At 41.0% G+C, this 72,089-nt stretch overlaps 4 protein-coding genes and 1 pseudogene across 10 annotated transcripts in view; 1 reads left to right on the top strand and 4 right to left on the bottom strand.

Moving 5' to 3' along the window:
- The window catches only part of st3gal8 (ST3 beta-galactoside alpha-2,3-sialyltransferase 8), a 36,112-nt gene extending 30,410 nt beyond the window's left edge, over positions 1–5,702 (bottom strand). The window contains exon 1 of one of the 4 annotated variants that reach the window (XM_039797813.1): positions 5,628–5,702. The gene's annotated coding sequence lies outside the window, so the exon portion shown is untranslated. Of the gene's footprint in view, positions 1–3,049; positions 3,326–5,265; positions 5,290–5,568; positions 5,590–5,627 lie in introns of those variants that run through there. The other 3 variants (XM_039797821.1, XM_039797820.1, XM_039797817.1) reach the window with 3 other exon arrangements.
- A 1,149-nt stretch (positions 5,703–6,851) lies between these two features.
- LOC120557450 (protein SSUH2 homolog) lies at positions 6,852–30,457 on the bottom strand. 3 transcript variants are annotated; one of them, XM_039797771.1, is made up of 12 exons: positions 30,328–30,457; positions 25,183–25,263; positions 25,031–25,106; positions 23,582–23,711; positions 19,913–19,973; positions 19,092–19,216; positions 17,498–17,560; positions 17,305–17,384; positions 16,163–16,255; positions 14,284–14,389; positions 13,653–13,760; positions 6,852–11,599 (listed from the first exon to the last, which is right to left on the bottom strand). In XM_039797771.1, the coding sequence occupies exons 1-12, from the start codon at positions 30,338–30,340 to the stop codon at positions 11,459–11,461; spliced, it is 1,077 nt and encodes a 358-aa protein (XP_039653705.1). In that variant the 5' UTR covers positions 30,341–30,457; the 3' UTR covers positions 6,852–11,458. The 3 variants fall into 3 exon arrangements, with proteins under 3 accessions (XP_039653705.1, XP_039653707.1, XP_039653706.1); XM_039797773.1 differs by lacking the exon at positions 30,328–30,457 and adding an exon at positions 25,371–25,605; XM_039797772.1 differs by lacking the exon at positions 30,328–30,457 and adding an exon at positions 25,400–25,605.
- A 10,073-nt stretch (positions 30,458–40,530) lies between these two features.
- On the bottom strand, positions 40,531–51,181 carry rem1 (RAS (RAD and GEM)-like GTP-binding 1). 2 transcript variants are annotated; one of them, XM_039797753.1, is made up of 5 exons: positions 50,940–51,181; positions 47,344–47,753; positions 42,300–42,382; positions 41,513–41,720; positions 40,531–41,393 (listed from the first exon to the last, which is right to left on the bottom strand). In XM_039797753.1, the coding sequence occupies exons 2-5, from the start codon at positions 47,717–47,719 to the stop codon at positions 41,116–41,118; spliced, it is 945 nt and encodes a 314-aa protein (XP_039653687.1). In that variant the 5' UTR covers positions 47,720–47,753; positions 50,940–51,181; the 3' UTR covers positions 40,531–41,115. The 2 variants fall into 2 exon arrangements, with proteins under 2 accessions (XP_039653687.1, XP_039653688.1); XM_039797754.1 differs by having other exon boundaries at positions 41,194–41,393; positions 41,490–41,720; positions 50,940–51,180.
- A 10,099-nt stretch (positions 51,182–61,280) lies between these two features.
- On the top strand, positions 61,281–61,379 carry LOC120558253 (annotated as a pseudogene).
- A 3,439-nt stretch (positions 61,380–64,818) lies between these two features.
- On the bottom strand, positions 64,819–71,603 carry pnp4a (purine nucleoside phosphorylase 4a). The gene is made up of 7 exons (XM_039797755.1): positions 71,370–71,603; positions 69,159–69,322; positions 68,304–68,407; positions 67,282–67,457; positions 66,925–67,115; positions 65,623–65,702; positions 64,819–65,398 (listed from the first exon to the last, which is right to left on the bottom strand). Exons 1-7 carry the CDS (start codon positions 71,390–71,392, stop codon positions 65,246–65,248), a joined length of 891 nt encoding a protein of 296 aa, XP_039653689.1. The 5' UTR covers positions 71,393–71,603; the 3' UTR covers positions 64,819–65,245.
- Between the last annotated feature and the right edge of the window lie 486 nt (positions 71,604–72,089).

Raw genomic sequence — 72,089 nt, 5'->3', positions numbered from 1 at the left:
AAATGGAAGGAGTATCAGACCACTACAAATCTACGAAGACCCGGCCGTCCCTCTAAACTTTCAGCTCATACAATGAGAAGACTGATCAGAGATGCAGCCAAGAGGCCCATGATCACTCTGGATGAACTGCAGAGATCTACAGCTGAGGTGGGAGACTCTGTCCATAGGACAACAATCAGTCGTATACTGCACAAATCTGGCCTTTATGGAAGAGTGGCAAGAAGAAAGCCATTTCTTAAAGATATCCATAAAAAGTGTCGTTTAAAGTTTGCCAAACGCCACCTGGGAGACACACCAAACATGTGGAAGAAGGTGCTGTGGTCAGATGAAACCAAAATCGAACTTTTTGGCAACAATGCAAAACGTTATGTTTGGCGTAAAAGCAACACAGCTCATCACCCTGAACACACCATCCCCACTGTCAAACATGGTGGTGGCAGCATCATGGTTTGGGCCTGCTTTTCCTCAGCAGGGACAGGGAAGATGGTTAAAATTGATGGGAAGATGGATGGAGCCAAATACAGGACCATTCTGGAAGAAAACCTGATGGAGTCTGCAAAAGACCTGAGACTGGGACGGAGATTTGTCTTCCAACAAGACAATGATCCAAAACCTAAAGCAAAATCTACAATGGAATGGTTCACAAATAAACATATCCAGGTGTTAGAATGGCCAAGTCAAAGTCCAGACCTGAATCCAATCGAGAATCTGTGGAAAGAACTGAAAACTGCTGTTCACTAACGCTCTCCATCCAACCTCACTGAGCTCGAGCTGTTTTGCAAGGAGGAATGGGCAAAAATGTCAGTCTCTCGATGTGCAAAACTGATAGAGACATACCCCAAGCGACTTACAGCTGTAATCGTAGCAAAAGGTGGCGCTACAAAGTATTAACTTAAGGGGGCTGAATAATTTTGCACGCCCAATATTTCAGTTTTTTATTTGTTTAAAAGGTTTGAAATATCCAATAAATTTCGTTCCACTTCATGATTGTGTCCCACTTGTTGTTGATTCTTCACAAAAAATTAGAGTTTTATATCTTTATGTTTGAGGCCTGAAATGTGGCAAAAGGTCGAGAAGTTCAAGGGGGCCGAATACTTTCGCAAGGCACTGTATATCAATACCAACGTTGGTATCGATATTTGGATCGATCCGCCTACCACTATTGCTTGACGCATGTCTGACATAGCCAGACATTACTCCACAGCACAGCGGAGTAGCTAACGCTAGATGCTGGCTATATTGACAGTCATAAAAGCCCATGCTCACGCGAAGCTCTGTACCCAACTGACAGACACATTTTCTTGGCTTAGAATTACGGTAGGATCTGCTAAAAAAAAAAAACACAACCTCGCCGTCCTCTCCACCCGCCGGACAGACACACTTTCTCGGCTTAGAATTACAGTAAAAAAAATAACACTACCTTGCCGTCCTTATCCACCCGGCTAAAATACACACTTTATTGGCTAAGAAATACAGCAACAATTGCTAAACACACTGCAAACTCATGGTCCTCTCTTCCTGATTTACAGCCTCCCTCTCTTTGCTTAAAATAACTCACCATTGCCGCTGAACAGGCTACACGTTGTAAACCGCTGTGGCCCGCTTGCCTGGTCCTCCGGTCACGTTAGCTAACGTTAGCAGTTATAGCATGTTAGCATGCCGGCATTAGTCACTTTACTGGCGAGTAACCAACTCAAAGAACTATATAATTAAATATGAGTATACAAATGTTGAAATGACATAAAATGCCCGTCCCTTGTAGCCGTGATAAATTAGCCTGAAGCTAATGCTTACTTGTTCAGGAGGAAATTGGCCAACTCTTCGTCCTTTTGGGCTCTAAGCTGTCTCAATCTTTCAAATACATCTCCAATATTTTTTGTAAGTTTGTAAATTCTATTGTATTGTTATACTGTATATTTAATAGTATGCTTTTTTTTTATTTCTTACTGTCCTTTCTGTTTTTATTTCTTTATATTTTAAGTGAGTGTTGTACTTTTGTGTTGTACGTAATTCCTTGTTTGTGTATGCAAACCTGGTCAATAAAGCTGATTCTGATTCAACAAGAGTTCAGATTTAGCATCAGGCCTCTTTAATTACATCTGGCCAAATACAGAGAAGGAGGGTTGACTCGCAGACCACACAACCTGTCTCTCTGTAATTACGTATCCAGTTTCTCACACACACACGCGCACACACACACACACACACACACACACACACACACACACACACACACACACACACAAAGAAGTAGTATAAGAATATTATCTACTCACAGCAAAATATAGTCCAAATTCATCCCTAAGAAACTGGAACAGACTTAACATTTCTACCAAATTAAAAAAGAAATAATAAAATGTTCACCACAAAGCAAAATGCACAAATAAATAATGAAGTCACAAATATTCATTATAGCGGATTGAAAAGAGCACAGTGTATCTGTTAGAAATATTACAAGAAAATTGTAAGAATAATGCAGAAGAGGAAAATAGGACCAATAAGGTTGAAAACAGACCCAACAGAGATACATTATACTACAAAATGATCATGAGAGTACTATGTGAGATTACATTGAAGTACAATAAGGTCAAAATCCTCCAGAGAACAGGAGTGTTATGGTCAAATACAATAAAGTCAAAATAGACCAACTAAGTTGTCTAGACCGTGGATGAACAAAGAAATTGTCAACTTTATTAATAATCGATTGTTTTAGCAAAATTCTCTGATTTCAGCTTCACCAATGTGAGTCTGCTTGTTTTACATAGTTTTTAAAATGAATATCTTTGAGTTTTGTCCAAAACAAGACATTTAAAGACTTCATCTTGGACTCTGATGGACAACTATTGTTTTTATAGTTTATCGATAAAGCGAATAATCACAAAAATAATCGCCAGATAAATTGAATATTGAAATAATCGTTAGTTGCAGCCCTACAAAAGAAAGACGGTAAATATATCAGGAAACAGTCAGTCATCACTGTAGTGAGATATCTATAGCTAACAAATACTATAATAGTACTATGAGATACAGTATATACGTACATACTTACATTTGATGCCTACATTGATGCCATTGCAGTACATCCAGAGATATAAAAGGGAAGGACACCTCTGCATAAAACAGTACAGAAAAATGTTGACAATTTTTGTATTGCCCAAATGGTACACTGCTAGTTACTATTTAAATATTATAGGAATACTGTTGCGACAACGGACTGATTAACTGATACTGAAGAATCCAGAGAAGTACAATCAGGTTGGCAAAGACTATTTACAGTAAATTACCGTAAAGTACAATTAAATGAACACAGACAAGAAACTGCTAAGTTATAATAGAAACATTGTAGGAGATATTATATCATAAAGAAGACCTACAATAAAATAACTACAGGCTACCATGAAATTAATAAATGTTATAAGGAGTAGCCAAAATGTAAAGATAGACCCCATTAACACCACACACACAAAACAGAGTGCCTTTGATACACTAGATTATTATAGAAATACTACAAGAGGCAACAGGGAAGATTATTAAGGTCAAACTGAGTGCACCAGAAACATTGAGAAATATCATCGGAATACTGAAGAAATATTATAGAAATACTGTAAATATGCATTACCTTGCTCTGTATGTTGTGCAGCTGTAATGCTAAATTGCACCCTTCTTGGGATCAATAAAGTCTGATCCGAACTTGGAATTAATACATTTTTATCTTACCTGGGAATCAGGTTTTGTGTTCATCAATGTTTTTGTAGGAAAGGTGTAGGAAGTTAAATTACAATAAAATCAAAACAGACCAGCTAGAGGAACAGAAAAAAATGTACAAAAAATAATGCCACTAGTTATCCAATATCATAAGAAAATGATAGGAATACTAGAAATGATAAAACAGTAGAATATGGTAAAGTCAGTATGTACAAAGCAGACCAACTACTGTATATGTTCCATCGACATATTATTTATATATTATAGAAATACTATAGAAACAGCTGACGGACCAGCTAATATGAAGTATACAATACAACAGTTTAATCATTGTCAGCACCGAGCAGTGGAGTACAACAGACACAAAAAAATACAGAAGAAATATTCTAGAAATGTCTAAAGTATCTACTACAACTGCTCTGTTTCCTTGTGCTGCTGTAAGGCTAAATTACCTCCTGAGAATCAATAGTTTGGTCTTAAGTGTTTCTGAAAGGAAAGTGTAGGAGATAAAATAGTGATAGTGTGCGATAAAATCAGTACAACAAACTGCAAGTATCTCAGGAAAATGAGGATGTTATAATGAAGGAGTCCTTGATAATAATAATAATAATAATACAGTAGAGTACAGTACAGTCTAAATAGACCCACCTGTGTGAACCACAAATACACTGTAGAAATATTACAGGTACTCTTATATATACACTGTAATAATATTACAGAAACCCTATGGTTGTGGTATATTAAGATCAAAACAGGCCAACTACGATCCACAGACACCCTGTTGAAATACTACACAGGAGTACTATAGAAAAAAATGGCTGACCAAGTACAGTATTGTTATATTAGATGATAATACAGTCTAGTACAATAAGTTAACACTGCAGGCATACAGTAGGTATAATGGTTAAAGTATTGAAGATGTAATAATAAAATCAAGACAGACATTTAGAAGGTATAATAAAGTAGACCTACAATAACAAATAACTAGGAATTGTATGAGATAAATACTATAAAAAACGATAGGCCTAAATGTGGTATTTAGTCAGGTTCTGTGAACCACAGATAAACCAAAGAAATATCAGAAGTACTTGATGTTATATAGGAACACTGTAAGAATATTGCATCATGATAGATTACAGTGAAGTTAATTACATCTTATAAGGCCAGCTATGTTCCACAGACGCATTTAAATAGTATGGATAGGCCTACTATAGAAACAACTGACAGCCCAACTAATATTACATGACATGAGTCGAGTATAATGAAGGTACTGTAAAACAGGCTACAACAAACTGTATAAAAGGTAAACTGTAGCCTAAGAGACGCTGTAATAAAGTTGGCCGGCAATAAGATAACCACAGGCTACGCAGCTAACGGAAATTGCAGCAACTAGAAACACAGTAGAGTAGTAACAGAGTGGCACAATGGGGGTGGAGACGTCTCACTTTTAAACAATATTACAGAAATACTATAGGAGATAACATTAAGGTCACCGCGGGCCCAACGGACACACTATACGAATATTACAAGAATGTCATAGGAAGTTGTTAGAGAAAGTACCGTAGAGACAGAAAGCCTGAAGACAGTCTGTCCCCCCTCTGCCCCCTTCCTCGTCCCTTCCCTCTCTCTTTCTTATCTGTCTCGACCTCCTTTGACTTTACACGCAAAAATACAACAAACAAACAGAAACAAGAGCAGAGCAGCCTGAGAACAACCCGCAGCAAAATGAGCTGAAAGCTGCATGAAAGTTAGGTGAAAACTTTCCCCGAAGTGTCCAAGCGACGTTTCCACCATGCTGCCACACACACACACACACGCGCACACACGGAGCTGTATCAGGGTGTACCAGACACACACACTGACCCGGTAAACAGCCGGTTAAAGGGCACAACACTTCGTTTAGAACAAACAAGATGACTCACATGAAGAAGCAGCGGCCTGGTGGTTCTCTTCTTCTCTTTGTGAAGCTGCAGAGTTGAGGGCATGATGATGCGGAGCTGAAACGCCCCGCCCACTGGAGAGGGGATTTTTTTTTTTTTTTTTATTGGAATGTGGGTTTTCAGTTTAAGTTTTACTTTTAAAGAAATGTAGCTACATGTAGCTTTTACAGGTAATCAAAAATCAAGTGTTTTTTCGTACAATATCACAACATGGCATGTCAACCGATCAGTAAAGCAGCTGGCAAGGGTCAATCAGTAAATTAATCAGAAGCCTTATTAGTTTTAATATTCAATGTCGTTGGGGTGCGTGTGAACGAGCTGCAGGATGAGATAAAGACCTGTCACCTTTTGTGGACAATACAGTTTGCTCTTTTTAAATGCTCTTCGTCAGGCTCCACTGTGGGCCCTTTATTCCTCCTCCACTGTCATCTGATATCTGAAGCTGAAACACCTCGATAATCTGAACTTTTTTCATTTTTCTGGAAAAGCTCAGGGTGAACTCTCTCTTATCCTTCACTCAATAACACTTCAGATCCCTGTTGTGTTTACATACGGCATGTCTTAATATCTGTTGTTTACGTATGTTCCAACCAGTCTGTGTGTTTCTACAGCCATATATTTAAAGTATAGTATGTGTCAATGCATGTCTCATTATAACATGTCACATACAGTTCATGTACATATCGTATTTCAAAGTATAGACACAAAAAAACAACATAAAAGCTGAGATAAATTAGATATGGATATTGTTCCTTATGTTAATTAGACATCTATCCTGTAAGAAGACTATTTCGTCTTATGTCAGCTAGTGCATGTGATGTTAATCAACCAAATGCTGTACTGCATACTGTTATAGTATTTTCGCTAACAGTGCTACATGGAAGTTCACAGAAAGGAAACTCATGGAATTAAATAAAAAATAGCTAAAAGATAGTGAAAGATAAATAAGTAAAATGCATAGTTTTAATGTATTTCAACATGTTAATAATGGTCAAACAAAAAATAAAAAGCCATTTGCTACTTTTTACTATGTGAATAAAGGTTAAAGTAAAATGCTTTAGATTTTATTTTAGTTAATAATCAATATTTGTCGTATTGTATTGTTATGTATGTAGTTATAGTTTGGATTTGTTTGATAACCTTTAACAACATGTCATATTTGGGGGTTTCACATGTGTAGTTGTAAACAGACATGACAGAAGCAGGTGAGTCTCAGAGTTTATTTCCAGCTTTAACAGTAACATACCATTAATAATCTAATGTAATTACAGAGCATTACAGAGTACTAACAGAGTAATCAGCACAATAGGTGATCATCAGGTCCATCAGGTTAGTAGCAGAGATGTTTGTTAGTCACAGTGATGTTTTAAGCCACTTACATTGCAGATTAAGAGCATTCCCCTCAATAAATGTTTCATCACATTCCAGCAGCATCACTTTAGTTTGAGGCATTAAATAGCAAAGTCACTTTAAAGGTATCTTTCATAAATAATGTTTTTTTTTAATACTTGCTCAAACTGTCACTAAATTTGGGTGGTGCTTGGTTTTGGCTCGACTGTTTTCAACATAGTGGGTGGGTCATAAACGTTCCCATTTTACAGCCAAACGTCACACTAAAATATGTATTTGAATACATTTGAGGCGAGAAATTGGCAATGCTGAAAGGGAATCTTGATTTATATGTGATCAGCGCTGCCCAGTGCCTCTAATTGCTTGTTTTCGTTCAGGGGCGTGGTGGAAACTTGCAAATGCCATTAGGAGCACATATGGGAAGGAAGAGGAACAGGGTTTTTTTCCCCACAGAGAATCTGCCTCATGTCAGGATATAGTGACAGTTTCAGGAAATGACTAAAACATTTCAATAAAAGCTACCTGCTGAACCTTTAACGTTGTGTTCAAGCATGCATATCTGAGAATTAACAGTCGGCTCCCCCACAGTGTTTTTCTATTCACAATAGAAAACACAAAACTTAAATGAAACCCCCGAAGATAAACAATAAGCAACATGGATATTATGAAAGGCAGAATGGAAGGTATATGTCCTATTTAGTAAATAAACTAATATGGCCATTTACCTATTAACTGTTAAACCTATTAACCTGGAGTGGCTTTGTCCTGTTTGGGGGCAGCAGTGTGTCAAGCAACTGAGTCAAACACAAAGCGCCCTCTACAGGAGCTCAGCTGTACCGCAGGGAGGCAGTTTAGAGGCTTAAGGTTGTATATTTTTGTCCTGAAGTGAAATGTTGGTGTCAGCTGAAACTGGAGAGAGCTAAAGTCAGCCGTAAATACAACACCAGTTATGTTCTAAACTAATTAGCAAAAACTAAAATCAAGATTTCCAAAATTTTCTTTTCATTGTTTTTGGTGGATAAAAATCCCAGAGAGAAAAAACATTTGGAAGATGGATCAACCAATCTGATTATTTCATGCGCAGAGCTGCACACTTCATTGTTGAGATTTGAAGTGTGTGTGTGTGTGTGTGTTGGGTCGTCTGCAAACTGTCAAACCCATAACAACCTTCTCGGTGTGGAGCCACAGAGGCGTTTACAAGCATCTTCACACAGCTACAGTTCCAGCGTTAAAGCTATTGCACACGTCTGAACTGAAATCCTGATGTAACACTGCTAACTGCATGAGCATACATTTTCCACAGAAACAAAGACAAGCTTGTGTAGTTGTCTGGCCGTTGATCTCATAACGCCATTAAACAGAACATGTTCAATGATATGTTTAATATTAAACTGTTTGCTTAGTGACAGACTTGGCGTAGAAGCTTTAGTCTGGTTTCATAGGTTTCTGAAAGCTGCTGTTCAGTTTTATGTGGAAACCAGCGGCATCAGGACAGTCTAAGCCTAACGTATGATCAATGCAGCTGACTGAAAAAAAATCTGAATAAGCCTATAAGAAGCCCTGTGAAATAGACAGATTGACGTGATTAATAAGGCTGTAATCTACTTTTACATTCTACTAAATACTACTTTTTTAATATTAAAGCTGGTTATTCTGCTGCCATCAGGTGGAAAGCATGCATCTTCAGAACTTTTCAAGATCTAACAAGAACATCTTGTTTAAGCCTCAAAGAACTTTTAAAAGACTTTTGAGGAGGATAAACATAAAAAAAAAAAAAAAAAAATCTAAAATGATCTTAGCTCATTGAAAGGTGTAAAAATAATCATTAATATTGGAGCTACATCAGTTTCTAGTTGCTGCAGGAATATTTCAGCTGTTCAGCCGACCATTAACTGATTGGCTGAGATTTAAAGCGACAGAGAACCAGCCAAAGAGGCTCTAATAGACTTAATGCAGGAGAGGGTAACAGGATCACTTGAGCTTAGCAAAGCTTAAGATTTATAATAATGTTATGTTGACGTGATGAGGTATTTCCTTCTTAAAATAAACAGAGGAATTAAACATTTAGGAATATTGTTCCAGCACTTTGGTGAGGTTTGTTTGAGGTCTGTTTGTTTGAGGTCTGTTTGTCAACAGCTGAATCTGACAAACAGGTAGATTATTTAACGCTGCTTGTTTTTGACAGAACACACAGAAATCAAGGATATCATGGTAATAATGACATTCTACCTGTACAGATAAAAGGCGAGATGTTTACTAAGCCATAAAACAAAGACTAAAGGACTCAGTCTCACTAGAATTTAATGTAAAAAATATATATAAAATATTTTTCTTGTTCAATTCAACTTAGCAAACCGTTTTGACAATGTTAACCCTTGATGGAATGGACAGCTGAAAAGTCTAAAATGGAGGACGCTATCATAGATGGTTAGCGGTGTGTCACCATCCAATTTTATTTAACCTCCTTAGTCGAAGTTCGACGTCGACTGAGCTAACTTTAGTAGCTCTTTATTGAATGAAATGATGTACAATCCTCAGGACAAGTTGCCGGAGGGGACTAAATGTCCAAGTATAGCGAAAATAGAAAAGAGGTATTTGTGACTGACTAGTGCTAGCGTGTTGGTGGTTAGCTCGCCAGCTACAGCAGTTCACCAACTAGCCCTGTGAGCACGTCAGTGAAGACCATGAATGCATTATAAGAAATATTCTTCCTATACATCCATGGTAAAGACACATGGATGAAGTTTGCTTTGACACTTCCTGATGTGACCAGCCCTTTAGAAAAACAAGAGCTTTTGTTTTTGGAGTCAGCTAAATCTTTATCGGTTTGAGTCAAAACTTCTTCCTCAGCAGTTTAAACCCTGAAGTGGTTTCTACCTTCATGTAACATTAAACCACAGTTAGAACACAGGTAGTAACAAGGGGATCCAGATTCTGCTGTTATGCTATAAACTCTGGCTGTATTCACAACCGCCTACTAAATACTACTGAGGAACTATGAAACGGTTAAATCTATTTATTTTCCAGTATGCAGGGCCAGGCTTAGCTGGTTCCCAGTTTTGAAAAGCGGAAGTGCCTGTTGGCGTGACCGTTTCAGCACTTTGCTTTGTGGGACGCAGTAGGCGAGACAGGTCCAATGCATACTGCAGACTTTGCTTATGTTTGCTACATGCTACATTTTGGCCAAATCAGTACATACTGCTAGCATAGTAGGTGGTTTCGAATACTGCCTGTGTTTCGGTTTCTCACACACAGATTATACACAGGTAAAGTATTATAAAGCACATATCATATCCAGTATTTACCTCTGTCAGATGAAAACCTCATATCTCCTCGTGTTTGATTTACTTTTTACTTATCATCAACTTCCTCTTTCCTTGGCTTCCACAGATTTTATGACAAGTTATGGGCTAACGGCAAGGTCAGATGTCAAGAGGACCAAAACTCATGCTTGTTCTTGAAACAGCTATCATTTGGACATATGAGGTTCCCATGCAATACTGAGGACATTAAATGGCACATGCAGACAGTTTTGGAAACACAAAGACAAACAAATAAATTAAGTCCCTCCAGGATCATTTAGTTAGTGTGGAGCACTTTTTTTTAAAATCTTAATTGTAAAATTTGAACTACAACTTACGACAAATAATTAATGCCAGTACTGAGAAAGTTACTTTCTTCTCTCCCTTATCTTTTTTAGCATAATGTTACATACTGAACTTTCAGTTTTATATTCATTTCAGACAACATTGTAAATGTATTATTTATCGCAACAAATATGTTTTTGTGTTTAAGTGCAAGTAACATGCAGGTTTACCTGCGAAAATAGAAGCCGACCACTTGTGGCTAGGGCTAGGTATCAAACTTTGAGACTTCTATGCATATTTTAGTATCGAAAAATGCCTCATCATTCAATTCCAAATTATATATAAGTAAATCTCATAAGAATCAGTGAGCCAATAAGCATGCAGTTTGTACCAAAATCTAATAATGCTTGTGATAGTTCTGTCTAATGTTGCACGCTGTATAGAGGCAGGCAGGAAAAACTTGACGTTGTTTATGTCGTTACTTTGCGCAAGGACAGGATGTGGCTCAATGTGTGTGTTGCTAATTGTGAGAGGCTTGACTACAGCGTGCGTCCCATAGGTGTAAAGAAGGTGAGAAAAAAAATAAAGATTTGTAATGTGTAAATGTTGTTTTTGTGTAATTTGTTTTTGTTAAAAGAGATTTTATCAGATAAGATTCAGGAAACATTGGCATTGAAGTCTTGGTATCAGTACTGACATTTTTTTTTTTAAAAGATACCCAGCCCTACATGTGGCAAGTAGTTAAAGTGTTAGTTAAACAGTATAACAGTTTGGGACAGTGTGTGTGTGTGTGTGTGTGTGTGTGTGTGTGTGTGTGTGTGTGTGTGTGTGTGTGTGTGTGTGTGTGTGTGTGTGTGTGTGTGTGTGTGTGTGTGTCTACAGGATGACACAGCAGCAGGTTGCTGGGTAATTGTCAGCGCTGACTTTGTTCTCTTTGCCGTAGACGAAGTAGACGTGAGAGTCGCCCTTCCACTTATAGTTCACCTTGGTGATGGGGATCAGCTCGACTGTCTGCCTCTGAGAAGAGAGATAGTAATGTTTAAGGAATAGTGTCAACATTTTACAAATGTTTCTGATATCTCAACTTTCATCTCTAATCCCTCAGCTGACAATTCAACTGCTTTCAGTTATTATACATCAACTGAATCAGTTTCAGCTTTGTTGAAGAAGTACGTGTACTCTCTCGCCAAAATGCAAGCTAGGGTCTTTTTGTGAATGTACCCGAGTCAAACTTTCGTTTACAAGCATATTTAGGACGGAAGCATCACTTTTAAGATTTACCGTATTCTCGTTTTTTGGTCAAATGGCCTTTTGAATGGGAGTCCTAGGGGCACTTTTATGCTAGCCTCAAAATAGCTATTTTTAAAACCCTAAGAAGGCTCGACACAGCATGAAACTTTGCTCCACGTATCACCAGGGGCTCTACACATGAACTCCAGCATTGAGAACATTGTTTCTGTACACAGAGTTTACTAAAAAGAAAGGTTTATATATATATATATATATATATATATATATATATATACACACACACACACACACACACACACACACACACACATATACACACAGTGCCTTGCGAAAGTATTCGGCCCCTTGAACTTTTCGACCTTTTGCCACATTTCAGGCTTCAAACATAAAGATATAAAACTGTAATTTTTTGTGAAGAATCAACAAGTGGGACACAATCATGAAGTGGAACGAAATTTATTGGATATTTCAAACTTTTTTAACAAATAAAAAACTGAAAAATTGGGCGTGGAAAATTATTCAGCCCCTTTACTTTCAGTGCAGCAAACTCTCTCCAGAAGTTCAGTGAGGATCTCTGAATGATCCAATGTTGACCTAAATGACTAATGATGATAAATAGAATCCACCTGTGTGTAATCAAGTCTCCGTATAAATGCACCTGCTCTGTGATAGTCTCAGAGGTCCGTTTAAAGCGCAGAGAGCATCATGAAGAACAAGGAACACACCAGGCAGGTCCGAGATACTGTTGTGGAGAAGTTTAAAGCCGGATTTGGATACAAAAAGATTTTCCAAGCTTTAAGCATCCCAAGGAGCACTGTGCAAGCGATAATATTGAAATGGAAGGAGTATCAGACCACTGCAAATCTACGAAGACCCAGCCGTCCCTCTAAACTTTCAGCTCATACAAGGAAAATACTGATCAGAGATGCAGCCAAGAGGCCCATGATCACTCTGGATGAACTGCAGAGATGTGGGAGACTCTGTCCATAGGACAACAATCAGTCGTATACTGCACAAATCTGGCCGTTATGGAAGAGTGGCAAGAAGAAAGCCATTTCTTAAAGATATCCATAAAAAGTGTCGTTTAAAGTTTGCAAGCCACCTGGGAGACACACCAAACATGTGGAAGAAGGTGCTGTGGTCAGATGAAACCAAAATCAAACTTTTTGGCAACAATGCAGAACGTTATGTTTGGCGTAAAAGCAACACAGCTCATCACCCTGAACACACCATCCCCACTGTCAAACATGGTGGTGGCAGCCTCATGGTTTGGGCCTGCTTTTCTTCAGCAGGGACAGGGAAGATGGTTAAAATTGATGGGAAGATAGATAGATAGCTAGATAGATAGATAGATATAAACAAAAAATACATTGGTTGACAGTAAAACAATAGTGCATACAGTGTAGCTACAGTGATGCCTATCTCTGCACTGGACACACCAAGATGAAACGGATATCCATCTTTTTACCTGACTCAGTTAAAAAAAATAATAATGAAGGTGCTCTTTGGAAGGACACACAAACGTTCAAAAAGCCTTTATTTAGATGGCTTTTTTATATTAAAACAGCATTCTTAAGGTTGAAGACAGCTGTTTGTGCCGCTACACGTGGGTTGTTACCCAGCTCTATTTTGTAACATACTACCAATTTCAATATAACAAAAAACTATTTAAATAAAGACTTTTTTTAACTTTTTGCAAGAAGAGTGCATTGGACCTTTCTTCTTTTTTATGATAGATAATATGTTGCCTCCTCCCAAATGATGTCTTTTCATCTTTTCTCCTGAATCTGTCAAGTCATTCAGCTGTCTGCCGGCCTACCTGCTGCAGGATCCTGGAGGTCTGGGCATACTTGCTTTGGTGATCTCTGACCAGACGCTCCGAGGCCTCAGAGATGGCCGGGTTTGGGAACCCGAGCAGCGGGTAGAGCTGAGAGGAGACAGACCGAGAAGGGGACACACTTTACTGACAATAAAACAGACAGCTAACATTAGCAAAGTCCCTAATTACTCAATGTTTCCTGCGGCATACTATAATGGAGGCGTATTGCCTTGTAGGCTGATTCAAGACCCCTCCTCCGCTCCGCATCAGGCTCTTGCATCACCATTTCTGGGTTCTCATTCGCAATAATAACTGTCTCACTCTACATTTTCCTTTACATAGTATGACAGTATAGTTTTATTATGGCATTTAAAAATTACAGCATAAGGTGCAATGTAATCATAATTATAATATAGTATAACATAATATAGTACTGCAGTATAATGTAGAATATGAAATGCAATATGTATAGTATATTAAAGTATGATATAATATATAGATAATAATATAGTTTGAAATAAATAGTGTGTATAGCATAATATATATTATAGTGTGTGTGTTGTGTGTGTGTGTGTGTGTGTGTGTGTGTGTGTGTGTGTGTGTGTGTGTGTGTGTGTGTGTGTGTGTGTACCAGGTACTGGTTGTTCTTGAACAGCTCCTTCCCGCTCACAGAACGAAGATCATCGATGTTCAGACCACAGTTCTGCGCCACCACGTGGTCCTCCACATGGTTAGTCCTTAACACAGATACTCACATATTAAACACATTTATCCAATACAATACTAAAACAGAAAAGAATACATAGACATACATAATTTCATCAGTTATTTAAATTGGAAACAGTATACAATATGTTTTATACAAATTTAAAATCACATTGTGTAGGTTCATCTTTACGCCACCAGAGGTCACTAAAGTGGCATCCATGACAACACCACTGCACACCAAATCCATTTAATCTGTAACTACAATAAAGCTACTATTTGTAGAATTTGAACATCATTATATCATCTTTCAAATCATTTTGATGTCATAAGTTTTGTTTGTAAAAAATTTAGAAAACTGGTTCAGTGTGTGTGTTGCTTTCAGCCATTCAGTCTCAGAGTCCCTGGGTCAGATCTATGATCAGTTGTAGAAAAACCTCCAAGGATCATCTCAAGGACCATTTGAACCTCCTTAGGCAATGTTCACACTTGCCCTATTTTCTGAAGCTGCCAGCATCTGTTTCACATTAAAACCCTATGGAGTAAACCGTGTTTTCAAAAAACTTTCTTTTTTTTTTTGCAGCCTAGACCCTCTTTTTAAAGTTGAAACCAGTAATGATCCTAGAAACTCTAAACTACCAGATAGAACCTCCTCAGGTACCACTCAATGCCCCTGGAAACTCTTCAAGACAACTCTAAAACTTCCTCAAGGAACCCATGGAACATAATTAAGGATTGGATCTCTTTAAGACCGCGTAGAACTACCTCAAAGACCACTGAAATCTCTTCAGGAGACATCTTTAGGGTCTCAGGGAATCTCATCAAAGGACCCAAAGGATCAATTTCCGGATCAACAATCAAAAAAGGGGGACACTGCCACTGTTTACGAAGTTATTGAAAGCTAAAATAATGACAAAAGGCACAACTCCGGGAGGACTTGGTGTCGCCATCGTCAATGCATTTTTTGATATGTGAGTGCGCGCACATAGGCATGAAAGCGCATGCGTTACATTGCACATTATGGCAAAGGGCAGGGGACATGCAACTTGTCATACGTTTCCCCAACATATATGCGTCAATAAAAGAAAATAGAAATACATGAATAAATTAAAATTTAAAAAACAATAATGGCATGAAAATAGGTTGTTGACGAGTCTCGAAGCTCAAGTCCGAGTCAAGTCTGAAGTCTTTTGGGTCGAGTCACAAGTCAAGTCTGAAGTCAGCTGTTTGGGCGACACAAGTCAGAGTCTCAGACTTCAGTCCCCATCTCTGCCGCATAACGCTCACTTTTTGTCGCCTAACCTTAACCGCAATGTCGTCCGAAACAACCGGCAGCTCATGGTGCCCTGTACATGGCTCTAAGCCCCCTATTCTCGGGTAACTCAACTACCAGCTGCCGCTGATACGACGGAGCTGTAGCCGGCGTCATGGCTTTTCGAGTTCTTCCGCTCCTACAGTAGCCATGACTGTCTTTATCAACTGCTATTAACATGCTCCATTCACGTGAACATACAACTGATTTTAACATGCAACGTTCACGTGAACAGAAAATTGCGATGCCTGTATCTTTTCACGGCAGCCCTCCATAGAGATTTATCCGCCTACTTTAAGTAATGGTGAGAGTAAACATTTATTTCACACTATTATGGTTAAACTTCAGCGGTTCATATGCATTTGAATCGTTAGTCCGTTAAACCACTAATGATCAAGGACCTCTGGAACCACCAATGAGCCCTCGAACCGCTTTAAGATTCAAGGGGTCATTCATTATGAACCTGTTCGTGGACCCCTGTATCAGTACTCACCATTCCACCTTCACCTTGATGTAGGTTAGCAGTTGTCCCTTTCCATTACAGGTTTCACACTTCTTCGTACCCATAGCATCACACATGGTACACCTACACACACATACACAAAACATACACACAAACACAGTCAGACATGTTTCACATTGTTTTGGGGTTTTCAGAAAAACAGAGAGAAGGGATTTTTATTAGATGCTTATGGATGGATATGCAGGAAAGGGGGGAGAGAGGGGATGACACACTCCTGTCATTGACCAAGGACTAGGCGTACATGGGGCACATACGCTACCATACTGACAGTAGGGTGTAATTTAAAAAAAAACAGAACATGGTTTTTCCTGGTCTAGTTCATGAACTCTGCATGCTGTTAACTTCATATCCTGCTAAACATTTTCGAGATCATCGTTCAGCTTTATGTTTCCTTCCAAATTAAGTCATTGTTGTGCGGCGCTTTTCTGTCTTAGCTAATTAGAAAATAGTGGTTATAAAATGAGGTTATCATCATGTTGTGACTCTTTCTGCTGGTATGTTCAGGGACAATCTGATATCTGGCATTCAGGCTGCTGAATACAAACATTTCAAGATGTTCTAAATTCACCAATTGATTTACACAGCATCCGTGTTTCCTGATCTTTTGTCTTCTGGGTTTCATTTATTGACAACAAAAGTCAACGTTGTTACTCTTTCAGCCTCAGTCCTCGAATGCATCACTGCAGAAAGATTTCAAAGCTTGATTAGTAGTTAACGGAATACAGGTCAGACCCCTGGAGTCCGGCATTCTTGCGCTGGATTCAAGCAGCCTTTTCACACACAAAAGGAATTCACAGAAAATGAAATTATTACAAATTTAAACCCCTAGGTCAGTAATTCCCAACCATTTTGGCCTGTCCCCCCCACCCCCCAAGGAGTCTTGAGATAAACTTGTCTAATAGGACATGAGAGACAACAATGTACCAAAATCCTGTTTTTTTTCTTTTACTTTTCTCTTTCATTGTGAAAACCTAGAATAGTTTTACCTATTCAAGCCTCTAAAATCTATTCACATAGAAAAATCTAAGAAGGGAACAAGGACATAAGTAGACTTGGATTTAGCACAAGCCAAAAAGGTTGGGAGTCACAGCCCTGGACCCCCCCTTCAGGACCTGTCTTTGCCTGTAGCATTACAGTGCGAGCAGCTCTCATCAGTCTTCATCCCAGAGCCGTTACACACCCAGCACGGTTTCTTGAGAGACACACACACACAAATATAAAAATTGAGAGTTTCATTATTATAAATCCACATTAAATAAGTTCTGACTCATCTGTTAAGTATTATGTAGTTTATATATTTCTTACAAATCCATCTCCATGGCACTCATCGCACAGCATCGTCCCTTTGGAATGGCAGCTGTGGCATTCCTACACACACACACACACACACACACACACACACACACACACACACACACACACACACACACACACACACACACACACACACACACACACACACACACACACACACACACACACACACACACACACACACACAGTGTAACACTATGCACTATTATATAAATAACTACTGCACTATATTCAGGGACATTTTCCTCCTTCGCCTTTTCACACATGCCATGGCAATAGCGGAACAGATGGGGTAAGGCACAGTCCAGCACATGGTGGTAATGCAACACTTATGGATGCCAACCGCCATAAAAAGAAGATGGGTCAAGGCTGGGCTGGATGTGGCGAAAGACGTCTCTTAATATTTTTTGTCCGGTGACATTGTTATGGTAATGTATTTGATATTCAATAAGTTGGCAAGACAAGTAATTGCAAAAGCATTGGCGTAAATGCTAAACCATAAACAATTGGCGGATTTCATCAGACAGGTGTAACCCTTTACGTGCCTGTCACTGCAAAGTTTTTGCTTTCATTTCAAACAAAGCCGTACTGGCATTTTCCCTGAAATGTTCCAAGGTCTTGAGGACAGAAACTTGTTGGGACAGGTTTCCCTGAATATCAATCCCTGCTCCCATTCACACATGATCCCATGCAGAAAGTGTTCCTGAATATTGCAGGGATAGACTGCAGGTGTAAAAGAGGCTTTTCAATTATGTTGGCTTAGCATGCCACTGCAGAGATCCTGTTGATTATGTTCTGCACTGCATTATCACAGAGGACTGTAACTTATGATGTGTAGTAAATGGGCTAAAGCGTGATAAATACTGGCACTGTTCTCTAAACAACAGGTAACAACAACAAAATAGCTTTTTGAGTAATGGAACATAGAGTAATCTTGTTTAGCAAAAATAAATGTCATATAACATTTCAAAATAGAAGTTTCATTCACACTGAAATGGAATGCTCCGCATCAGAATCCTTCGCTCTTAAAATCATAGAAGAACAATGAATTGAATTCCCATTCAAATAAACATAGCAGAATGGTCATTTATATATTTATATTTATATATTTATATATATATATATATATATATATATATATATTATAGATTTTTTTACAGAACTTATACTGTAACAATGACAACAACTGTCACTGTAACAATGACAACAACTGCTGTAAATTCTTCCAGGACCCCTGCAACACCCCAGGAACCTTTCCAAGGCCCCCTGTAGTTTCAAGAAGGCCAGGCATGGCTTTAAGACCTTCTGGAACCTATAAAAGGACCCCTGGAAGCTTTTCCTGGACCTATGGAACCTTTAAATCTGTTGAACTTTCTCAAGGGACCTCTACTGCCTTTTCAAGGACTCCAAAAATACTCATACTCTAAACTCAGAGAATCCCGCTCTCTGGTTGGCTGTCAGCTTTATGTTAAAATCAAACATAGTTCAAGCCAAAAGTTTGTTTGCAAATCAGAAGGCAAATTAAACTATAGGTAACCACAGCGCTAAGGTGGTCTTTGACGGAAAGCTTCTGTTAACCAATCACCTTGATGGAGGAGGTGTAGGGCACGCGGATCTCCTCCGTGTGATCGGTGAAGAGGCTGGGAGTCGTGGTGGCCTGGATCTCCCAGGGCCGGGGTGCAGTCTGGGTGTAGAAGTCAGCCGGCTCACCTGTCAGTCACACGAGAAATATATCACACCTGTCTGTCAGTCAAAAAGCACGTGGCACCGTCTGTCAGAGTGATGTCATCAGGGTAATCTCAGTTTGGGCTTGGACACTTCAGATTTATACATACACATTAAGACGTGTCTGTTGAACAAGCAGAGAGGGTCTAAGGAAAGACTCTATCCAGTTGCATTATGGGAAATGTAGGGTTTGGGAGTTTGATCTATAGTAAGGATTAAAACTAACCGTTCTTGTTTTAATCGGTCTCTCACACAGCCAACAACTTTATGGAAATTAGATACTGAATCACTGGAGGAGGACTGATTTAATGTGACTAAGAGCCGTTTCTCCTGTTGGTGTGTTTAAAGACACTCCGACATCTGTTAAGTGAGACCAGGTTATTGAAAAGCAACCTTATTTTAATATGAATAAGATACAACCAAATTCACACAAATATTTAATGACACGGTAATTGTTTGTATTCCTGAGAAGAGCAGGATGGCTGCGCCCGTAGCAGATCTCCACAAACCAACGGGTGACGTCATGCATGCTCTGTCCATTAATATACAGTCTGTAATCAAAAACAACTAATTGCCTTTCTCTCCATAACTAATGTAACCCATTGGTTTGAACTCATTAACCTCAGCAATTAGTGGACCTTTAAAGCTCAGAATTAAGTTCAGGTTGCTTGGTTTATTTACCTTCATGAGGTTTGTGGGCCCACTCAGTTGACCGGGACTCAGTGAATGTCTCCAGTCGATACTACAGAGCAGAAAACACACTTCAGCAAGTGACACTACATGTGCAGTGTTTGTACATTTTAGCTGGCAGAGACAACAGTGGTACGTACAGAAATAATAACAGCAATATTCACAGTAACAGTATCAGAAAAGAATCTAATTAGCAGGGCCACACAGAATCTGTGGACACAGATTTTGAACAAATTAAAAAATAAATTCAAATTTTTCATTTGGATGTGTCAGTACATCAATAGGTAGTTTGCAAACAGGAACTACTAATAGTTAATTCGGCATAACTTAAAAAACTCAAGTTGTAGCCCACATTCAACTAACTGACTCCATGTAAAATCACTGAGAAATGTAGATCTAAAACTTAAGAACATGATTATCCCCCGAATAGAAGTAACACAAAGAGTAATAACTAATTTAACTTATTATGAATAAAGCTAACAATAACTTTAGTGAAAATAGCAGAGTATACATGTATACATGGGATGCGTTCAGGCACAGTACTGAGTGTACGTCACCTGTGTTTTGGCAGTGCTCAGAGCTCAACACACAATCACTGATGTTAAAGTAATAATCTCGAAGATTGTCAGCTACAGTTATTATGGCCGAACAAAGAAAAGAGCAATGACTACAGACGATGAAACATCAAAAACAAGTGAAAGTGAGATCCAAAAACACAACTGCAATTACCGCTTACCGCCATAGGCCAAAGAGAACGAAACTGAAACCTTCTTCATGATTGTAACTTTAAGCATGTTAAAACATAAGAAAAGCTTCAAGATTCTTCATTAGTTCCAGACATTTACACCATTATGGTTTGTTCACATTTTGATATCACATGAGAGTCTCTGAGGTCACATGGCAGCAACGTGAGAGTCACATAATCAAAGTGTTTCTAAACTTGTGAGAAGTGATGTCATACTGTCAGACTGATAAGAGGCTTCTTCTGTGTGGAATCATGCTGTCCTTTTTTTTTGCAGACTGCAGTTTTCTTTACAGCATTGATGATGCGGAGCAAATTAGTAAAGCCACTGTATAGCAAAGTTCCGTCAGAAGAGTGCTACTCGCTCTGAAACGTGTTTTAAACGTTTTTGTAGTGTTCCCTGGACACAAACCAGTAAGAGCCATTCAAAATTAGTTCCACAGTATTGCAGGTGAATGATGTAAACCCTTTGAAATAAAAGATTATGAATTATAATTCTGTTAATGATGGTGCTGCAGCCTCAGAATGGGATTAGTATCCTGGGACTTTTTCGCCGTCAGGATTGCACCTAAATTAAATAGATTATAGGTTCAATACAATTTCACCGGTAATATTATACTTATGATTAAATATGATATTAAGAGCATATAGCATTTACTCTAGCAGCAATTTTCTCCCACGCAAATTCTCCCTTTTGCAGCAGCCGCTGTGTTGCTTATTTAACGAAATACATGTTCAAACTCGCTGTATGTGCGCAAGAGTATTTCCGCCGACCAGATGTTTGTGGTTGTTGCCAATCGTAGTATCATGGCTCCATTCATGCTGCCTTTTCATAGTGGTGGTGCACGCGCTTAACTCTGAGTGAACCTACTCGGAGTTGATTGAACCAACTCAAATCAGCTGTTATGGAACCGAAAACTCAGTTTCCCATCTCAGGGTAAATCAACTCAGAGTTCAGGGTTAGACTCCGAGTTTGTTAAACCTCCTTCCTGAAAGGGATCCCGGAGGCCTGAGCTACGAAGCAAGATCAACATGCCCTGGATCTCTTTCAGTTATCCGGCTTCACCTAACCTAACAACCGCGGTCCCGCATAAGCTGCATCACGACGCTGGTTATCAACTAGTTCAGTCAACCCAGGGTTTCCCAATCCAGCGGCGCGCGCATTCACATAAAAGAGGCGGTGTTTGCGCACCACGACCAATCGCAAACATCTACCAGAGCCGCATATTTTATATAAGAAGAGCAAATTATAATTCTACATAAATATGAAGAACACAGACTCGTTTTTACAGGGAAAACACAATACAGTCACTGCTTCCTAAAACAGGAAGGAAAGCTGGCAAAAAAAATAGCCGACGCTGTAGATGCGTAAATCACAACGCTTATCAATATCACTTCTCCATCAGTCAGGACCAAGATCTGACCATAATTACACTTGTCCTTTCCATAAACTGTCGTTGCTTTAGCCTATTATTTCAGTTGCAACCCTGGCAGTGGGAGCGATCGTGAGAGCAAATAAAAAATATAAAAACATAATTCAAACCGATGTGCGCATTGGTGACACACGGCTCCAGAAGCCGATATGTAATTCCCTCCCATTAAAATATATTAGGCCTATATTTCATAAAAATACCCATCAGGGAATGTTAAAGGGGTTGTCGGTCTCTAAATGTTTTAACTTTTATTAGCGCACCTCTCTCTCCCCCTCTCTCTCTCTCTCTCTCTCTCCCTCTCTCTCCCCCCGCACCGAGCTCCGCCTGAAGAACGGTGACGCCGTTTTCAACCGAGTATTGATCGGTCAGTAGGCGGTGCTTTTACACCGGTTGATCTCTGATCTCCAACTTAACCTGCTCCCGACCAGGTTAGGCGATCAGCATGAGTTACCACGCCGATTGAAACCGATAAAAAGTGATCCACCTTCGTGATACAGAAAATCCTGGGTTGAACCTGAAGTTAGCTCGTTAACACTAAATCCTGCTTCGTAGTACAGGCCTCAGGTGCCAATGGTTCCAGCCCTACAAAACACAACTGGAGCATCCTTAAAAAGGTGCTCTAAGCGATGTTTGGTGACGTTACCTCTTGTTGACGTTCGAAGTATTGTCAAACAAAACTAGGCTAGCTCGCCCCTCCCTCCTCCTCCTCCTCATCCCGTCCCCTCCCCCTCCCTTCCGTGCTTCCGCGCACTAACCCCCCAATCCCCATCCCCAAAATCCTTCTTGTCGGTTATTGGTTGGAACACTGGAAGACTGTTATGTTTCGTGGCGCAGGTTGGAACGGCTTGTTTTTATTGTCGTTTATGGAGCCTGGGCTGTCTACAGAGACCGCGTTTTTTTACGGTGTGTTCAGGGGACAGGCAGCACACGGATAGTGAGGAGATGTTTTCTGTATGTGACAAAAAAACATTATGACTTCCAATATGTTATCTCCATGGCCTAGGAAAGTTTGATCAATATTTGTGAACATGAGCTAATCTCTCTCAAAGCCATAAACCAGAGAAGTAAGTCTCAAACTTGTGATGTCATCAAGTATAAAGTCTGGAGCTGCTCCGTGGACAATGAATTTAAGACTGATTGTTTTTCTTTTTTATACCTAAATGAGCTTTATTACATTGTAGTGTTCTCAGTTCTGAAACTGAACATGTGCCCACACTATGTACTATGTACTCCGAACATTGCCCTGGTTGCTCTCAGTGTCATAGAACATGTTTCCCAATTCATTGTCTATAGAGTAAAAATTCACATCACAAATTTGAGTTTTAGCACTCTGGGTTTCAGATTTGAGAAGGAGAGTTGTTTGCTAATATTTTTTAAACATATAAGTAACATGTATGATTTTTGAAAATAACAAAGAAACATAGTAACAAACACCTGTAACAGCACCAGTTAAAAGCATCATAAAGAATGGGAATTTCACTTCACCCTGTAGGTGTTGCATGGCTCCATGCTGGTGATGACTCCATCGTTGACGGGACCGCTACTGTAGCAGCAGTTAGACGACACAAAGCTCTTGAACGCCTCACGAGCCACATCCTCTGACAGTGCAGGGATGCTAACACACACACACACACACACACACACACACACACACACACACACACACACACACACACACACACACACACACACACACACACACACACACACACACACACACACACACACACACACACACACACACACACACAGATTTAAAAATAATGGGCGTAGAATTGGTGATGTCACCCATTGGTTTGTGGGCTACCTTTTGAAGCCAGCAGTTTGCATTTTGGCCATTGCAACCTTGGTACTTTGGAGCCAGAAGGGATCAGATTAGGACAAAAGGGCAGAGCAGGGGAGGATATAAACCAGTGTTGTGTATGGTTTCAATGGCGCAGTGCTAAGATAAAACGATAAAGAGGGAAGTTTTCAAACCTTCAATTCAATTTTATGTATAGTATCAAATCATAACAAGAGTTATCTCGAGACACTTTACAGATAGAGTTGGTCTAGACCACACTCTATAATTTCCAAAGCCCCAAAAATTCCAGTAATTCCCTCAAGAGCAAGCATTAGCAGTGACTATTGCGACAGTGGCGAGGAAAAACTCCCTTTTAGGAAGAAACCTCGGCAGACCCAGACTCTTGACCTTCAGATGTGAGTCCTACAGCAGAGTTTTACTGGCGGGTACACACGGACCACCGGGTAGTGCGCTGTCCGTTAGCATGTACAGCAGTATCAGACTTTCTCTTAAAGTGCTCATATTATGCTCTTTGGGTTTTCCCCCTTTCCTTTATTGTGTTATATATCTTTTTTGTACATGTAATAGGTTTACAAAGTGAAAAAGCCCAAAGTCCAACCCAAAGGGACTTACCATCTCCAACAGAAAACACTGTTCACAAACTGCTCCAAACAGCTCTATTGTAGTTCAGCCTTTACTTCCGTGCGTCACTTTGTAACACACGTTATAATGCTCGCCTAGCTGCTAGCGTGGCACGCCTTCATACTCTGCTTCTGACTGGGTAGTAGTCCTTACCTAGGTACGACGCATGTGCGACTCCCAACAAAGATGGGATAGAAGTGTGATGCCTCACTCGGTAGCTAAAACAGAGAGCTCAACACACAGGGGGAAAAGAGGAGTTGTGTAATACAAAATATGGTGTTTTTTGAAAATTAAACCATGTAAACGTATTCTGATACAACCTCTAAATACAATTATGAACCTGAAAATTAGCATAACATGAGCACTTTAAGTAACCAGCTAACACTAGAGCTAGCTAGCGAGTTTGGTTGACACACAGCAGGATGTTCAACGCAGCCCCATTTCAGTTTAGATAGAACGGTTTGCTACCTTTTGTCGGGGCTGAACGTGGCCCAGGTCTTAGGTCTTACCTCCAGTCGGCAGGTGCAGGGCCAGGTTGGGGCGGGGCTACAGGCTCCATGGGCATAGGAGGGGGCAGGAAACCTCCTGCATCAACAACAACTTTAAGTAGTTGCAACAACATGAATATTATGTCAAGACTTGTAGGTTGTACTTCTCTTACCTCCTCCTGCCAAAGTGCCTTCATATCCGGGCACGTTGCCAAACATGTTGGCTGCGGGGGCAGTGGGAGGGGGATACACAGCTGGAATAAACAACAGGAAACAGTTCATATTAAGTGAAAACACCTATGTATGTGGAGCATGGGTGTGCAAGGCTTTTAAAGGAATATTTCTACATTTTAAAATATACATTTTGTTTTGTTTATTGACACCACTCGCCAGCATGATCCAGTTATTCTTTTTGTAGGTTCTTTTCATGACAGGTCTTGCTTTCCTCCTTCCTTATCTTCCAATGTAGGCCATCTTCTTGCATTGGAGTGAGTCAAAATGGCGACTCCACCTCCTTTCTTAAGCTATTGGCTGCATCTCATGTCCCTTATTTGATAGCTCCTCAGCTGGAAGTTGTTCTGTCCCTCCTCCGTGAAAGCCGTCTCAAAGCTCTTATTTCTGCCCGGAGAAGAGAGCATCGAGGAGGGATCACCGAGGAGCTATAGCCGAGGATACACGAGAGCAGCCTTCCCAGTAGGCATGCAGCTGAAGGAGTTGCTAACTCCGCCCATACAGCTGACCAACTCATGTGACGCTTCAAAGTAAAATACATTTCCTCGATGCCTCTCTCCTTGCATGATTTCCTCGCATCTCTCCTGTGCTTCCTCTGTTGTGGGGGGGGGGAACTAAAGCCGTTTCATGCTTCTTGCGTTCAGTGTGGTCGACACGGTGCGGACCTCCAAGATTTTGTAACAACGCAGACACGTCGCATATACCGTGTTGCAATGATTGGCTAAAGGAGAGAAGAAGTCCGTTCTTTGAGCTGTTCTCACCGCAATCAGTATGAAAGACCAGACGGTTTGCGGCGACCATGCACGCCGTCCGCATCGCCCCGACCGCGCCCGAACGCAAGAAGCATGCAACAGCTTTAAGATGCGAGGAAGGGAGGCAAGTGGAGAAGTGGGCGATGCAATTTAAAGGTCCAATATGTATTACTGACAGCTAGCGTTTAATTTACTGCAGTCCAAATTCTAAATACTGGACAGAGTCATCTCCCACGCCCCCTCCTCCCCAGACTTGAAGTTCATGGAGGTTGCCAGGTTGAGAACACAGCATCAATCTTGCTAGACGCTTGTCTCACATAGCCAGACATTACTCCACAGCACAGCGGAATAATGTTAGATTCTGGCTATGTTAACAGTCATAAAAGCCTGTGCTCACACGAAGCTCTGTATCTGACTCACAACCAGTGATGCCAGTAACGAGTAATCTAACGCGTTACTATTTCCAAACCAGTAATCAGATTAAAGTTACTTATCCAAGTCACTGTGCATTACCATTTTTGTCATTTTCCTTAGTAAAAATATATATTTTTGCTTTCTTCTTGCGTCTCCGGAAGCCACATATGCGACAAGTCACATTTTCAGCATGTGGACAGTTCACGTGTACCACGCAGCGACACAAACGTAAACAACAATGGAGGGACGAGAGAGATGCGCGCTTTCTAGCTGGAAATACAGTCACTATTTTAAGTGTCAGCTAAAGACGGCAATATTAAGGTACGTTGTACACTCTGTGCTGGTGGCGACAAAGTGCTATCTAGCTACAAAAACACTACGTCAAATTTGAAGAAACATTTGGAGTCGCAGCACTGCAGTCAAACTTACAGAGCAAGTCCCAGCAGGTGGTGCGAAGCAGAGAGGAGGTCCCCCACCACCCAAACAACAAAAGCTGGACTTTGGTGCAAAACCAGTAAGTGGGGGAGAGTTGAAGAATTCGGTCTGGCAGTATGTTGTAGAGGAAATGCTGCCCTTAAACACGGTGGACTCGCTCTCTTTCGTGCCATAATAAACCAGATCCCTACTACTGGCAATGCCGAGCTGCCTCACAGTAGGGTTGTTGTCGGCAGTTACTGAATGTAACTAATAAAGTAACTTGTAATCTAACTTCGTTACTTTTAAAATCAAGTAATCTGTAAAGTAACTAAATTACTTTTTCAAAGTAACTGTGGCAACACTGCTCACAACCACCCTATCCTGGCTTAAAATTACGGCAACAGACACACACAAACACAACTACCTACCCGTCCTCTTTAACCAACTGGCAAACACTAAAATGATGGCAACAAACCTAAAACCGCTAGAAACATAACATGCCAAGCCTGGCTGTCAGAATGGGTAGTTGATACCAACACACAGGCCAAAACACAAACCATCACGGAACAGAAATTTTAGTGGAGAAAATACTGGCATTAGCATTGGTGTCAGAAAACATGGTATTTCAGCTTAGCATGTTAACTTAATGTCTGATGACATATTGTGGTCATTTTGAGATTTAATACAGTTATACATTACATATTGTACCTTTAAGCTAAGTGAGATGCACTGATTTACTCATGTCTCACTCACAGACGGTTAATATTAATGGACAAAGCATCCGGTTCGGCGAAGTGCTGCAAATGCGGAAGTGCCTTAAACTACATTCTATCTGAATTCCAGCAGGGGGCGACACGTGCGGTATGAGAAAGTGACCCACTTCTCACTTGATTTATTACCTCAGTAAACATTTTCCTAATGGGTTTATGGTCTCAATCGCTAGTTTTAAGTCTTCTGCAACACAGAATGATGTTAATTTTTTTAATTATGGTCTCGTTGATTCTAAAATTGCCGATAAAGCAGGGGGTGTTTTAGGGCGTGGCTATGATGTGATTGCCAGTGAAAGTGTGTAACGCAACATAGAGTGTAAGCCGCTCCTCCCTCACTCCTCCCGCTTGTCTAAAATAGTCACATCCGCCTGCTTAATGGCAAAGTCAAGGACGGATAGCAGATCTCCACAAACCAATGGGTGACATCACACATGCTCTGTCCATTAAAGCCCATGTTGCAAGGTTTATTTTCTAACGATTTTTTGCAATTTGCTTGTTGGTAATAAACATTTAAACTGTTACCCAACAACATCAAATACAATGGATATCACAAAACGGAATAAAATACGAAAAAGTTGTACTTTTTTACAGTGGTTTCTCCTTTCCCCCACAATGCATTGCATGACGTCACGTTGGGGAGACGACAGGCGAAAGCCCCGTCTCGGTTCACTGTCCCGGTTACGGTTTCTGCCGCTGGTGTGGCAAAATATGGCTTTTTGTCTCGAACGAGTCAATGTGTCTTTATTATGTGTATAATAATATTGGGGGGGAAGTGAAAGGCAGCTTGGACGGGGATGCTATTCGGCTTGGTTTAAACAGCTAGCTAACGCTACGCCGACGTTTGCTAACGTTAGCGCAACAGTGTTAGCTTGGACTGCTAGTTAAATACCGTTATTACAACTGCCTTCGGAGCTACGTCCACGTTGTCAACACAAGACATGTGGCGTTAGTGCTCCTTTTGTGCCATACTTTTATTGAATGAAATATTAAGCTTCGCTCCTATGAAATAGGTGTTTTTTGTAACATTACACACAAAGCTAACTGGCTATAGTTAGCCTGTACGTATGGCAAGCGGGATTAGCTAACGTTACGTAGCCAGCCAGCAACTCCGCAATCGGCAGTAGTTTGTCCGGAGCTAACCGCGACAGTATGTTGCCCACAATCAACCCTGCTGCTAAAAGCAGTCAATCTGCAGTGATGTTTGAAATGGAGACACATGGATGTGTTAGCTGTCGAGGTTAGCTTGCCGAAGCTGCTTGCTGGCTATGCAACGCGTCCGCTAATGTCCCGCTAGCATACGATACGCCTAACTATAGCCAGTTAGCTTTGGGTGTAACTAACAAAAACTCACCCATCTCCGTGGGAGGCCGAAGTTTAACCTTCATTCAATAAAGTTATGGTACAAAAAGGAGCACTAACGCCACACAGTCTTAGGTTAAAAACGTGGGCCGAATATAGGAAACTCCGAAGGCAGTTGTAATATTTACCTAGCCGGCTAGGCTAACGCTGTTGCGCTAACGTTAGCGAAACGTCGGCATAGCATTAGCTAGCTGTCTAAACTTGAGAAAAGCTGAACAGCATCCCAGTCCAAGTAATAAATAAACACCAGGCAAATATGTTGATACTGCTAGTAGGCTACCATCAAAACGTGAGATATCTAATCATGATATCAATCATATCTATGCGTTTACAACCATCGCGGGATTTCACAGGTGGGACTGGCAAGTTAGCCCATAGCTAGCATGATGCCTTGTATTTTCTAGAACTAGATAAGTTTACCGGTACTTATCTGAACTAACGACATGATCACTGTCACTAGATATAAATTAAACATTGACTTTCACTTGGTGCTATTCACGGACAGTAAAAACCCTCTTCCTCATACCAGTCAGTCACCATAGTTCTAGTACTAGGCTGATACACGTCTCCCCAACGTGACGTCATCACCGAATTGCGGAAGAAAAAACACTAATACCAAAAACCTCACAAAAATGACAAAAACTGTCCTTTAATACTATTTGGAGACATTTTTAACAATGATATACATATATTGAGTGCTATATGTACCTGTTAATCAACAGTGGTGGTTAACTTGCAACATGGGCTTTAATATACAGCCTATGGTCTCACACATAGCGGAAGTTGGGCGGGGTAGGTTGACTGTAAGAACAGCTGCACAGTTATTTTGGTCTAACCTTTCTAAGTTTCAGTTAAAAACATAAACTTAAGAGCATGTAAAACATGTAAACATGTTCTCTTAAAAACACAAAATACGAGTATACTATGAACCTGAAAACCGTATAGGTCTCCTTTAAGCGACGAAGACATAATTAATTAATTAATTAATTAATTTAGTTTAGTTAATAAATTGACTTTTGTTTATTATTCCAGATAAATAGCTGCAGAAACAGTCTTTAGTCGGTTTAAACTGCTTCCATTCTACAAAAACATGATTGCAATCAACTTTAAAGGGTCAGTCCACTGTTTTCTATCTTGCAGACATCCAGGTCTAAATAAAAACCCGCTGCATTCAGACTCCCTAACCCGGAGTTAGCAAAAACTAAAAACGTAAACCATGTTGGAGTTAGCCTATGTGAAATATGTTGTGTCTTAGTAAAAATATTTACAAGACGCTGGTGGCGTGCATGTCTGCGGCTCAGCAGCAGCTGGCCGTGTTGTGGTCGGTTTGGTCACCCGTGTAATGTTGTGTCCTGTCGTGTGTTTTAGTTCTTACCTGCGCTATTCATCCTGCTGCTATTCGATCAGTATTGTATCAATAAATCCAGACAATTTCTCCGTTAGTTTTTACACCGCCGGGTACAAACTGCTGCTCCACAGCGACGATTAAAGGACATTTCCGGTGAAAACTTCAAAAATAAAAGTCTAACTCACTTAGTCTCACATTGCCAGATATGCACAAAATAACACCCCTATCACATTTTCTGTTTGTACTCAAAATTAGACTACAGCATGTCAAATCACAAGTTTTATAGTCTTGAATACATAGTGCGCACATTCCAAGAGCATAGCTAGGCTACTATATATAACTATCTGGACTGGACCACTATCTGTAAATAAAAGATAGTGAATGCTTTTGTTTTGAAGGATACGGAAATCCTTTCCTTTTAATCTGGAATTTTGAGCATCTTGAGACACGAAGGAATGTCGACCACGCCCCATTAACAGACATGACTGCTGCAAATGGGGATGACAATATAACATGAACCTCTAGACACGTAAACATTTTATTTATTAATCCGCTGTAGAAACAGAAATGTTAAAAGGAGATGTGTTGTGGTTTTAGCAGCAGCATCTCTCAAATCCTGTCCTCATGATGGGGTTGCCAGGTTTTGAAACGGATCTGGTCCTGATGAGTGTTTAAATGTCAGACTATATATTTAACATCAGTACAACAGGCCCTAAGCTGCTCTTTGTGTTTGTAGACAAGTTGAGGCAGTTTGTCTCCTGGAGGTAAATATTTCTTAGGTCAACAGGAGGCAGCTGCTCAGAGGATCCTGACAATCAGGACCCGTAACCCACTCCCGGCCCAGTCCAAAGGGCAGTCATGTTGGAGGTCCCTTTGTTCCTCAGGTTAGAGTTATGCAAAATCAATATCATTTCATACAAGGTGTTTAAAACATCAGGTTGAGGGTCTGCTGGTCTGGGTGATGAGCAGAGAGAAGAGCTGCACTTTTCATTCAGTGTTGAAAATGTCTCCTCTCCAAACAAATATGCGAACACTGATTACATTTTTAAGAGACCTCAGGGCAAAGAAAGCCCCTGTTAATCCCCCTGTTCCGTCAATGGGCCAATTCATGTTGTGTCACGAAGGGATTTTTAGACAGCATGCTTCAAAGCGTGGGTGCAGTAGCAGGCATGTTATGTCAGGTAAGGGGGTTTAGGCTCTTCACCAGGGCCCTGGGTGCCTTCGCTTTGCTGCAGCACATACTCTCCACAGCTGAAACCAAGGGCTGCATTCCCCGCACAAGCACCACAAAAAAATACCCAGAAGAAGACAATATTTTTATGTGGAAAGAAAGAACTAAAAGAATTAAAGACTTTTCAATCAATCAATCAAAATTTATTTATATAGCACTCTACAACAACCAGCAGGTATCCAAAGTGCTTAACATCAGGAACACATGTCATACAATAGAAAGAATGAACAAAAAAAACAGTAAAATCAGAAAAGGTTGCAAAGAAACAAAAGAATGAAATCGTCACACCACTGCTATGTAAAGGCCAGACGAAACAGATAAGTTTTAAGTTTGGACCTAAAAAGAGCTGCATCTGTAATAGTGCGAATATCAGGAGGTAACTTGTTCCAGAGTCTCGGGGCAGCAATTGCAAAAGCCTGATCACCCCACCATTTATACCTTGACCTTGGCACTTCTAAAACTATACATATAGTACACTATAATACTCCGGGGCCAGACCATTTAAAGTGATGGTTCGGAGTAATTTCACCCTAGGGTCCTTTGCACCATGACCTCGAGCCAAACACCCCCCCAGAAGCTTTTTTTCACCTGGGTCTAACATTGGGAGAGTTAGCGTAGAGTAGCGTTATCAGCTGAATAGCTTAGCGCAGGGGCTAACGGACCCACGTTTGTATCTCGTAAATGACCCCACTAATAATGCCCGAAATGATACCAAACGTCTACACTAGTACATATAGGTTATGTACTCATAAAACGATGGATTGGAAAGTTTGTAAGTACACCAGAAGTTTATGTAAATAACACTTGCCTGCTGGCTTCTGCTCTCTGCTGTTGTTGTTGCTGCTGTAAGACGAGTGCTTAGGGACGTCTACAAATTACAACACCAAAAATATTTTTTAATTTAACTTTTTTTTTTAAAGTAAGTGCTGTAGTATAACTAGCAGGAGACAAGTAATAATTGAGGTATGTTTGGAGACATTACCTTATTTAATCATTAAATTAATAAATATTTTTGTTGTATCTCTTTTCGGGGAGGTGTGGCCTTGACCAACTACCACTTTGCTCGTTTGAAAGCCATGATGTCTCTCTCTCCAAAGTCTCTGGGCGGGCAAAGCAGAGAAAGGGGGAGGTAACCTTTCCCCTTATGACATAACATAGGGAAGATTCCAGATCGGCCCATCTGAGCTTTCATTTTCTCAAAGGCAGAGCAGGATACCCAGGGCTCGTTTTACACCTATTGCCATTTCTAGCCACTGGGGGACCATAGGCAGGCTGGGGGAATGCATATTAATGTTAAAAAAAACTCATAAAGTGAAATTTTCATGCCATGGGACCTTTAACTTTAATTTATTAAAAAGCAAGTTTCCAACCAAGAAAGGCAACAACACAATAATATGCAATTATATTGTTGTCATATTCATTAAAACACACAGACAAAAGAGTGATTCACAAGTTTAAAATTATGCTAAATATAATAAGGATTGTGTGAATAGAACATTTCTGTTTAAAGGTCCAATGACATGGTGCTCTTTGGATGCTTTTATATAGACCTTAGTGGTCCCCTAATACTGTATCTGAAGTCTCTTTCCCAAATTCAGCCTTGGTGCAGAATTACAGCCACTAGAGCCAGTCCTACAGTGTGCTTTCCTTAGGATGTGCCATTTCTTTGTCTGTAGCTATTGAGGAGGAGAGAGGGGGGGGGCAAGGTGGAGAGTGGGGGTGTGGCCTTGACCAACTGCCACTTTGCTCATTTGAAAGCCATGATGTCTCTCTCTCTCTCATGGGTTGGCCAAATTCTCTGGGCGGGCAAAGCAGAGAAAGGGGAGGTAACCTCACTTGTTATGACCTCATAAGGAGGAAGATTCCAGAACAGCTCATCTGAGCTTTCATTTTCTCAAAGGCAGAGCAGGATACCCAGGGCTCGGTTTACACCTATCACAATTTCAAGCCAATTGGGGACCATAAGCAGGCTGGGGGAACTCATATTAAGGTTAAAAAACCTCATAAAGTGAAATTTTCATGCCATGGGACCTTTAAATGAAAACAACTTGTTGATCTTTATATATTTAAGTACGTTAGACTTGTCAAATGTAAAACTTCATGTAAAATGACACAGGACGTTACTGGAGTCAACTAATCTTTTATTTTAGAATTTTGAGTCCCACGTCAGAATTTATAAACATGAGTTTCTCTGTCTTTTGATTTATGAGTTGAATAAATGTACTGCTAAGTGTTCACTTAACTCATCAAATCAAGGTTTTAAAGAACACATTTGAATATAAGCAGACTTCTTAGCATGCGTTGTTTGAGGGTTAAAACTCCAGAGGAAAAACATACATTATGGAAACTTGTCTTGCATGTGTCTAATTTAGTTTTTCCTGTTTGAAATGGAATCATAAACTCATGTAATCATTATATTTGTTTGCTGTTATTATTTTATGTATTCACTTGTTAATGCTATTCAGTTTCTGAAATGTCCTTTTATATTTTATAACAAAAATAAAGACAACATCCAGCCAGCAGGGGGAGTCAGAGTCTCACACACTCAATCACGCTTTTACTGCTGGCAGAGAGTCTTCAGTTTACATTCCTGTTCTTCTTGGCAGCGTCAGCGTGTGTAAGTGTGTGAATAAAGAGGCAGAGTTACTGAGCGTTTTACACTGAACCAGAGACAGACAGAGAGGAAACTGTGCAGTTTTAATAAACACAGGGGGGTGTTTGATTTTCTGTGTTCTCTGCTCTGTCGCCACAAATCAAACGCACCTCAAAAGGGGCTGAAATGTTTGAAATGTCTTTTAGAATAATGATCAGGTCAGTGACGGTGTGTTCAGACACAGCTGCACTACTGTGTCTGAGTCTTTTCCGTCACTCAGTCTGAAGCTTTCAGGTTTCCATACAGCTCAACATTCAGCTGTGTATAATGTACGCTATTGTCGTTTGTTTTTTAATGTTTTGTAGAGAAAACTTACTTTGCAACATCTTCACCTGAGCTGAAAATCCCATTAGTTTGGGGCTTAGGTACAAGATCTTTGTTAGCATGAGCATAGGACTTGTGTTTACCCTTAACTTTCACACCTATAATTTGGCTAATTTAGTCTAAACCAAGAGAAAAAGAAGATACATTGTTGTTCTGGTCTGATTCGTGTTCGCACTTTTCTACAATCCAACAGAGAAGAGTAAACGTGAACGTTATATTGATGGACAGGTTAACTCATTGATTAATCAGTTTTGGCTTCTGTCCCTGCATTATAAGTAGGAAAAATCAATATCTAGTGAGTAATGCTGAATTTCACTGAACATTATTTGATATTTAGCTTCTCTGGTGTCACAAAGAGCTTGCGAAAAAATAACTGGACCTCGTAACAAAAAAAGGCATTTTGTAGAGTGAGATTACCAGCGTAAACGGTAATATGGCTGAAACACACAGAATAGAGCACAAGCCTGTTGGAAGTGAATGTCAGCTACAGGCAGGTAAACTGGTATTTCTCTTTTCCTGCTGAATGTCTGTCTATTACAGACCTCCTGCCCATGTTCATAGCCGGTCCTTCAATTTATGGTGTGCCCGTCGACCATTTTCTAATTTATAATTTTAACTGGAAATAAGGTGCCAAAGTGCATTAAAAAAACACCAAAATAAAGCAAAGGGAGGATCCCCTGCCCCCCCCGACAGAGGTCTGGGCTAAGCCTTGAAACGCCCCTGCTCACATCTGACCTGAGCGGGGCTTTTGCGACTGGATTTGCCTCTAGGCAAACATGAGTGAGGACAGCCAACGTCAAAAGGTGAATTTGCCTTTATTTTGCCACATCATATAATATTTATTATTTTGCCATACAAGTGCCTGCCCTTTTTCCAAACAGTTTTCACTGACGGCTTCTCAGGTTGTTCTGTGTAACAAACCATGTGGTGTGTCCGCTTACATTTCTTTAGCTGAACATGTTCATGCTAAGTCCCTGTCAGCAATGAGCTAATGACCTACATTAGCCAAAAGCTGCTAACTTGAACTGTTTTACAACAAAGTCAGCCCTGCAAGCAAATGGTGTCTTTGTTCCTTGAAATAAAACAACAGAAGACGAGCAAGAAGTAGGTCCAACAACGTCAAACAACGTCATCAGTTATTGTAAAAATCTTTTACACCTCACCAGAGGAAACACTGAGGAGAATTTTCTGATGTTTCTATTCTTAACAGATTCAGGAGGGAGCTGAACTCACAGCTCAGAGCCTCTGGTCCTCCTCCACTGAGAGGATGTTTACACATCACTGTGTGTGTGTGTGTGTGTGTGTGTGTGTGTGTGTGTGTGTGTCATCCGGGTTGAGCAGTCATGCATTTTTTCCATTACTCTCATCAAATCAATGTGAAACACTCCTCCTCCATACTGTCCCTGTACAACCACATAGTGTGTGTGTGTGTGTGTGTGTGTGTGTGTGTGTGTGTGAGTGTGTGTGTGTGTGTGTGTGTGTGTGTGTTTCTGTCACCAAAATGCCTAATCAATAAGCAGATAGAATATTTGATCAGTAAAAGCTGGGACAACCAGTCTGCCTAGTCTGCTTTCCAAATTAACTGCTGCAGATTTCAACCAGTTTATTGTAATTTCACAGCAGCTCGGACTCATTTCTGTTCACTTGTAAAAAATAAAACATACACAACATGGTCTTCTGATGTTTCTTTTATAGCCGTTACACACCAACCAGATGGCCGACCCTCGGCAGAAAAGCCAGTCGGACTGATCAGTCTCCCCGTGTTGGTCCAAAAAGTGCCACAGAACACACCAAAAAGATGAGACGTAATACGTCTCCATAACAGCAGGCGGCGCTAATCTGTATTGTTGCCCAAAAAGTTAAAACCGGCAGCTGATTGGACGAACGCGTCACATGGGTTTGTTTTCTCCGGAAATTCAAAGCCAGACTGTCATGGCGGCTCGTTCAGAATACGATCTCATATTGTACTAAAATAGTTCACTGAAACGTGTTTCTGAAAACTTTTTAAGCGAGAAATAGGCCGTGCAGTTGCTGAATCTGTCTTCATTTCAGCTCAACAAAGGTCAGTTTAAAAGATTTTCGTCAGATTTTGAGAGACTCTAGTCACGCTCATTCCGCTCGCCATTTCCGGGTGAGTCCTGACTGCCCTGCCTCCGACTGAACATGTCAGGTCGGCCAAAATGAAGGCAGACAGACCCTCAGACGGACGACGGCACGGGACACACCGAACAGACTCGAGTCACCGACCTTGCCAGACTGTCCAACGGCCGATTATCGGCTTGGTGTGTCTCGGGCTTTAGAGCCACCAACAGGTTCACATTTGCGACTGAGTTAAATATTCCTGGGATTAATAGTGCGTTCCATTTACCTCGGAACTCGGAAGCCGAAGCTGGGAATGACATCACACTCGAGTTAAATGCGTTCCATTTACAAGTCATATTTTCATTGTTTTCATTAACTCTAGCCAGGTTAGTCATTGTTAGTATTAACAGTTTATAACAATGCATTACGCAGGTTTTTGTGCATACAAACAGCTTAACAACATGTCCACAGAATATGGACAGCACTGTGTGTACAACTGATTTAGTGAGACACAAAGTGAAACACACAGCCATGTTGGATTTTTAGCTGGGGTTACTTGGTGGTTGTCCGAGTTCCGAGCTCGGAAATCTGAGGTCAGGAGGCATGTCTCCGACTTTAGTCTTGGAAAATCCGACTTCCAAGTACAAATGGAATGCACTATTAACACTCTGCATGTGGATCATAGACAGTAAAAGAATGGACACAGCGACGCCATTTATTTTGAAAGAGACCAGTGAAGTCACTTTTCCGGTGATGGCTGAGCATGCTGCGCAGGCACAAACTGAGCTTGACGACGTAAATGTGACGTGAGCAACCTGTCTGTCACGTTTGCTAACAACACAGCTGCGGTGGGCCTGATCACAGACAACAATGTAAAGACCTAACTGAAAGAAGTAGAGGACCTGATGTGCTCTACTTTTTTACCTAACAACCACCTCATGAATGTCAGCAAGACTAAAGAGATGATAGTGGACTTTGGGCAGAAGCAGGAAAAGAACTACGTCTCCGTTAAAATGGGTCCTCGCTGGAGAGAGGGTGGACAGCTTCAAGTACCTTGGTGTCCACACCCCCAAGGGTCTGGCTTGGGTACTGCATACTGACTCAGGGGTAAGAAAGGCAAGGCAGAAACTGTTTCACCTCAGATCCCTGAGGAAATTCCAGATATCCACTCAAATATAAGCTATTTCTACTCCTGAAGAATGACGGAAAGAGCACTGAACAGGACCGCAAGGCCCTGCAGAGATGGGTTCGTTTGGCTGAACACACAAAAGGGCGGATACTATTCTATTTAAAACTCCTTTTAATGCACAAACTAAAGGAACTGAAATTGATTGATTGATGTTAGCATTCAGCTCAAAGTACCACTTTGCAGCCTCACACAGCTGCTAGCATGGCTTTAGACTCTTGGGGCCCTATCTTGCACCAGGCGCAGTGCAGCGCAAAGCCCGACGCAAGTGTCTTTGCTAGTGTAAGACCGACGCAGTTGTCAATTTCACGTCCAGCGCCCACGTCGTTTAAATAGCAAATGCACCTGTGGCCATCTGTGCACCCATGGGCGTGCTGGTCTTACAGGGAGGTGTGTTCAGGTGAATTCTTGGCGTATTGCTATCTTGAGGCAGCGGAACATGATCGCGCTATTGACCAACAAAAACCTGGTCTAAAGTCAATAACGCAGCATTTCATTGTTATTTTAACGCCTGCTTCACCTCGTGGAGTTTTGGTGGCATAGTGCTCATGCCATATATAATCTGCTCACGCACTTTCACTTCACGCACGAGCAGGTCAGTTTCTTCGCCTGAAAATCTCTCCTTCCTGCTTAGCAAATCCGCCATCATATTAGTAATGCGCCAAGGTACAAACACGCCTGGCTTTTAAAGGAAATGGGAGATGAAACTCTGATTGGTTTACTGCAATTTATGCCCAAAACACAACTATGATTAATTAAGACACTAAGTACAACCCTTTTTTCCTGCCCTTAAACTAGCAAAAGTAGATTCGTACACATCCTAAACTAACCTGCACCTGGCACGTCACGTCGTGCGCTTAGATCGTTAAAATAGGGCACATAGTCTGGTTTAAATGGAACTTCCAGAAATATGTACTACATTTGGTTCAATAAACCGGCTCCCAACAGACAGGGGTTTTATGCAGCCTGAAAGGCTAAACTCAGGGCAGTGAAGTCCTATTTTAAGACACTGTCCCCTCCATTAGCCAAACGCGCCTGTTTTTTGTCAACCCCACAGAGGTGTCAGCATGCAACCCTTACATCATAACGACTGATCAGTAACCGCCTCTTCTTCAACTGTGGCTAACGGACAACGCATCACCAGGGCAACAATAAACATCCAGGAGGCCCGGGGGTTGATGTGGCGACCTAAGATTGTGTTTATGTGAATTGGAGGACAGTTTTGAACCCTGCGGCTCCATTAGAAAGGAGATTACAACTAAAAACAAAGCACAAGAGAAGATTAGTCATTTTACATTAAATGACAAACATGAAGATAATCCTTTAAATGGGCTGTAATGTAAAGATATAGTGGAGTAATGACATTAATGCAGCCCCTATAAAACTAGGTAAAATGATCTGAAATAAATAAAGTCAATAATACACTGCCCCTCTTACTTATTGTTGCTACGTTTGTCAAGCTTTCCATTCTCACACTGCACATATGCTGTTTACAATGAAAATATTTACAATCAAATTGATGAAAGTGAAACAATGGACAGATGTTAAGCAAATGTGCTTCTCATTTCCAGCTGCCAAACATCAATTTCACTGAAATGTCAACAGTCACTAGCTAACTTTTTGCCTGAACTCTGGTATGTATCACCCACAACTCCCACACAGTGGATGTTACAGTCTTATAGCGAAACCTTTGGAATTCATGCTAGGTTACTACTGCACCATGGATGTATCATAATAATGGATAATGGATACCCCAAATGGCGGCAATTCATTTCAGTGAGAATTTCGAAGCTTCCGGGGTTATTTCCGTGATATGGGGCCCACTGAATATGCGCAGTAGTGTTTTTCTTGCTGGCCCCACCCGCGAGTTCCTGCTTGGCCCATAGACTTTACACTGTGTGACATCACAGGTTTTTAAATCACTTTTCTCTGCAGGAGGGAAGTTTTTAAAATATAAAAAGTCCATGGATTAAAAATTCAGAAAAGAAAGAGTCATAATCGATCTTGCTTACAGTTCATGGTGTCCTGTCAACAGTTTTACAGACTTCTCTTTTACAATGGTGGCCTATGGGGTAGTGTCACATTGCCAGACCCTCCTCCACAGCGCTGTGGCTAGTCTACACAGCATTCCGGGATGGGAGAAAAACGTGCTCTGGTTTATTGGCATTTCTTTAAACCAATCACAATCGTCAAAAGCACCGGACGGAGCAACGGTGCCACTGCAAAATAGCCTCGTGAAGGAACTTGTTTTGGTGGAACATGTGTATGTTCAAAAGCTTTTTTAGTCATGCAACACAAAACTCAGATTGGACAGATGAGCTAACTGTCTGGATTTACCCTGCAGAGATCTGAGGAGCAGTTAACCATAGTCCTCATGAATCCACCGGAGGTTAGAATTCCAACACAAAGAAAGCGGAAGGTGACGGACATCCGGAGGAAATGAGGGACATCCGGTGGAATTTCCGGCGGCAACGGAGCAATCCCGGAAATTAAATGTCGTCAATAAACTACCTAAGGGGAAACTGCTTTTGGGCCATGGTGGGATTCTACATTGCAACTAAAATAAATTGGTTGCAAGGCTGAGCGGTGGCATCGTATCCAGTTCTTATTATACATCAATGTAATGTATGTAGTGAGCTAGTTAGCCAGACATGCTTACATTAGAGCAGGTCAATACACTGTTAAATTGATTCCTTACACTTTTAATCTTAGGGTTTTAGTTTTGGAATCAAAAAAAGACATGAGATTCCAAACTATTTGTACATAGTATCTTTTTTTTAATACATTGAACTGAAATTAAAACCATATTCATATCATAGCGGTGGTCATCTGTATTAGATGTAGAGTCTGTAAAACATGATTTGAAACGACTGAGAGGACTGTTCCTTTAAGACTTTATTCTGCACAGTGTTGAACTGAAAGCTGTTGAAACCTCAAGAAACAGAACACACAGTGGAAACTACAATCCTGATGTTCACACACACACACACACACACACACACACACACACACACACACACACACACACACACACACACACACACACACACACACACACACACTGATGATCCTTCACAGTCAATTTTTTCAGATCATCTTGAGGAAAAGTCACAAACATTGTGAGACCAAATGCTCAAACAGGAAAATGAATTGTTCACAGTGATCACATCGATGTACGTAGGCTAACTGTCCGCTGACTCTGTTTGCTGCTGATCATCTTTGTTGTTGAATTGCTGAACGTGAGAATCACCACAGATGCCATCGTCCTCGATACAACAAACAGAAAGAACTTCAATAAGCCAAAAAAGCTCCGACCGGACATTTCTGGTGGACACGTCCTTAGAGGACGGCCAGGTCGTGGCAGCTCTTGGAGCGCACTTTGACCGCCATGCGCTGGTTGTTGCGTGCCACCAGTCGGTCCAGGAAGCGCCGAGCCTTCTGAGTGAGACTCTCTTTGCGCTTGTAGATGGAGCATCGGCGCTGGACGGCCTCGCCGCCGTCCCGGCGGAGGCGGATCTGTCGGATCACGCCCTCGAACAGCTCGGTCACATTGTGCTGCAGAGACGCCGACGTCTCGATGAACTTGCAGTCAAATACCACAGCACATGCTCGGCCCTCTGGGAAACAAAGACATCCAGAAAGAGAATAAATCATTATCATAGCATCAGTCAACATGATCAATGTGTTGTATATCGATATGCGTATGTATATACCCACTGTGACCTCTGACCCCCACCTTCCACTGCGACTTCTCTGGACCGGACCAGGTCACTCTTGTTGCCCACGAGAATGATGGGAAGGTTTTCGGCCTGGCGGGTGCGTCGCAGTGTGATACGAAGCTCAGCAGCGGCGTCGAAGCTAGAGCGGTCAGTGACGGAGTAGACAATGACGTAGGCACTACCAACCTTCAGACAGTCGTCCCGAGAGCAGTCGTCCTCTTCCTCCTGAGAGAAAGAGAGTTACGGAGGGAGGGTAAGGAACATCTTCATTTTATTTTAATCCAGATATAAGAGCTAATTTGGAAATACCAATGATTCTTCTACTATGTTCCTGTTCCCATTTTCATCTAACACACAGCAGCCTTTCTGTTTTCTGATCTGCATTTAATTGTTGTTCTGTCAGAGCTTCAGTAAAATATATTGCTGTTTAGATAATATTAATGTAAACTGCTGCTGTTCCACAATAAAAGCCTTTCTGGGGCGAGGTTAGAAGCCGAGTGAACTCATGAACATTTGGATACTTTGTTTGCCAGTGGCTGGGAACTGTGATCCAACTGTATGGAAATGTGACCATATTCATTCCTGACATATATTTTTTAATGATCTTACTTTTGGAAAAAAAAAACAGCATGTGTCTTCTGTACTCTGATTTATTGTTATAAAAGTTCACTAAACTTTACACTTAAAGATTACTGGTTTTCTAGAACATTTGCATAACATTTATCAAATTTAAAATAATATCTCAGGTAAAAAGCATTTACACACACACACACACACACACACACACACACACACACACAGTACCAGTTTGTCGTTCTCCCAGGTATCCATGACGATGAGTGTGGTTTCCTCTCCATCTACTGACAGTGTCCGCTCGTATGTGTCCTCTGTAACAAACAAACACAAACGATAAGTCTGAATCTGCTCAGTGAGGTAGTGCCTAAGCACAGCGGCAACTTCCGGGTCTGAATACTGAAGCCAATGCGGAAGTGCCTTAAACCTGCATTCTATCTAATTTCCGGCAACGGGGTACTCCACTGGCTCCAAAAAGAAGTCTGTTTCTATAGAAGTCTATGGGGAAATGACCCTACTTGTCACTTGATTTATTACTTCAGTAAACATTTTTATAATGAGTTAATGGCCTTAATCACTAGCTTCAAGTCTTCTTCAATACAGCGTGAGTTTCATTTTGGAAATTACGGTCCCATTTATTTTCAGAAGGGTTGAATATCACTCTTTAGCATTAGCTTAGCGCGTTTGGCTTAGTGCAGCGCCATTGAAACCATACACAACGCTGTCTTGGACACGTCATCCTTCTCAGCTCTGCCACTTCAATATGGTCACTCCTGGCTTCAAAACAGCAGTCCACAAACCAATGGGTGACATCACTAATGCTACGTCCATTATTTTTATAGTCTATGGCTTGGGCACAGCGGTGCTTTAAACTGAATGCCAACATCAGCATGATAACATGCTCACAATAACAATGCTAATATACTGATGTTTGCTTCCAGTTTAGCATGTTAGAATGCTAACTCACTAATTAGCACTAACACACACAAACACTGAGGCTGATGGGAATGTCAATAGTTTTGGAAAACTGAAACTGAAAGTGTTGGACGCAGTAAAACCTGATGATGATGATGATGATTTACAAATGTCATGGCAATCTATCCAATAGTTGTTGAGATTCTTCAGTGTGGACCAAAGTGGTGGACTAACAGACAAACATCGTCATCCCTAGAGCCACGCTGCGAGCATAGCTCAAAACAATAAACAACATGGAGGACCAAAAACAAATCACAGCTGCCCTTTATGTCTGTGATCATAGACAATCCACAACCAACCACAATGACAACACAGCTAATAACATGAAACAAACAACAGACTCTGTGCACGCAACAACAACAACAACAAAACCATGTAAAACTATAAAAGAGAGTGTAACCAGACGTGGAGCTCAGTCAACCTGGAAATTAACATCAGACAGGCTCTGCCACTTCACAACATGTCAGACTCGCATTGGATCAATACAGGTTGTCAATCATGGCCTCAGGCCAATCAACACGTGACACGGGAGCGGATCAATGATGTCGGGTCAGTCAAGGTTATGATGTCAAAACAAAATCAGACACAGAAGCTGGCAAGGGAGCTTTTGAGGACTGAGTATCAAAGCTACAACACAACAAAATAGAACGTGGTGGAAAACATTGACGTGTTCTCCAGTGATTCAGAGAAGATTGATCAATCTTCTAATCTATGTTATGGCAAGAGTTAAGCATATATCCCGAAATGTCGAACTTTTCCTTTAATACATCCTATCAGGTTGGTCACCTGCCAGGTTATCCTGCACCTAAAAATTCTCCTGCAGCCCAGAGAGCATTTTCCCCGAAGATGACCATTATAAAACAGACATATGTAAAGCTGTTGACAGGAAACTAACAACTGCAAACAAGATCAGTTGTTACTCTTTTGATAAGTTAATAAACTGACACTGCACTGTCAGTTATACAGCAGTATCCATTAAAGCTGTCAATCTTCCTCTATAATACAATTAGAATGTCATTAAATATTTGTTTTTATTTTTATTTTTTTATTAGGCAGCGCTGCCAAAGACTCCTTGCCTACATGGGGCGCACACTCTACCAGGTAAGCTAGACGTTGCTCTGCTAATACCCACTAGGTCCGGATTTGTTGCGGCACGGCTGACAACTGTAGTCACGAGGATTCAGGTAGAAAAGAACCACAAAACCAACAACAGTTTGTTTCCATCCAGAGGAGTAGAGGGGAAAAAACTCTGTGCTGTGTTTTCAAGGTGTAGTGCAGGGAAATACGATCCGCCGTGAGCACGGTGTATTTTATTTTGAAAATTAACCGGATGTTTATTTTGTTTCTGTGCTCGAGTTCCTGTCCCGCACTATCTTCCATGTGCTGAATTGCTGCGGAGCTCTCCGGCGTCCGGAAAAAATAGAAACTCTGCGTATCTGCTCTGGAGGGCTGCGGATCGCCGGAGCTGGGACGGAGTCGGAATGCAGCCATTCTGCAGTCAGTGGAAATACACACATTGACTTTAATGGAAACCTATTGACTCCACTGACGTTCCAGAGCTGTTACACAGCTGTTACGCAGCCGGTGGAAATTGGGAGTAACGCCGCCTTCACACTGGCAGTTGAAATCAGCTCCGTAATACGCAATACGCCCCCAGCGGACATCGTACTACACCGTTGAAAAGCTTCGGAAGCGACTCACAAAAATGGCAGAGAGACTGGAATGAGTGATGAATGTGATGAAAGTGTCTGAATGTACGATTCTCTATGACCTCTCTTATAAAGCTATATAAATAGAATATAAATAGAAAGGCTGCTGCGTGGATAAAAGTTGCCCAAGACGTTGACATGTCAGGTCGATTAAATGTTATATAGCGGTATAATGTCAATAGTTCGGTGTCTGTTGCTAGTTAACCAATTAGCATTAGCACGTTTGTTTATCAGTATCATAACAACGCTAACTTCCGTCGGATAGGAACCGTCTGTAGCCTTTCGCAAGAGTTCAATTTTTTGAACGCATCCGGATGACCAACTGACACGATTTTTTTCGCACCGCATTCGTTCGGACCCGGTTCGGACCCATTCGCATGCGGTCTGTGAATCTCCATAGGAAATGAATGACTTCCGGTCGTTTCGAAGCCGTATCAGACCTGATTTCAACTGCCAGTGTGAAGGCGGCGTAACAGTGTTCGGTTTGCACGATGACAGCATGTTTGAAAGCACAGCCGAAACAATGTGTCCATAAGGTCCCATAGGTATTGTAAGTGTTAGCCAACATGCTAACAGCATTGATAACTTTGCCAAATGGTTCAATCACTACTTTTTAAGTAGTTTAAAAGCAACCTGTTTCTTGCAGATTGTCGAGTTAATATAATAATAAATAAATACAGCTATTAGATGTTTATATATAAAGTTAAAGCGTTCTCTGACAGCTGAAGGACAGCCAACATTAACAATAGCTGTCTCCATGAAGCACCCAGCTAGGCTCTTATAACTCGTGGTGCAGTTAGGAAACAAGTACGAGCTAATTCATGATAACATAAGCATTTTTGACTCATTTATTTTATTTCATGTTAAAACAGTATTTCCCATCTTACTTTTGATTCCCAGCTGCAGGCCATCACTCACTCTCTACTTGGTCTTTACCGTAGCTCTGTGCCCTAAGATCTCACAATGCCTTGTGTTGCTCACCACTAACTTGATTGGTCATCAGACATGATGTGACATTTTTTTACATGTGGGGAGGCTGAGGCGAGAAGGGTGAGAATCGCTCACATTAACCAACACATTTATAAAAAATACACATTTGAATAGTAATTGTAATGCTGATTCGATTAGTATTTTTACTATTCAAATTATATTTGACTCCCGGAATTTGTTCCAACAGCCCTAGTATGCATCCAAAGTTTGCAACCATTAACCACCATGAGCTACCAGATCTAGAAAGTCTGTGGCAGCAAAACCTGCAAGTGTCTAACTAGGCAAATGTGTTTTATTGCTTATGAAATATTTTTTGTCAAAGGAATTATTTCTTTCATTTTGTCTTTTAGAAGTTACGTAAACTACCCAAATTCCCATATAAGGACATGACACTTCCTGGGAGACAGGTGTTCGGAGATTGTCGGAGCCGCGGTGGAGGAAGTACTGAATATCAGTACTTAAATAAAAGTACAAATAACCAGAGACATATTTACTTTAGTAAAAGTAGAAGGTGTCCACTACCACAAACAAGGCCTGGCTTTTAAAAAAAGTTCCTATACTAACCAGCATAAAACGGAAATGTGTTGTTAGAATCATGGATGTATTTTATTTTCTTTAACCATGCAAGTAAGCAAATAAAGTGTGTGAAGCAGCGCAAATGGGGAGATGTGAAGAGGTCCAGCCAAATAAATAAGATATGAACGCGTCTTACGCAGCCTGGCGGAGGAGTAAACGACGCTGTGGAGAGAAATAGATGGCAACTATGATTTAAAAACTGGAATAATAAAAAACAAACATTTTAATTTTCACTTTTACCGGAGGCTGTATTACCGAGGGTCAGCGGCGCTGTGCCCGGGCTCTGGAGCACCGGAGCCGGCTTGGATCGGCGGTGCCCCATATATATCTACGGCAACCAAACTTCACTGGTGAGACAAACGTGTGACGGTCAGGAAGACGTTTTGGCAGGGGGGAAACTGATCAGAAAATGTAACGGAACATTGTAGAAATGTAGTGGAGTAGAAAGTATAGATAATTGCTACAAAATGTAACAAAGTAAAAGTCAAAAGTAGGCTATGCACTATTGATTCTACTTAAGTAAAGTACAGATACGTGAAAAATGTACTTAAGTACAGTTACGAAGAATTTGTACTTTGTTACATTCTACCACTGCATTTTGGCCATATAAATAGCGACCAATCACCAAATAACGCAGGATTTAATCAGTTTAACTGCTAATGTAAATTGCAGTGTTAGTGTTTTTTTGCATAATATGATTTCTTTTTCAACAAATGATCAGAAATACATTACAGTACAATACTGTCATTGTAAACGACTGTAGAATTAAATAAAATGCAGTAGCCAATCATTTGGAGCAAAGTGTCATCACTCAAATGTGCGTAAGAGTGCTTTTCAGTGTTCGTAGATTTTGTTCTTAGCTAAGAACAAATCCAAGTTAAGAAAACATTAGTGAATGCCAGAATCTTCGTAAAAAGTTAGTAAGAAGGGTTTAAGAACACATTTCTTCGTAAGAACGGTTGGTGAATGAGGCCCATTAAGTATTAAGGGTTAAACTAATCACAGAACCAAACGTAACATCCCACCTCCAGGTTGTTCCTCTTTCTCTGTGATCCCGGCAAAGATTCCTGCGAGGCTGGTCTTTCCAACGCCATGGTCACCGAGCAACACCACTCTGTAAACACAATCTGAGTCGCTTTGAGAGTCGTCGTCCGAGTCTGAGCTCCACTGGGCGCGGTAGTGGAGTGACTTGTCTCCAGGGTGGTAGGACGCCGATTGTCCCAGAGGAGGGTGGCTTCGCTGGGGGCGCGGCTGCTCGGGGTCCGACTGGGTGCTGCCGGGGAGCCGAGGGTCCTGAAGGTCCTGAGTCCAGGACGGGTGCTGGTAGAAGTAGGTGGGAGGAATCGGCGTGCTGCCTCGCCGCCGCAGGGGCTGCTTCTCTCTTTGGGTGTTCAGGGTCATTTTGCTATGGTAACGGCATCAAGACAGGACAGACCTGAGGGAGGAGACAGGAGGATTTAGGTTTTAGAATAAAGTCTTGCTCCCTAAAAATCGTCTTTTTGTCGAGGGAACCAGGGCGATGCTAACTTCCATTGTTTGCCTAAAAAAATACGTCATCCCTACAACACTCTATGGTCTTTAAAGGTCCCATGGCATGAAAAGTTCACTTTATGAGGTTTTTCAACATTAATATGAGTTCCCCCAGCCTGCCTATGGTCCTCCAGTGGCTAGAAATGGCGATAGGTGTAAACTGAGCCCTGGGTATCCTGCTCTGCCAGAAAATGAAAGCTCAGATAGGCCAATCTGGAATCTACCCTATATGATGTCATAAGGGGAAAGGTTACCTCCCCTTTCTCTGCCTTGCCCGCCCAGAGCATTTGGCCCACTCATGAGAAAGAGAGAGACATCATGGCTTCCAACGAGCGAAGCGTAGCAGTTGGTCAAGGCCACACCCCTACCCTCCACCTTGCCCCCCCTCTCTCCTCCTCAATAGCATTTAAAGCTACAGACATGGCACATCCTAAGGAAAGCTCATTGTGGGACTGGCTCTAGTGGCTGTAATTCTGCACCAAGGCTGAATTTCGGGAAAGAGACTTCAGATACAGTATTAGGGGACCACTAAGGCCTATATAAAAGAATCCAAAAAGCAGCATGTCATAGGACCTTTAACATTCTTTAAAAGTCTTTTGAATGTCATTCAAAACATTACTTTGGCCCGACCCCTCTCCAATCTAATATCAGTCTTTCTGAAAAGATAAAACTTAATGCCTTTTTTTTTAGGTTTCCGTCCATTTTCTAAGACAAAGAAGACACTGCTGCAGTGATGTAGAAGTGTACTCCAGGGTGTGTCAGTACACTGTGACATCACTGTTGGGTGTGGGCTGAACACTGTGATAACTCAAAGGGTTTACACACTAAGGGCCTTTTTTTAACGATCTAAAACGCAGTTGTGCCCCTTCCTCCTCCCCCCACTCCATCTCTGTCCACCCGCCCCAGGAGCACATTGCCACTCCCGGACAAGATCCCGCCGCAGTGTCCAATCCCGCCGTAGTTCAACATCATGTCTCCTTAAGTCCTCTAATATTTCCTCATTTATTTCATCAACACATCCATGATTCATGGAAATGTTGTGTAAAACACAACACCATTTTGCCTGAAGAAGACCCAGCTGGGTCGAAACGTTGCATTTTTATATTAAATATGGGAGTTTAAAGCAGTGTTGCGGACATTATATTATTTTCGTTTTAAAACACAACAAGCCACAAAAAATGCTGCGACTTTTTGAGGACTGTACTGTAAAATGCCTCCTGATCTATCCAAACACCTGAAGCGCATTTTCAGTAATATTTTTCCTTGTAATTATGTATTGTTGCAAAAATGCAAAAATGCAAAAATGGGAACTGTTGCGTCTGTGTAGATGAGAGAAGTGTATGCGCGTTGTGCACACGCTACATTATGGCCAAGCATGCGCCCCTAAAATAGCATCTGAATAACGTCCCACTGACTTTAGACTAGCGCCACTGACTTTAGACCAGGTTTTTTCCTGGTCTGTGGCGAAATTTTTTTCTGAAACTGCAAAATAGCACCAGGGAACATTTGCGCCTGAACACGCCTCCTCTTTTCGCTGAACTGCCCCCGGGAGCGCAAATACATTCCCTAATTTACCGACGGGCGTCTGTGGAGGGAAAAGTCCACTGTGCGTTGGGTGCAAAATAGGAATGAAACATGCGTCGGTGTACAAAGGCAATTGCGCTGAGTGCAAGATAGGGCCCTAAAAGTGCAAGTACATTATGCTGTACACTGCCAAGTCTTAGTGTCAAGAAACTTTTTGATATAAAAGATTAAACTTGTGTCCAATGGGATTCTGGCATTGATCAAAGAAAAACTTTGGTGGCGACAATTTTACTGCAGAGAAGACTTGAGGAAAAGTTTTTCATTTGTTCATCACTAAATTCTCAGAGTTCTTTAACCCTACTCTCTGATCCAACAATGACTTTAGTACAAAAAAAATCACAAGCCTGGCAGAAAATATCACAGAGGGCAAGAATTCCAGGACAATAAGTGCTTAATGTGAAAATAGAATAAACCCTTCTGAGCAAGTACAAGTTATTCCTTGTTAATAGGTGTCATGGAAACTGTAAGAAAGATAATATGATAGAACAGAGTAACAGAGGACATTTTTTCCATTACAGTATTTACACTGGGAGCCCATCCCTGTACATCCATGATGACACTGAGCATGCTTAGTATTGTGCTGTAAAGCTATGTTTAGTTGGATTAGACAAACCTACAGTGTTATTTTATGACACATTATGACATTAATAACTTTCTTTTTAAATAAAGGTTGCAGGTAAATGTTAATAAAGGTAAATGTTGTTTTACAATTAACAATATAGACTTGGAGCAGATTCTGTTAAATTAACTCAAGTCCCAAGTTGAATCCTGGTTAATAGCAACGTAATGGACCCATGAGGACCTCTAGTATGCATAAGAGAGCACAAACAAACCTCCTACAATAAATAATTCAAGTGTTTAAAGGTGCCAAGTATGATAGTGAGGGCGAGTTAGACCAGGTCAGAGCTCCTGTCTTTGGGGGTAGTTAGTGAACTAGTTACTGTGACTTATTTTGGGTGAACAATACCAGCTTAACAAATCCTGCAAAATGACTTTCTATCACCAGTAATTAAATTTTAATAATTTCTGCTTATAAATCCACAACAGAACTACAAGCACGAGACAGTCAGGAGGTCAAAGTTCACAGGTCTCTCATCTACAGTAAAATATCATAAAGTATAACACTGCTAGTTAGCTAGTTGAAAAGAGTTACTGAACTACATCATGTCAGGCGCTTTTAGTGAAGTGAGATCAACAAAAAACTCGCACCAGAAAAAAGTATGAGAAATGTGTTATTTCCAAATTAAAATTTACATGTGAAATGTATGAAAACGTTTTTTACCGATACCACCTGAATGTTATCAGATGGGAAAATGTCTAAAACTGTGCCTATATGTAAATGTAACATATGATATTCATTGTGAAATGGATGTTTTTGCATGTAAAATATCTGAAAAATATGTGCTGATATATTTGTTTTTGGACATTTGGGCATTGTGAAAACATACATTTCAAACATGATTCTTTTGTAAGAGTGTAAACAATAGATAGATATAGAGTAACTTACCGTACACCCCATGAACAGTCCAGTGTCTGTGCAGCCTCAGTAAACAACAGAACTGAACTGAAACCTGTCTCTCTGTCTCTTTCAGTGTAACAGTACCCTGGTGCCACAGTAACCCGCCTGGAAAAAAAAAGTTCCACAACAGCGTTAAAAATTCAGCAGTGGAATCACAGAGTTATCTACCTCCCTCCCTCCCTCTGTGTGTATGTGTGTGTCTGTGTGTGTGTGTGTGTCACAGCGACAGCAGAGGAGAAACAGATAACTATGGAGGAAGAGTGTGTGTGTGTGTGTGTGTGTGTGTGTGTGTGTGTGTGTGTGTGTGTGTGTGTGTGTGTGTGTGTGTATGTGGTTTTATCAGTGTGTGGAGGGTTGAGATGGTTTAGGGAACATGTTGGTCACTTCCTGTTTGGCTTCATGAAACAGTTCAGTCAGGATAGACTAGTTTCCATATAAAATATTACAGGATAATGTGTTATTTTATCTTCATCAGGGCTTAAAGTCAGATCAAGGATGAGCTTTCTAATCCTCAAGATTCTTTCAGAAATAAGGTCACATGGCCGGACACCGGAAGGAGGGGGGGGTTGTGTATTGAGTTACGAGTTTAACCTCTAGAGGTCGTTGTGGACCACAAGATATGGTACTGCATGTTTTGTAAGACGGGTGGAGAAGAAGGAGAGAATAAAGAAGAAGCTAAATTGATGCTAAGCTCGATGTTCCGCTGTGGATTATCTGCTACATAACAAATTGGCGACGAGGATGGCGACTGCCGGTGTGCCTCTTCCTGTTTTGTTCCTACCATGTACGGGACAACCTACCATTCCGTTCGATATGTGGATGAAAATGTTCGAGACTTACTTGCTTGCTCCTACACTGCCTGGGCACCGAAAGCCAACGTGTATTTTATACACTCACGGATGTAGATACAACTTATGATTCAGCAGTGGGTGCATTGCGTGCACATTTCAGCCCAGCAATAAATGTCGTGGTGGAACGACACAAGTTCAGACTAAGAGTGCAAAAACGTCATGAGACTGTAGCCGAGTATGTGGGCGTGCTAAGCGAGCTAGCTACAATGTGCGGATTTGCTGGAAAAAAAGAATGAAATGATACGGGACCAACTGATTGAGCATGCTAGCTGCGTACAAATACGTGCGAGACTGTTAGTGGAAACGGATGCAAATCTCACTCTGGAAACAGCAGTAAAGTTGTGGCCTAAAACGAAAATTCTCTACCTGCAGTGCTCAAACCCTACTTTGCTACTAGAGATGAACTCTCAGTCCAAGATGTGACAATATACAGAGGTTCTCACCGATGGCTAGTGCCTGTGGCCCTGAGAAAACAGCTGGTGGACCTGGCACATGAAACTCACCAGGGTGTTGTACGCACCAAGCAGAGGCTGCAAGACTTATACTGGTGGCCCGGCATGGACCTGTGGGTGCAGGACAGCATTAGTGCATGTGTGACCTGCCAGATGAATGATAAAAGTGCTAAGACGCATGCTGCTCCAATTCAGCCAGTTCCACTGCCAGACGGTTCATGGCAGAAAGTAGGACTTGACATCGTCGGACCGTTCGAGTCAGCGAACTGGGACTGACGCTATGCGGTGACACTGATTGACTATTACACAAAGTGGCCGGAGGTGGCTTTTACACACTCAATCACAACCACGGCTGTCACCACCTTCCTCCCTACTGTGTTTGCCCGCTTCGGCAACCCCACAGAACTCATTAGTGGTAATGGGACACAGTTTACTTTGAGCGAGTCGACAGAATTTCTGGCAGTGAGGGACATTACACACAGGAAAGTGTCTTTGTATTATCCACAAGCAAACGGAGCCATCGAACGCTGGAACCGCTTTCTCAAAGAGACACTTCTTACTGCCGAGCAGGAGAGGAAACCATAGAAACCATTCATACAGGACTTCTTGCTCATGTACCGTGCAACTACACACAGTACAACAGTAGTGTCACCATATGAACTCATGTTCAGCAGGGAAATGTCGGTCCAGCCAGCAAATCTACCCTGCTGTCAGAGAAGCAGCTGCGCAACCGTGTCACCTCCAAACAAAACGCATCGAAAGCCTACACAGATGTGAGGAGAGGTGCACAAGTACCAAGGATCAAAGAGGGGAGCCTAGTAAGAGTACGGAAACCCTTCAATGTCAATAAAGGACTGTCAAAGTTCCATAGACCTGCCAGGGTGGTACGGAGAGCTGGTGCAAATGCGTATGTGCTGGAAAATGGACGTACATGGAACGCTACTCATCTCTCTCTGGTTCCTAACAGTGTAACAGATACCATTGAGAGTTCTGTTCCGGTACCTGAACCGGGACCTGGACAACTGCTGGATGTTCCGGTACCTGAGGTGGGACCTGCACAACTGCTAGATGTTCCGGTACCTGAGCTGGGACCTGCACAACTGTTGGATGGTGACATGCTGACACCTGCCAGGGTCAGAAAGAAGCCTGCATGGCTTAGTGATTATGTACATTAATCCTTCTCATGGCCTTTGGGGAACTATTGAAGAGGAAATGACAATGTGAGATGAAAAAAAAAGGGTAATCTGGTAAGCATCCTAAACAAGAGGGGAAATATGTTGTGTATTGAGTTACGAGTTTAACCTCTAGAGGTCGCTGTAGACCACAAGATATGGTACTGCATGTTTTTTATTTTTTATTTAACCTTTATTTATTCAGGGAAGGTTCGCTGAGAGGCACCCTCTCTTTTGCAGGAATGCCCGGATCACATTCACACAGTTACGCATTCATACCTGGAAGCTGCCCAGTACAACCACAGTCTGATCTGCTGGCCACTGAGCAACTCCACTGGAGCAGTTGGGGTTAAGGGCCTTGCTCAAGGGCACCTCAGTGGTGGTAATGAGGGAGGGGACAAGCGCTTTGTAAGACAGGTGAAGAAGAAGAGAATAAAGAAGAAGCTAAATTGACGCTAAGCTCAATGGTCTCGTCTGTTCCGCTGTGGATTATCTGCTACATAACAGGGGGGACTTTACCTCTCTATAGCTAGCTGACAAAGGAGCAGTTTACTAATTTACTACAGTAACTACCTGAAGGACTAACTGATAAAATCACTTTACTAGCTAACTAGCTAGCTGGCTGATGAGGGACTAACAAAGAAAAATACCAGTAGCTAGCGGATGATTCATCATTTTATCAATTAGCTAGCTGACAAAGGACTAACTGCCAAAGACACCGGTTTACTAGCTGGCTGATGAGGGACTAAGTCATAAAATATACTAGCTAAAAGATGAATCTGTTTACCAACTAGCTTGCTGACGAAAGACCAACTGACAAAGATACCACTAGCCAGCTGATGAAGGACCAGTTTACTAATTAGCTAGATTATGAATAGTCTTGCTTTGCCAGACCATCCACACGCTGCAGAGCGGAGGAGGGTCTGGCTAGTCCACACAGCATTCCGGGATGGGAGAAAAACGTGCTCTGGTTTATTGGCATTTCTTTAAACCTATTACAATCGTCATGGGCGGCGCTAAGCTCCGCATGGAGCCACTGTAAAATAGTTGTGCGAAAACTCAGATTGGACAGATAGTCTAGCTAGCTGTCTCAATTTACCCTGAAGAGATCTGAAGAGCAGTCAACCATAGTCCTTATAAATCCACCGGAGTTTAAAATTCCAACACAAAGAAAGCGGAAGGAAAAGGACATCGGCAAAATTTCATGCGGCACTGGAGCAATCCCGGAAGTGGAACGTCATGGATATGGACTAGATTATGAATGACTATCGGAAAAAGATACCAGTTTAGCTGTTGAAGGACCAGTTCAGTAAAGTCCCTCTATTTACGTAATGTGGGAAACCAGCTGATTTGTGCATATAGTCGCATCACATGGTCATGTGACCTGTTGCCAATCAGGAAGTGATAAAAAGCTTACCAGATTCAGTCATTAGTCCCTTACCTCTCGCTGAGCGGCCCGCGTTGTGTGGATTCTCCTGTCGTGCAGGGTGATAGCCAGACACAAGTTCCCGTCCTTCACGGAGGGAACTGGAGCAAACTGACCGTAATGCCTCAGCCGTTCTAGCCATATGTGGCAACAATTAATGTTTTGGCTAAATATTATCCTTCTGTGTTGCTTATGCCACCACACGCCGTGCGCTACTTTTATAGGATGTTCTTCAACCTGTAGTTTCTTTAAAGTAAAATTTCTTTGTATGTTTCAGTTTACCACTGACGTGACTACTAATGAGCTGCTGTGGCTGTAGAGCTCCGGAAAATACTGCATTGGCAATTCCTTCCTCCCGCATTAACTGTGCTGTACGAGTTTGTGTGTCCTTGCAAAGTAGGCTTATATTTTACTCTTTTTATTAATGTGCTAATAATTAATTGCAAGACACCGCAACTTTGTGATCTCAAAGGGGGACTAGTCCAGTCACTGTTTTCTACTGCTATTTTACCATTTTGTTTCTTTTGTTTATTTGCTTTGGTCGATACATTTTTGTGCTTGCATTTGGTTTGTTGAGAGGTCGTTGATGAAAGTTTTAACACAGGTTGCTCTCCTCGCTCAGTATAGCCACAGCTTGACCCTGTACAAGGCTGGGTCTGTGTCGAGACACTGCCTCCTTGTGGTGAGACTGCACCGGGTGACACTCTGTTGCGATGTGTACGTAGCCTTGACACTGTATATTTTGCTGTGACTTGCATGATATTTTGAAGTGACTTGCATGATATGCCATAGTGAATCTTGCATGATAAGCCGTAGCAATCGCGTAGAAATAAGTGTGTAGTGCTTGTCCTTGTCGGTGCTGGGCCTTCTGTCTCCTCTTTGTGTCTTCCACAGTCCTCCCAGGGTGGTGTGTGCGCGCTGACCCGACCTTCCTACTTTGAGGAGAGTAAGACCAAATGTCTCTGCCATCTAATTTATTATTTTACTAAACTATCCCGCTATTTTTATTGGGATTATTTTAAACTACTTTGTAATAAAACCAAACCTATTTTTGTGCAATATATGCGTCCTATTAATTGTTCCTGTTCGGGGGAAAATCAAAGTTGGTCACACGATACAGTAAATAACATATTAAGGATCTAAAGGGTTCCTCCTGCCCCTCAACAGGAGGTGGCGTTGTTGAGTTTGAAGGTTTTCTGTGCTCCGGCACTACAGTAAGAACAACAAAAGTTGAACAAAGTGCTGAATAGTTTCGAGGCAGATTAGAAATCAGCTCTGTAAGAAAGCAGCAAACAGTCATCAAAATGCTGCATAAGTTTAAAATGACAACCATCTGTGGCCGGGTTGGCTCAGTGCGTAGAGCAGGCGCACATATATTTAGAAGTTTATGCCTCGACGCAGAGGTCCAGTGTTCGACTCCAACCGGTGACGATTTCCTGCATGTCTTCCCCCTCTCTCTCCCCTTTCTCACCTGTCCTGTCCATTAAAGGCGGAAAAGCCCCCAAAAAAACAAACAAAAAAAAACCAGACATCTACCTGGCTGTTATAACTCTTCCCTCTCAAGTATCTTCTCTCCTCTCTCCCCCCTCCTGTGAAGGACTTCCCGCCCACCTCGGAATCCCGATCGCTTCCAAGTTTTTTGTTGTTCCCTGAGTCGCTCCAATTACAATAAGAATGTTACATCATTTTTGCACAAAACAGTCCTTTCTAGCCATAACCCAGTTGCAGTTCCTCTAACATCCACTAGATGATACAACTCTGACTGCATTGAAGTGAACAGGAAAAACACCCACAACAAATACAAAGTCAATACAGTTTTATTTTTTTATGGTTAGTCCTTCTCAGCCTTTGAAAACAGTTGTCCAAACTCAGGAGCGTTGTCAAGTCTAAGAAAATAATAGCAAGCCTGTTACAAACTGAAGGTGTGGAGATTTTGGTGTTTACCAGGCTATGGCATTGAAAGACTCCAGTGTTGGAGCTTGATCCATATTAGGGACTAAAAGTCAGGATATCTCTGCTTCTGCTGCACAGATTTGAACCATTATTCTTCATAATCTGTCTCCTCCAAATTCATCACAGTAGAAGGTCTTTGACCCCTTTGACCATGGAAAGCCCTCCATAGTATCAACACAATTTGGATTTAGAAAGTCATTATGAGATACTTAGAAAGTCAAAATGTTCAATTCCGCATCTCATTTGGATTTAGCATGAGTATCATTCTAAATTTTTCAACCCTTCTTTTTCTTGGCATGAGCTGACATGGAAAACTAGATTATAGAGAAACACACATCACTTCCTCTGTGTCAGTGTGAGTCCACTTACAGAAACTCAACACATCACAGATGTTTAGAGTGTATCCACCCACTCAGTTTAAAAGGTTAACATTTAAGAGGAGTTTCCTCCCAGATCACCATCACTTCATCCAATCCAGTGAGCCTAAAATCCTTTCAGTTACCAGCACAGAAGACAATCAACCCCTTTATCATGTCCAACTGGCTGCTTCCAGCTTCACCAGCAGCTCCATCACTCCCTCTGCAGGTGGACTGATAGTACTGACTGACAGTGAGGATCAGCTGAGTTCAGATAGAGTTTCTTTGCTAGTTTTTAGTTTCTTTATAAAACTGATTCATTATTCTCAAGGGGGTAGGCGAGCGTCCACAAAGCGTACCTCCTTTGGAGTGATTTGGCTATCAAGCCATCACCCACCATTAGCATCCCATTGACTGCCATTCATTTTGGCACCACTTTGACAGTGAATAACTTTACATCTGAAGCGTTTAAAGACTCTATTTGTCCATTCTTTATTTCTAAAGAAATACGACAATGTATAAAAGGCTCCATTATCTTGTATCTCACGTTATGGCTCCATAGCAGACGTTTTTGTATAAATAGCCTAACAATTGTTACTGTCGCATAGTAGAGAAATTACCGTATAGTCAGGAGAAGCTTGCAGGCAGTTTCGACTTACATTAGCTGTTTTAGTTTAATTACTAATGTTAACTAGCATTTTAGTTAGCAATAATTAGCCTGTGCCTATGTTATCTCCTTACATATACCTACGATCTCCGTCTCTGTAAGATTGGGAATTATTGAGATCTACGTCATCAAGCTCAGTTTGAGGCTGCGCAGTAACGCTCAGCCAGACTTCACTCATCTCCGTGGAAATCTACGGCGTCACATTGTCCATTTTACTGTCTATGATTATTCTGGATACATAGTCACCATTAGTAGTTATACTACCACTAAAAAAAATTTACGGTTCACCAAGCCCTGCCTCCCCTTCGTTACTATTATGTCTGTTGAGCTTTCCATTTATGCACAGCAAATATGCAGTTTACAATTAAAAATGGCTTGATTTCATACAGAAAAAAGCAGCTCCTACTTTTATATTCATTATTTTACAAACACAAGTTTTATTTGACAGTTTTATCTTTCAGAAGTCAGTCTGTATTTGAATGTTGTGAATTTCAAAATAATTCTTTTATTTCTCTCTAAAATTGTGACTCATGATGTTGCTCCTCTTCCCAGGATGCACTACAGGAGACACCCTGAGAAGAGAGAAAGGCATAGTGGGATGGATCCAACCGCTGAGGGCATAGGTTGTCGGTATGATCCTGATTGGCAGGAGGAGGAGGAGTGGCTGGAGTGAAGGACATCAATGTATTACAGAAAGAAGGGAAATTGTAATGCTGTAAACGTTTTGGATATAAATAGGAATGTGATTTTTGATTCACAGGCTACAGACTTTTTTTCTCACCTGCAAGAGGAATTGCAACAGTGATCCCTTTCTACAAGTTGTCTTTGTCTTTGAAGAGAGTTGCAGGAGCTGCTGAAGGAGAGAAACAAGTTTGCATTAAGCTTCAGTCAAAGTTTCATAAAACCTAAATAATTAAGATTTTTTACAGTTTTGTCAGAGCTCCAAATATAAAAGGCTCAGTATCAGTAATGTCTGAACTTCATCTCAGCGCCAGCAGATGGAGCTGCTGCTGAGTAAACTGATATTGCACATAAACCTGCTTTCTCATTTCCAGCAGGGGGTGACTCCACTGGTTGCAAAATAGAAATCTGTGAGAAAATGACCATACTTTTAACTTGATTAATTCAGTAAACATTTTCATAATGAGTTTATGGCCTCAATCACTAGTTGCAAGTCCTCTTCAATACAGCATGATGTTCATTTTGTAACTTATGGTCCAATTTATTTTAAAATTTACGGTTAAAGCAGGGCATGCGTTAGGGGCGTGGCTACACACTGACCTGTCAATCATGGAAAAAAGGCTGTGCAATGCATTTACCCGCCAGTAGTCTATATCTTCGACGTTCCACTTCTGGGATTGCTCCGTTGACGACAGAAATTCTGCTAGATTTCACTCATTTATCCATTGCCTTGGGGTTCCTTTGTGTTGGCATTTTAAACTCCGGTGGAATTGTGAAGACTATGGTTAGCCTTTTCTCAGATCTCTGCAGGGTAAATCCAGACAGCTAGCTGGACTATTTGTCCAATCTGAGTTTTCTGTTGCATGACTAAAACAACTTTTAAACTTACACGTTCCTAAGGCTATTTTGCAGCGGCACCGCAGCTTTTCCCAGTGCTTAGCACCACCCAAGACGATTGTGATTGGTTTAAAGAAATGCTAATAAAATAGAGCATGTTTTTCTACCATCCTGGAATGCTGTGTGGACTAGCTAGACTCTCCTCCACAGCGCTGTGGAGGAAGGTCTGGCAATGCGAGACTAACCTGCCGGTAAAACTCCGCCGGAAGTCATGTTTCAGCCAGTCGAAATTTGGCAACTTTTCCTCTTTAGCATTTAGCTTATCGTAGCACCATTGCAATGTATAGGTTCAACCGACAATTCAACTCAATTCAATTTACTGACCCAAAATTTATTGGCCACTCAGATTTTCACTGCTTCTGTTACAACTGTCACTTCTACTTCTTTCAGTTCTCTTAATTTAATTTGATCTTTTAGATCTTTTTGGTGATTTAACTGCAGGTGTGACTCCAACAGAAATACATTTTAAAATCTAAAAAATGAAGATAATTGAACTTCAAACTTTTTTGATAAAAGAGCAAGGTTTGGTTCAATAACACCTACCTCTATTGGGAAGAGAAGCTGCGACAAGCTCCGGGTTTGATCCAGAATGTGATCCAAGTTCTCCTTTAAGATCCTCTCCAGGTTCTGCTGGAGGTTTGTCTCCAAGTTCCTCCTCAGGTTCTAGTCCAGGTTCCACCTGGAGAAAGACTCGGTCCAGCAGGCGGTCCAGCAGCTGGTCGAGCTGGTCTGGCTCGGCTCTGATGGTCAGGACACGAGCAGGTCGTCCTGCTGAGATCTTCAACTCTGTAAGGTTTCTAAGGAAACAGAGACCAAAGAGATGCTTAAAAACTGTGAAACGCAACACACATTTAGACCTGAACACTCTCTGATGTTGGATTAAGGCATTTTCAAACCTATAATTACTTTGTTCTGGTCCGAACCAATGAAGAAGTTGTTAACCTGTTGCAATCCTTTGGTTTGGTTTCTTTTCACATAGATGAGCCACATGAAAACATTTCAGTCCTTCCAGAAAATTTTTTTTTGTGATTGTTGCGGGCAAAAATCCTTGATTATGCGGCACGTTTTCTTAAAAAATGCGATGGAATATGTGGGATATTTATGCAATTTTATGTGATGAAATTGCCGGTACTTGCAAAAATTGTGGTTTGATGAAAAAGAGAAAAAAAAGTGATTCCCCCTACACCCTGCTTTTCGATGATGTTCATGTCGCGTAATTATGTCACTTCAATGTTCCCATGGCAACAGGGGAAAATGGATGCTCTTGTGTGAAGTAAACGCAACATTTTTCAACTTTCTGCTAAGTTGCAGTGGCCATTCAAATTGTGCCTGTTCGAAACAGGACGGTCGCTTGGCCTCCGGTATTGCTGTATGCAGCTCTCGAGAACCACTCATCCAAAAAACTTCACACTTGACACTGTGCTTCCTTGGGTCCTGCGCATTATACGTGTCATGACATAGTTGCATGATAGCAATGATAGAGTAGGCCTAAACGCATCATTTGCTTACAGCTAGCTATTTAGGGCTACATTTCCAGGAACAAATGCCTTAATTCCAAAAGTTATATCGCTGACGCTCGAAAGTTTGCGATGTAACATCTGCGGTCTCCAAGCAAAGAATAGTAAGCTGTACCCAGCATGCTGTTTATGCAGTGTGTCAGTAGGGGGTCCCCTCTTAATACACTACACAGAAACACCCAGCGCGGGACTGTTTTCTTAACCCCATCCAACCCGCTCCCACTGGATGTGTGACCATGCATAAACACCCGACCCCACACAACAGAGTTCATCCTTATTAGGGCTTTTGTCTCATGGTCTCTTAATGTGATAATGTTATAGGTAATGTCCCTGATAAATAAACAATAAATAAAAAGCGTCACGTCACATGTGCTAAACTGGGAACGATACGGACAAGATTAGCATGGCATCTGGCAAAAGGATTACATTCACAATGGTGAAGCCTCACTTTTCATTGAAATGTGATTTTTATATATCCGCGCCCAATTGGTTTTTAGTGATGTTTGTGTTTCGGTGAAACAGCATCCTCGCCGACGCATCAGTAACAGCCTCACTTTGCGGTGCCCCCAAATGGCCAAATATGTCTCCCCATTGATTTTGAAACCTGATTCACATACTACAGACATTCAGTGTCCCATTGATGCCCAGCATGTCCATATCTACCCTGGAATTATGGAGAAATCAATATTTTGACCATTCTATTGCTAAAGTGCCTGACTTTGCAGTGCCCCCCAAAGGCCAAATATGGCTCCCCGTTGAAATGGAAACATGATTCACATACTACAGATATTCAGTGTCCCATTGATGCAGTAACAGGCAGTAATGATGGTAGTACTGCAGCACGGGAGAAAAAAAAACACAAAATGATGATAAATTCAGATGAAGTTTTGTGAAAAGTGGAAGAGGGAAAAGCTACTAAAACCAGGAAGACACCACAGTAACTGTAGAAAGTGCTGTGTGTGTCAAAGTAGTGTCAGTGAAGAGATGGTCACTTTTGCTGGACTTCTCTTCTTTTCTGTCTATTTCATGTTAATAAGAAACACGGTGGTGTCTGGTGAGAAGAGGGGGTAAATACCTGGATAGAATTAAAACAATACTTTAACTCGTCCTCTGGTGGATTATGGGGTGGCCAAATTACAGGAGATGCTTGGACAGATTCAAAAAAGAAGCTGAATCTATTGTTATTGGTACATTTGATCGGCAAACAGAGTTTTCCTTGTTTTTTTGAATGGAGTTCTGCTGATACTCTGGGACTGTGCAGCTGGCAAGCGGTTCATTACCTGCTTTAATCTTCTTTTCAACTTCATTTGTTGACTCCATCCTTCTGCTTAGCACTGCGTGAATCCTGGGACCTTTGTTTAATTAAAGGTTATTAATATTGAACGGGTTGCGTGTCCAAACTGCAACAACATTCAACACTGTACGTCCTTGGGTCCCCAGCAATATTTATTTATAGTTACATGTGTCTGGGGCAGGAGCAAGAAAGCAAACACAGAAAAAAAGGTCCTGTGTTCTGGGTTTAAGGATGTTGTTCACATCTTGTACCGAGGGGGAAAACAAACCAGATTCAACAAACTAAAGCACACAGATTTGAGACCTCAATATAAATCCACAATCAGCTAAGTGTGAATAAAAATAACTGTTTGTATCATTGATGCAGCGTTTTTAAGCAAATTTAAGCTGCTGATGTCTGTATGAGGCAGCTGTTGGTTCTTACCTGCTTTTGTTGTGTCTGAGGATCCAGCAGAGAACCAGCAGAACGATCAGAACCAGCAGCAGAGCCCCAAGGGACACGAGAAAGAGTTCAGAGGTCATCATATCTGAACAACAGGGGGCAGCAAGGGACTCTGCTCCTCAACACTGAACACCTGTTTTTGGAAAGAAAAGTAGATTAACATTGAGATTTACAATTTATTCTTGATCTTGATCAGCAGTTGACTCTTACCACAAGGTCCATTTAATAGCTGTTCTGGAGCTTTCAATTGCATCACAGAATCTTCCTCAGAAAATGGAGTTTTAAACCTCAACATCTAAGCCTGGAGAAACAATGTTCTTGACACAAAAATGTTTTCTATACAATTCCCTCTGACCACTCAAAAACTTGTCTATCCCTTCACCCAACACTTTGGTTCAAAGTGAAACTCCAACAACTAGACAGATCCTTAGATTTTAATGACCCATGTGAATTTTCCTCTAGTGCCACTCTCAGGACAAACTTTACATTTTTAGCTCCACTACTAGTAAGACAAGAAGAGAGAAATCATCAGGATTTTGTTTGTTATTCATATTGTGGCTATAATAAACACTGCAGCCTCTACTGGAGCAGCAATAGCAGCACATCACCCTAGTAGTCTGGTGTAACGTAAAGTCAGAGTGACCGTACAACAAGTCTAGCCTGGCTCCGTCCTCCTACGTACTTCCGCTCAATTTTCATTTTCCTTCAGTACACCATCTGGGTTTACGGTATATTCTTGGGTTTTCTCCGGCCAAATCTTTGGCGGTCCAATCAGCGAACAGAGGGAGTGGCTGAAAAAGATGACGTTGAGGTTGTGCGCTAGTTTGAGTTGTAGTTCCGTAATGGCGGCGGAGAAAGATTCGATCGAAGCCATTCGGTCCGTTGTGGCAACGCTGAAGAACATCCAGAAGTTAAAGCCCGAGCAAGAACAGTCTTTGCTGAGTTTTGTTGGTGGCCATGATGTTGTGGCCCTCCTCCCCACGGGGTTCGGGAAAAGTTTGATTTTCCAGCTCGCTCCGTCAGTGGTGAAGGAGATAGCTAAGGCGAACGCTAGCGATGCTAAGCCAACTTCAGGACCAAACGTTATCGATTGGTTATGGCAGATCCAGAGTGGCTCTGGGCAGATCCAATAGTTTTAAACTTCAACAGAGTACCCGCCTTCAAGGAAGTTAACACTTGTCAATGGAGAGTGGCCAGACTCTCTGTACAAATGAAATGTACGAGATTCTGGTAGGACCAGGCTACAACAAGTCTGGATAAACGGAAGTACATTTCCAGGATAATTGCCTGACATCTGGCACCAGATGTCCTTCACCTTCCGCTCTCTGTTCAGTTCACAAAATCCCTTCACTATGGGAAACAACAAAAAACTTCAAGCTAGCAAGCTACATGCTGAAAATAGAGTCATCTGGAAGCAGTCACAGTGATCCAGCATGTATGTGTGGTGTAGACAGACCGTACTCCACAGCGCTGTGGAGATAGGTCTGGCAATGCCAGACTACTGTACAACTAAAACATTACTCTTCAAGCATGTATTGATTATATGTTTAACTTACCTGCCTCTCCTGTTGGGATCGTGTAGTTTGATGGAAATCGGTTAAAGTATAATCTCAGAACAAATAAACCGTCATTCTGAGAAATTTGAAAGAAAACATTCAGTTCTGTTTGAATTTTTTTAACCAATCAGGTTTGGATATAAACTGCACTAAGATAATCATCATTTAAACTAAAGGAACATTCTGTTTCTGTCTCAGACAGGAAACCTTTCGGTTCTGGCTGCATCTTCACATAGGAAACCTTAAAGAGTAACTTCACACATCTGTAAGTCACTATATTTTAGCGTCTCATGGCTTTTTCCACTTGTGGTTTTTAAATATAATTCATTTGCCATTTCATAATTTGTCATTTCAAAATCAATTGTCATTTGGTTTTCACTTGTCTATTTGTATGTCTTAGTTAGGACCTTATTGTCCCTGGAAGACTTTGTGTTTGTAGAGAGAAGTCAGGTGTTCTTCCCAGTCACTTCAACACAGTCAATGTTTTATCACAGGAGCATCTAATAGACATTAATATAACTGCAGCTGAATGCACATCAGCTCTGTCATCAACACTCAACTGCAAATTGGTTGATCGGCATAAACCATAAACAGGAAGCAGGAGGTTTGTCAGCATGTTTTTTTTAATCAGATTAACATGGTCAGTGAATGTTTGTACAAAATAAATATACAAGAGAAGAATCTTTAGAAACATCTTTGTCACTTATGTTTGTTTTATATTAAAGCACCATCAGACACAGCGGTCATCATTATATTAATCTGTAGGATTAATAGAAAATATCATACATAAATACTTACACAAAAATGTACCCCGATAGAGAAATATTAGGCACCATGTTGATATAAATAAGTGTTTATGATAACAAAAGTAAAAAATAACATAAAGTATGATAAAATACAAGAATGTTCTAAAAAACTTTGTCAATTCAACAATCAAGTATAAACACATATTGAAGGACACTCATACATATTTTGCTGTGTGTAGGTAATATTCTTATACTACTTCTTTGTGTGTGTGTGTGTGTGTGTGTTCAGACAGCATTATTGGGGGTGTTGTTGTTATTGATCTCCATCCTGCTTATCAGTTCGGTCACCAGCTGCTGCACAGTTTGAGAGCGCAGACGGCCGACCTCCAAGACGCTATCATGGTTCACGCTGTCCGAATCCTCGTAACTCTTCACCACCTGACACAGATCAATCAATCACACGGATCAATATCGGTTAAATGATCGAGCAATTCATTAATTAATGAGTCAAACAAGCAATCCATCAATCAATCAATCAAAGAACTACCAAGTTGACCCAGAAGGTTCAGGTTTATCAGTCCTATTAATCAGGTTGGTTTGTCACTTTGTGTCCTGCAGCTTCCTTATCACAATCCATCAGATAAATTGATTGATGCGTTTACCTTATTGGTGATCAGAGAAAGGCCGAAAACTCTCAGACCGCAGTGAGTCGCCATGACGACCTCAGGAGCCGTACTCATACCTACAAACACACAAGACCTTACACGTTACAAAGACAGGCCACAACAGTACTGCTGGTACCTATGATAATACCGTGAATAATACTGCTATTACTGTTAGTACTGACAACAACACTATGATTAAAAAATCGTAAATGCGTAAGTATTCACACTTAAAGTAAAAACCCACAGTAAAAGAGGATTAGGCAAACTTTGCATTCTGTTATTATGACTCTACAGAGATGGATTACCATTGGGCAACTTCCCTAGAGCCCCAAAACCTTCAGGTTCACTGTGTCAGTTGATGTATAGTCATTTGATCAACTGCAGTTTTTGTTTGGGAATTTGCACCACTGAAGTACAACATCAACAGAAATATGTCATACATAACAATAATGTAGGTTATGTGATGTAACATGTGGTGTGCAATTTGTGTGTGTGAATGATTTCTCCCTGTTTTGTATGTTGGTAATAGCTGGGCTTGTTGGTTTGTTGTTTGTTTAAAATTAATAAAATATATCGTAAAAAATAAAATAAAATAAAAAATATGTCATACATTATTATTACCTAATGTTCCCCTGTCAGTGCAGGAATGTAACCAGGTACATTTACTTAAGTAATGTACTCAAGCACAAATTTGAGGTCATTGTACTTTACCTGAGTATTTTCTTGTTATGCCACTTTTTTTTTAATACTTGAAAGTCCAATATTCCATTGCGAAATATTGTATTTTTTACTCTACTACATTTATTTAACAGCTATAGTCACTGTTTGCATACAAAATGTATAAGGAGCTTATAAAAAATGATGCTTTGTCATATATTAAACTAGCTAACAGTAAATATAAGAAGAGCTGAAACAAAGAATGAATCCATTGACAGTACATGAGTTGGCAACTATTTTTATAATCGTTTGTCATTTTTCGTGCATAAGTAATACACTTTTTTATGTTCTAGCTTCTTGAATGAGAGGATTTGCTGTTTTATTGTTTAAATAATTTTGAGACTTTTTTTAGATTTCACAGAGGACAGAAGGTGGTAACAGAAGAAAACTCCAGAATTTATTGCCAACATTATAACATTTCTGGGAGTTATACATTCAGAAAAGACTCCTCAGAGTATGAACCCATTAGATTGAATGACCAGTAAAGCTTTGTGAATAACTAAATCATTAGGATGATTCTGTGTGTGTGTGTGTGTGTGTGTGTGTGTGTGTGTGTGTGTGTGTGTGTGTTGTGTGTCTTACCGACAGCGTCCACCCCCAGTCGATGCAGCAGTCTGGCCTCAGCGATGGTTTCAAAGGTTGGCCCACCCACCATGGCGTACACGCCCTCGTGCATGAGGCCGGCCACGCCCAGCTGCTTGGCGATCTCCTTCGCTAGGCAACGCAGGCCTTTGTCATAGCAACCTGACATGGCTGGGAAACGAGGCCCGAACCTTTAAACGACAAATGTTAAACAACAAGATCAACAACTGAAACCAAACCCTTGACAACACAGCCACGAACTTCAATACTTTGTTATGACAACGGAGTTAACATAAGAAAGATTACAACATGATCATAATTGTTACAAACAGTGAATAATAAATAAAAAAAAGGTACTTTTCATCGTTGGGTCCACTCAGTGGGTTCAGACCGACCAGTCCGGGGAAGTTGACGTGGTCTTTGATGATCATGATGTCACCAGGCTGGAGACCATCGGCCAATGAGCCGGCAGCATTCGTCACGATCAGAGTCTCCACCCCCAACAGTTTGAAGACTCGAACTGGAAACGTCGTCTGATGAACAGACAGGCAGACAGACAGACAGACAGGTCTCTCGTCATAACATGTTAATACCCTTTTCTCTAAAACATAAGAAGCTTCCTGTTAAAGGAATAATCTTGAATTTATTAGTTTTAATAAATGTCCGTTAAGTCACTATATATTACCAAGTAAGGTAACACAATGGTGATTGAACCTACGGCCGTGAAGCCCTTGCATTTTCAGTGTTAATAACTGGGTGTCTGTGGCGATTTACCCGGGATACTACAATCCCGTAGAAAGCCTGTTAACACTGCCTTTTGCTGCGGTGTGTTCCTCTGAAACTCAGCTAGGTTGGCACTTTATTATTGTTCTGCTAACATTTGCTAAGGTAAGTTACATCTCATCAGCAGTTGGAGGGCAATTTCAGTGTCGAGTTTGACCAATGAGGTAGAGGAAGTGCGCAAAACTTCATAAAAATAGAGCCAGTGCAAGGTTATTTTGAACGAGCGACATGTTGCTGACACACAGAGCAGGTTAGAACATCTTTTTTTCTTCTAAAGTCTCAGGCAAGGTCTCCTGACCAATTATATAATCTACCACTCAAGTGTGTGTGTGTGTGTGTGTGTGTGTGTGTGTGTGTGTGTGTGTGTGTGTGTGTGTGTGTGTGATAAAGTGAAACAATAGCAGCATTGAACAGTCTGCCTAAAGGCTACATGTGACCAAATTCATGCATGATCGGAGCTGGGTGCAGACACACACACACACACACAACACACACACCACACACACACACAAAACAAACACACACACACACACACACACACACACACACACACACACACACACACACACACACACAACACACACACACACACACACCTTGCAGAGTGAGTGTCCTTCATACATGTGGAAGCGACCCTGCATGCATACGCATGTCTTCCCCTTCAGCTCCCCGAAAACCAGCCGACCTGCATGACCTTTCACTGCAATACACACACAGTCAGGATTAAAGTGAGAGACAGGTAAATGATAATTAACACACAAAAATTGACATGTAAACCTGTAACCAGACAGCATTGGAGCTGTGGGAACTAGGATACATTTTTCTCTTTATGCGCCATGCTAGCAGTTTCCCATCGCTTCCAGTCTTTGTGCTAAGCTAGGCTAAACATGTCCTGACAGTAGTTTATTTGCTTTGCTTTGTCTTTCCAATGTACCTGTAATGCTGGGCAGACATTGTACGGATTAGGCCAGATTTGAACCTTGTATTGGTCGACCTCGATTCATTTTAATATCAGAAATGATGTGGAAGTTTTGTTTTGCTGTCTTTGAGCAGTTCTGTGAGCCAGTCTGTACAGTTTTAGAGACTAAACTCATAGATTGTGACCACACAACAACAGACCAAAAAATAAATAAAAATTGACCTACTGTAGGTTTACTTAGTCGTAAGTTTAGTCTGTCCAGGATGTAACTTTACATGAATTTAACAGTCGTCGATATATGAAAACACTGACTGTTTTAAACAAATAGACTTAACTTATAGACAGATGTTAATGTGATTTGTTTTGATATCAGTTCATCCAATTTAGTCCAATGTAGAATATATGTGGACAAAGATGTAGTAAACAGCTCTTTACTGTCAGGTTGACAGACAATATTAACTCACCATATATATTATTTAATATTGTAAGTAATAAAATAAATATATAATAAAAATATATATATTCAGAGTACCTGTGCTCTGTGGGAAGCCCGGTATGTCACTATATGGGAAGGAATCCTGACATTTGAGGGTGTCAGCGAGCATGCCCAGTCCAGACCCGCAGATGATTGCCACCTGGGGGCGGTGCTTCGTCTGAGACATCAGCCAGTCAGCTGTCTTCTGGTATTCATCATGACTGCAGACAGGAGGATATCAATTTGAATTATTTTAGGAGGAATTTATTATTAAGGGTGAATTCACAAAGACCTCTACTTTGAAGCTTTTAAATATTGTTGATTGATGTTAATTTAATTCCATGTCAACATTTATTCCATGTCAAAATCCCTCTTTTCTCTTCCTTTAAAATGAAACAAATACTCTTGAGTACTCATCTTAAACTCAGAGCCGTTAAATAGCATAGAACAGAAGATACCCAAATATTACATCATGGTCACATTGCCATGCGAGTTTCTGTGTGTTGTGAATCTGTTACATTTCGTTCTTTGAAAACTCTGAACCAAGTCTTTTTCATCTGACTTCATCATCATAAATTTGTATCATAAATTACATTAGTAACATTAGTAAATTAGTTACACTGTTTTCCCTCCTGAAGATGTGGCAGTGTGAACCTACCTTGAACCAATCCTCCTCTACTCTGGTGCCCCTTTCTTATCTATACTCTCACGTCAACAATGAGAATGGAGCGATTTTTTGAAAACGAATACAATCTTGTATGTCTCATTAAACCTTTAGAACAGTACTGAACCCTGCTTCGTTTTACATTGTTCTCCGAGAGCTCGTAACTGCTTTCAGAGTCAACTCAGAGTTTAAGCCAATAGATGATAGGACCACAAAACAAACGTGATCGGATTGTTTCATAACACTGTGCTTTGGCAAACATTGATGAGGTCATTAATGAAAAAAAGTATGGAAATGTAGTGATGAACAGTATGGTAACACTTTACTTGAAGGTATCAACATACTCGTGACATGACACTGTCATAACTATGACATGACACTGTCATGAACGTGTCATAAATGTTATAAACTAGACTGCCATTAAGTGTCATGACAAGTTGACATTGTTTGGGTTGTCTTGATTATGACAAGTTGACATTAATCAAAGTGACATTACGAGAAGTTGTCTTGGTCATGACAAGTTGACATTAAATTTGTTTGGGATGTTTTCGTAATGACAACTTGACATTAACCAAGATGACATTACCAGAAGATGTATTTGTCATGACAACTTAACATTACATTTCTTTGGAGTGTCCTTATTAAGACAATTTGACATTAAACAGGATGACATTATGTCAAGTTGTTATGACAAAGGTGTAGCTGTGCAGAACGCAATGGACATTTAATATTTTAACCTTAACATTCAGTTTGATTTAGAGAATCAATCGGGTTGAACTGTGAGTTTGTTTACAGCCTGCCTGGTCCTCTGACTGCTCGATTTTGTTGTCCTGCTGGACTCCAGGGTGCTGCCATGTTGACATGTCAAAACTTTGTTTTAAAGGAATGGTTTGAAAATTTGATATTATTCATTTTCTGATTAGAAGTTTAATACCACTCTCATATCTGTCCGTTACATTTTAAGCTTCAGCCAGCAGCCGGTTAGCTTAGATAATAAATATCTGGGTCTTTAATAAAAAGGCAAAGGTACATGTACAAGGTTGTGTACTGTGTAAAACATTATGGGGAAAAGTTAGACCGAAACTATGACTCCCAAGGTGCATTTTCGGCAAGAAACATCCAATCACTGAGCTTAAAAATCTGTCACATGCACCTTGAACAACATGTGGAAGCTAAAGACTACGCTGTTGAGAAAACTGATTTTACAATCTGCAGTTTAATCTTAATTTCTAGGTCAATTTGGATAGAATTCATCAGCTATGGCGCTTCATTTTGTTAGCAACTGCAACGACGAAGCATTTTGAATACTATATTGTTCCAATTCACGCCTCTGAATGCCTTCTTTCCATGGCAACGGCACCCTATAGGCTCATGGGTATTGTAGTAGGCTACTGGTATTTATAACCAAGTACATAATTTAGGCTTTGACAAAAAGAAAATCACTTTTCGGTTGAACTGGTCATAATAGAAATATGCAATGACGAGAGTTCACAAGTCCAAAAGTTTAGTAAACAGTGGTCTGGTATGTTGAGAAAAAAACAACAACAGCACAACAATAAAGCATACAGCATTTGCAGTAAGATGTAATAAAGGTGTTTTCTTACCTGATTTGTTCTTTGCTGTGCATGATGGACGGATGTCAGACGACTGATGATGATGAATATAAAGCAGACTGATGTGTGTGTTTCTGTAAGCAGCCTATGTCACTAACTGTGTTGTTAGAGTGTATAAGTGTGTGTGTGATGCAGTGACAGTCTGAGTGCGGCCAGCTGATGCTGAGCAGCCTACATATTCACCGGTCACATGCTCCTGATTGGTCAACAACTTGTCCATTCATCAGCAGCAGCCAATGGAGCTACAGTGTTGTAGAAATTTGTGTGTGTGTGTGTGTGTGTGTGTGTGTGTGTGTGTGTGTTGGGATTCCTTTCTAAACAGGATTCTGGGATTTTTTTGTTTTTTGTTTTGGTTGTGTAAGTGGAGTCTGGTTTTGCGTCATGCCTCTATAGTAACGTGACTGAGTAACGTGATTTTACTTCAGTTTAACTCTAAACGTGAGGCTCTCACACACACACACACACACACACACACACACACACACACACACACACACACACACACACACACACACACACACACACACACACACACACACACACAATGTGTGTGAATGGTGCCTGTAATATGTAAAAGCACTTTCAGTAGTCGTTAAGACTAGAAAAGCGCTAAATACAGTCCATTTAGACACACACACACACGCAAATGTGTTCTTTATTCTAAAAATGATATCTTTGGTTTAAATATGTTTATAGTTTATATGTTTGCCA

The sequence above is a fragment of the Perca fluviatilis genome, chromosome 4 (assembly GCF_010015445.1).
Source record: "Perca fluviatilis chromosome 4, GENO_Pfluv_1.0, whole genome shotgun sequence".
NCBI lineage: Eukaryota > Metazoa > Chordata > Actinopteri > Perciformes > Percidae > Perca > Perca fluviatilis.
This window is presented reverse-complemented; position numbering and strand designations above follow the sequence as displayed.

Bases quoted from the DNA above. Each gene is read 5' to 3' on its own strand.
- LOC120557450 (XM_039797771.1), bottom strand. The intron at 14,390-16,162 runs GTGAGTACTGAT...ATCTGTGTTAAG, and splicing joins ATCAAGGTGAAGGTGGAATG to GACTAACCATGTGGAGGACC. The intron at 11,600-13,652 runs GTAGGCCGGCAG...CTCTCTTCTCAG, and splicing joins CCTCCAGGATCCTGCAGCAG to AGGCAGACAGTCGAGCTGAT.
- rem1 (XM_039797753.1), bottom strand. From the start codon at position 47,719: ATGACCCTGAACACCCAAAGAGAGAAGCAGCCCCTGCGGCGGCGAGGC. The intron at 42,383-47,343 runs GTGGGATGTTAC...TGTTTGTTACAG, and splicing joins GAAAGAGGAACAACCTGGAG to AGGACACATACGAGCGGACA. The intron at 41,394-41,512 runs GTGGGGGTCAGA...TTTGTTTCCCAG, and splicing joins CAGAGAAGTCGCAGTGGAAG to AGGGCCGAGCATGTGCTGTG.
- pnp4a (XM_039797755.1), bottom strand. From the start codon at position 71,392: ATGCACAGCAAAGAACAAATCAG. The intron at 68,408-69,158 runs GTACTCTGAATA...TGTGTATTGCAG, and splicing joins GGGCTTCCCACAGAGCACAG to TGAAAGGTCATGCAGGTCGG. The intron at 65,399-65,622 runs GTAAACGCATCA...GATCTGTGTCAG, and splicing joins TTTCTCTGATCACCAATAAG to GTGGTGAAGAGTTACGAGGA.